This window comes from Harmonia axyridis, chromosome 2 (genome assembly GCF_914767665.1).
Source record: "Harmonia axyridis chromosome 2, icHarAxyr1.1, whole genome shotgun sequence".
In the NCBI taxonomy this organism is placed as follows: domain Eukaryota; kingdom Metazoa; phylum Arthropoda; class Insecta; order Coleoptera; family Coccinellidae; genus Harmonia; species Harmonia axyridis.
This window is the reverse complement of record NC_059502.1, coordinates 34,282,288-34,354,376: the sequence shown is the minus strand read 5'-3', so window position 1 is coordinate 34,354,376 and position 72,089 is coordinate 34,282,288. Positions and strand designations below refer to the sequence as shown.

At 34.5% G+C, this 72,089-nt stretch overlaps 2 protein-coding genes across 2 annotated transcripts; one reads left to right on the top strand and one right to left on the bottom strand.

Moving 5' to 3' along the window:
* The first annotated feature begins 12,860 nt into the window (after positions 1–12,860).
* On the top strand, positions 12,861–67,256 carry LOC123672251 (UPF0746 protein DDB_G0281095). The gene is made up of 5 exons (XM_045606279.1): positions 12,861–13,138; positions 20,916–21,140; positions 39,557–39,736; positions 62,471–62,560; positions 67,071–67,256. Exons 1-5 carry the CDS (start codon positions 12,911–12,913, stop codon positions 67,137–67,139), a joined length of 792 nt encoding a protein of 263 aa, XP_045462235.1. The 5' UTR covers positions 12,861–12,910; the 3' UTR covers positions 67,140–67,256.
* LOC123672250 (piggyBac transposable element-derived protein 3-like) lies at positions 16,722–19,255 on the bottom strand. The gene is made up of 2 exons (XM_045606277.1): positions 19,026–19,255; positions 16,722–18,807 (listed from the first exon to the last, which is right to left on the bottom strand). Exons 1-2 carry the CDS (start codon positions 19,043–19,045, stop codon positions 16,989–16,991), a joined length of 1,839 nt encoding a protein of 612 aa, XP_045462233.1. The 5' UTR covers positions 19,046–19,255; the 3' UTR covers positions 16,722–16,988.
* Positions 67,257–72,089: the final 4,833 nt, after the last annotated feature.

Genomic DNA, 72,089 nt, shown 5'->3' with positions numbered 1-72,089 from the left:
AACGGACAATAACAATTTCATATTTTGATTGACAAGATCTTGGAAAAGTTTTTATTTGTTTCTCATTTGTAAACGTCAGTTTCCAAAAACATAATATTAATCAAGAAAGTTTATTTTATCAAGTCACTAACTTGTAAAACTGACAGTTAACTTGCAAAATTTTCACAAGTTAGTAGTTTTATTTACATTAGAAAATTTTGTTTTATCGTCATATAACGTATTTTTCCATATCTTCTACATCATTCATGTTTAAGGAGATAATTTCGTCACATCGACAACGTCCAAAAATCCCAAATATTGTTACAATTTTCGCCAGCAACCACTGGTCATCAGAAGCATGTAAAAGAAATTGTTCAGCCTCTTCTTTACTTAATACCTTGGCCTTTTTTGGCGTATAACGCTCATTTTTTCGTTTCAGAAACGCTATTATCTTTTGAAATCTGCAAATGACAACTAAACGTCATATTTTTCAATGAATTTTTTAAGGAAAACAAACCTGCGAACAGGGGCATTTTCTTTCATTTCCAAGCAGCTTTTCAGCATAGACCATTTTGCCCATAAAGTATTAGGGCTGAATCTAGCTGATAGTTGATTCAAGTAGACCAACAAAACATCTTCAGTTACCCCAATCACACTATTTTTGTTTTGCCACTTTTTGAAGTCGTCGTATTCTCGCTCGTACCTTGAAGCTGATTTTGCAAGTAATAAACTTGAAGCTACACTACTGGCTGCCTCAATAATTTCTTTTGGTACATTCATTCTCGCTTTCGCCAAAACAAATGTAAAGAAAAATAAACAGACATGTTAATGGCAACGCTTCCATAGCTTACATAGACTTATATAAATATATATCTATGATAGCTTACGACATTTGAGACAAATTATTGAGATTTTTTTGGAAATTATCTAACCTTTTTACAAATGAGAAACAAATAAAATATAAAACAATACACGCAAGGTAACGGGTTTTACTGGCTCAAGGAGGTAACAGTGAAAACCCTCTTACCTTGCTAGTAATGTTATATACTATAACTTTCCTGCGCCGATGTGAAAAGTGTTGCTTTGACAACGATCAATTATTTTTCGTTCGGCTGGAGGGAAAAGTGTACCCTAGCAATGATAACTATCAACTATTATACCTCATGTTCAGAGCTATATCTAGGTATTATTGCGCCTGTGGCAATATATTAGACAGCGCTCCCATTTTCGATGAATTCTTTTCTTCTTTTATATTTTCTTTTAGTATTTTCTGGTCATAATTTGAGTCATATATTTTCGTTTTGCTGATCTTGTGATTGTATTTTAGGCTTAGTACGCAAATTCTAGGGAAGGCTAGCAATATTTCAAATGCTTCCAGATTCCTCGGCATCGCTCGTTGCGAGGCTTATATATACATGAAAACTGAGTTGTAATCTTTCGAATTATTTTGCTTGGCGTTCCAATATTGTTTCTTTTGATATTTTTGGGCGCCCCTGCAGAACTAGTGCCCGTAGGAAGTGCCACCTTTGCCACGCCCTAAATACGGCCCTGTCTTGTCTGTCATAATTGTTTGAGCATGACAACCGTAACTAGGTAGATTGTCCATTGGTCAATCAATCATAACAATCGTTAATATAAATCTTATTTAAAAATTGGATCTCTCGATTTTTACGAAATTAAAACGAATAACAAAAACATATTTTCAATTACAGGCTCGCCATGAAAAGAGACACTTTTCCTTTTTATGAAATAAAATACCATTTTGTTTTAATTTCTGAAGAAGTTTACTAAACAGTAGGTATCTTTTTTTCATGAGAAATGTAATCTATATATGGACCTAGCTCTGTTGATAGCAATGAAATAAAATCACAATAAAACACAATAACATATTTCAATGTTTTTTGTGAAATAAATCCAAGGAATTTCATTTCAATTGAATTTGCATATTTCCTACTCATCAAAAATCAAAATAACAATGCTTGGTTCAGCTGGAATATTTTGTGGTCGAATGTTTTATTGGAACTCAATTAAGTATACACATTTTCAATCATTCAGTTGCGAGGAGTGCAAATTATTGGTGAAAGTGGCTGTTCAAATTCGAATACCTCATCTAGGATTTCAAGGATCGATATAAAATTGTAATGATATTTTATTTGTGCAATAAATATGGTGCATAACGATTTCATCATTTTTATTTTATACCTAAGCATTTTGTTGATGTTTTAATATCAAAAATGGTACAGGAAACATTACAAAACCCCTTACCTATTGGTTCAATTTTCAGATTTAATCTCATTTCAAATAACGTTGAAACTAGAAGAATTGATTGTCAGGTATTCTCATGAATACCTAGGCAAGTAACCAATAGAATCAAATATGAAGTTTTACTCTGAAGGAAACAGAAAGTAAATGCACTCGATGAGCCATTAGAAAATTCCTTTGAGACGCATGGACAAATTGAGACCACCTACCTTCTGCTTCAATTTCAAATGATGAATCTTCCAGCAATCGATATGAATTCAATCATAAACTGGAGTAATTAGCCGTTATCGATTTGATCAACTATAGCTTTCACATTGCATTTCTTCGGGGAGATTTCATGTTTCTTACTCATATAACAATCCACGAATCGCCATGTGAAATCTACTATATCCATTCTGCAATTTCTATTGAATGGATTTATAATTTCATTGTAGAATTGGTGAAATAATATTAGCTTCCAGAATGTTTCCGTGAAAAACAAGGAATTTATACAATATATTCATTAACAGATAAGATGTTCATCGAACAGATTCAAGCTAATCCATCTTAATTCCATTGTTAAGTGTGATGTATTTTGAAAATTTGAGATTTGAAATTGTTAGATTATGTCCGAATTTTGAATGCCTGGCTCAAGTTTATTAATGGGGAGGGGATTCGTGATTATGACCGTTCAAAAATTCATATTACTCATAATTTCAAAATAAAGAATTCGATTGTGAGAAAATTTATAAAGCAGAATTTCATACTAACCGCGTTATTAGAACCGAAGAAAATTCAAGAAAATTTCTCAACATTCCCGTCACCACAAAACAGATTTAGTTCAAACCTTGGGAGTTGAAATCAAATGAAAATTCCATTAAAAATATTGAAAAAAAAAACATAATTTCCCATCGGGTCGAAAATTTGCGTGCAGCTTATTGCAACATTTCGTGTTAACTCTGTTCAGGGAAAGAACGCTTGAAATTCATTCCAATATATCATGAACAATTTCTAATGAATAAGGTATCTCGTATATATTGTAACATGCGAAATGTGAACTTGAGGTTCGATTTCTTCGTGATGTTCGAATCAATTAATTCTGTTGTATCGAGGTTCATTTACAATTTTGTCCTCACCAATCCGTGGAACTATGCAAAAAATTTCACGCTTGAACTCAAGCTTTTCACAGCCAGGCTGATTTACCACAAAAAAGTATATTTCGTCAATGGCATGATCATCCACCACATCACGAGGTAATTATTCGACCACTTCTCAATTGCGCCAATGAACATGGTAGGTCTAATTCCAGTAATGTTTTCTAAAGAATATTATAGCTTTACAGAGTGATTCACCGGGATGGCCTATTGAGCTGAAAATTTCCACATTGGGGTTTGAGACAACGATCTCTCTCCCAAAAATATTTTCAGATCTCTAAAACTTCCGGTTATACCGGAAACAGACTACTACTTCCTTATTTCAGATGGCACAACCAATATATTATTGCATCATTGGATAGCTTTTTTGACGATAATTTTGGCAATATGCCATACCTTGGTTAGAAACTCGATGGTTCATGAGTTAATGGGATTCTTATGGAAAAAATAGTGGCGATGAGGACTCATATTTTTATTAAAAAATTAAAAAATATTTTTTTTGAAAAAAAAATTTTCTATTTCGATTCTGCAAATCAGATCATGAACTTGGATCACTCAAAATCATCAAAACTCAAGATTTACAAATTAGAACCTATATTTTTCACCATTTCAGTCGATTCTGCATACAAAAGTTGTGGGGGTTACTCAAGCAAACCTTATACAGGATGTTTCATTGGTAAACGGAAGTACTTCACAGGTGCATAGGTGGTACCAAGGCGGTCGTGGAGATACCCCATTCATTGGGTCTTACTGTCTTCGTAGCCGAGATTTATGAATTTTGCCCGTTTCTTTCTGAGGCCATATCAAACGAACCACCCGGTATAGTTTTTTTCATATTTGGCAAATATGTTCCTAATTGAGAGCCCAAACGTATCATGCAATCACAGTTTAGTTTTTAGTGTGTTTCCGAATATTAAAACAGATTTTCAAAATTCCGATGTTGTTTCGAGGATTCAAACGATTCATTTTTTTGTTAACCCGGACCTGAATATTCAAGGCGGTTATTGCATGATACGTTTGGGCTCTCAATTAGGAACATATTTGCCAAATATGAAGAAAATATACCGGGTATTTCGTTTGATATGGCCTCTGAGAGGAACTGCCAAAATTCATAAAGCACCCTGTATCTCGGCTACGAAGACAGTAAGACCCAATAAATGGGGTATCTCCAGAACCGCCTTGGTGCCAGCTATGCACCTGTGAAGTATTTCTGTTTCCAAATGAAACACCCTGTGTATACCTAAAACGAATACTCTAAGAGTTATCGATGAAGAACTTTAAATGAGGAGAAACTGCAAATTCTAACTGTGTGGAGTAGACTGTATTTTCCGGAAAACACAGAAAGACTAAAATTTGATTTTTGGATAACTAAATTTTACATTTCATGGATTATAATTGATTTTTCGTTGAAATTGTTGAGAAATCCATAAAGCAATACAATTTTTAATGACGAATAATTCATTACAATCCTTGGAATGTCAAATTTAATTATGGAAACATCGAATTTTAGTTTTTTTCTGTGTTTTTCGGAAGTCACAGATTACTCCACACAGTTATAAATTACAGTTTTTTCTCATTTGAAGTTCTTCCTCGATAACTATTAAAGTATTCATTTAAGGAGTAGGGTTCGCTCAAGTTCCTATCACTATTTTTGTACTTTTGGGTTCTAATTCAAAAATCTTGAGTTTTGATGAATTCGAATTGTCCAAGTTCATGATCGTCTTATGAACATCCTGTACATTTTTGGTTCGAACCTAAAACAGTCTTATAATACAACGTATTTGGAGAATCGAAAAAGAAAAATTTTTTTTCGAAGAAAGCTGTTTATGCAGAAAAATTAAAAAAAATCCTCTTCATCCCAATTATTTTTTCATAAGAATCCCATTAACGCATGAACCGTTGAGTTTCGACCCAAGTTAAGGCATATTGCCGAAATTGTCGTCAAAAGAGTTATCTAATGATGCAATAATATACTGGGTGTGCTATTCGAAATAACGAAGTGGTAGTCTGTTTCCGGTAATACGAAAATTTTAGAGATTTGAAAATATTTTAGGGAGAAAGATCATTTTCTAGAACCTCAACATGCAAATTTTCAGCTCAAAATTATGATTAGTTTTCTATAAACATCTAATAGGCCATCCTGTTGAAACACCCTGTATAGGTTATATACCGAAATGAATTCTTCAAGTTTATTCAAAAATAAAAATCCTGAAGTAAGCAACTGTTGCTCAACTGAAAATATGTTTTTCGGCAACCGTCCGGGAAGTGCTCACTTCCCGGACGCTTTTTCTCTGAGAAAGTAGCATTTCCCGGCCTAGTCCGGAAAGTACGTACTTCCCGGACTAGGCCGGAAAAGAATCATAGAATCCATAGCAACCGAGATAACGGCTGACAGTTCATATGAAATTAGTTGTCAAAAATTTGCATGTTTTTTGATCGCAATCGTAATAAAATATGGAAAGCAGCAGCGATAGTGTTATTTTACATGGTTGCCGAAAAAATATTGTACGCAACACGCCCGAAAATGTTTTTTTTGGACTCGCAGACTTCCAGGACTCGCTTACGCTCGTCCTGGAATTTTGTCTATTCGTCCAAAAAAACCCTATTTTCCGGACTTGTTACGTAAATTACTATTCTTTAATGAAATATTCGATCTTTCATGCATTTTTTATGCATTCTTCCCTCATAATAATTTGTGACATTTGTTAGCAATTTTTTGGTTTTCCTATATAGGTATTATTTGAATATGATAATTCTATTTCTATTACTATCATAATGACCATTATTAGTGTTCATTACTTCGCGCCCGTTTATTCGGGCGAAAGACTTTCGTCAACAAACTATCAATTTTTTTCCATTCATCCAATTGCAAGTGTATCCAGCCTCCAAAATAATCTCATTTCAGGTGTGCAACTGTACTAATTCTATCTTCAGGTAGTAGAGACTTACAAAAAATTCTATATTGTTTTGTTTCTGGTCTTTTATCGCCCATACAGATTTTTGGTATAATATCTAACCAATCTACCATCGCAAAAAACAGTTGAAGCAAAATCTTGGCTTGATGAAGAGTTTCTGGGGTCTACAACAGGACCTTCAACCTTTATTGTTGGATATGCTAGGTTTGAACGAGATGAAAGGAGCAACGAAGACGGCGAACGCAGTTGACGCCTAAAAGAGGCTGCCACCGACGAAAAAATAAAAAAAAATCACAAAATAATTTTGAATGACCGTAAGTCAAGTTGATCGAGATAGCAGACTTTGTGAAAATATCATCTGAACGTGTACATCATATTATTCACGAATATTTGTACATGACAAAGCTGTGTGCAAAATGGGTGCCGCGCGAGCTCACAATCGATCAAAAGCAACAACGCATTAATGATTCTGAGCAGTGTTTGAAGCTGTTTGAGTGGAATAAACCTGAATTTTTCCGTCGATATGTGACAATGGATAAAACATGAAAAACACAAGAGTCAGCTGGCAAGGTTATGGCATCAGTATTCTGGGATGCGCAAGGTATAATATTAATTGATTACCTCCAGAAGGGCCAGAACTTCAAATTATTATATAGAGTTATTGGATCGTTTGAAAAATGGAATCTGGAATTTGAAGAAAAAAAAAGGTGCTGTTTCATCAAGACAATGCGCCGTGTCATAAATCAATGAAAACGAAGGCAAAATTGCATGAATTGGTCTTCGAGTGGCATCTGCATCCACCGTTTTCGCTAGATCTGGCCCCAGCGACCTTTTCCTGTTCTCAGACCTCAAAAGAATGTTCGCTGAAAAGAAATTTAGAGCCAATGAAGAAGTCATCTCTGAAACTGAGGCCTGTTTTGAAGCGAATGACAAATCGTACTACAGAAATGGTTGGAGAGATAGCGATCTTCCAACTTTTCGTTGTATCGCCCTCGAAGGCAACTATGTTGAATAATAAAATCGAATTTTGCCAAAAAAATGTGTTTTATTATGGTAGGCCAGGCACTTTTCAATTGACATGTTACGCAAGGAACCTCCGAACCAAATAACTGTTATAGTACGTTTAAAGTATTATCAATGGCAGAGCCTATGTAGTAGTAGTAATAAATTTCATCAGCTTCAAGCTACAATGTTTATATAATCAATATTTACTATAATTGAATAGTTCAATGCTGAAGGCTTCCACGGTCGAATAATGATTAATAACTCCAAAAGATAAGTATTCACAATATAAAAAACTACATCTTGAAAAATCCCAAAAATGAAAATTTTCCATCCAAAAACCTCGAAGTCATTCTTGTTTCAGCGGAGCTCTATTTTCGATTTTTTTTTCGAATTTTCCCGCTCAGAGAGAATTTTCCAACCAAAACTGAAAAATGTTACATCAAAATAACTTGAAATTTTCTAAGAAATCTATTTCTGCAATAAAAAAATGGTGTTCTAATTTGAAAAACGGAAGTTGACGTCATTTCCGGAAAAACCGGAGGTGCTCATGCCTTGAAAATATTTTAGATTTCATCAGCATCGTGAAATACTTATAAGTGCTGAATTTCATGAAAATACGTTCAGTAGTTTCCCGTATAAATATGGGTGAGGTTCCTCGTGAAAGACCCTGTATAACATATTATGTTTGGCCTATCTCTCTTATTCTGAGTACCACAGAGTTTCAAATTTTAAGAACCACCTGGCAAGCTGAGTAATCTCAATTGGAAGGCTGCGATATTCAGAATGCCCTTTTATAAGTTATCTCGTTGGCAATGATATATAACACACGTTTGTTATTGAATAAAACTATTCACCGAATATGCACTACACAGAAGCGGAAAAATTTGAAATATTTTCGCTTTATGTGGAGACCAATAAAAATAATAAAGCTACAAGGAGAGGATATAGATATATGGAGTTGCATCCAAATGATCCAATTCCAATTTATAGTGAAAAACGTATGTCATAACGTTGCCAACGAGATAACTCAAAAAAGGGCATTTTGAGTTATCGCAGCCTTCCACATTGATTACTTTTGCCAGGTGGTTCTTAAAATTTGAAAGTCTGTGGTACTCAGAATGAGAGAGATAGGCCAAACATATGTTATATATTCGAAATCAGGGAGAAAAGAGATAGTCAAATATAGAAAAATATACAGGGTGTTCCATTTGAAAAAATGAAGTTGCTATCAATATGTTGCCCACTCTGTATATATTTCGTTTTGTGAAATCATTTTGAAAAACAATAGTTGATTTTGTGAAACTTTTGTAGAAAACATTTTTTTGTAACTCTTTTAGTAACAAAGTTAAAAGGGGGGTCAAATTATGGTACCTCATTGTATTTTGAAACAAACAAAAATTTTTGTCAATTGGTGTACAGCCCTCCTCATTCTTCTTCATTCAGTTCGTAGAATCTTTCTCTCAGTAGCAACATAATGAAATAATAATCAGCAAAAGAAGTTGTGAATAGATTAATCAGGCCAGGAGTAGAATGGTGTCATACCAATATCATTGGAATTATTTTATTCTTTGGATTATTATTTGAACTTCAAAACTAAATAAATGCATATTTCAAGCAACACAAGAAAGTATTTATAATTAGCATATTGTTACATATTGATTATTTCCGTCATATTAATATGAGAGTAGCTACGTATAACTATACTCCAACCATTCGAATCTACAGAATAGCTTCAGGAATTGGGAATATAACAGTGGTAATTGTGGAAATGAAAGCATTTTCGTTCTAAAAAATTGAAAAAATAGGAGAATATAACGGTTCATTTACTCAGGAAGTTGCACAATAAACAAATCTGATTTTTTCAGACTGAATCTGAAAATATTTTGAAATATGGTGTTTCATGCAGAACACAATGGAAGCTCAAACTGCAAAGAAATATAGACTCTGGGAAACTTTCTCCCTAGTACCCCTAGAGATTTGGCCATATTTCTTTTAGAACACCCCAAATTTGTAGGGTGATAAGTTCATCTTTCCACTGTAGAATAAAAAAATGTATGATAGGAAGACGTGGGTGAAAAAGAAATACTACTTTATGAATGGATATAGAATAACGGTGAAACCAAATGTCTGAAATTTTATACTCTATAAGAAATAGAGTTCAGTTTTGTCTTCAATGTTATATTGCAGATTATTTTGATTAATAGTTGGAAATATTGAAGAATTGTTATGTTATTCTTTTGTAACACTTTTTTATGATTTAATTGAGCTTCATGATGAAGTTTGTCGATGTAAAGGTATAAGGAAATAAAAAAAATTGTAATAAGAACTATCCGGGTCATAAAGTAAGTATATCCGAGAGAATTGGAAAAATTAATTACGAATTGTGTTGAAAGATTGTTCGATGGAATTCATTTTGAAAACTCTATCTAGTGGACTACTGTTATCAAACCGTAGATATTATTTGTCATTTTTGTATGCTTGCTTTTAGAAAATAAAGCATTTTAGTCCAATCTTTTATGTATTTCAATTTTGATCAGAAAAAGTCTATAACGATTTGATAAAACAGAATTGTGTCAAATTGAATTATGTTAGTCTAGTCTATAAATGGTTGAAATACCTAACATTCGACAAGAACGATCCATATCGAATAAAGAGTAATTTTGGGCACTTATCCATTGCTTATATCAATAGAGGTTTTGTATTCACAAGTGATTACTTCGCATTCACGAATTCAAATTTTGTAAAGAAAATTTGTATGATGATAATCTTTAAAATTATCTGGTAATGGGATTGACAGTTGACACCATGCTTCCTCGTCGTTTTTCTAAAACCAGCAAGGGTCCGATGGGATCCACAACAATCCCCCTCCCCCTCGAAATTTTTTTGGAATTTGGAATTGATTTTAATTTCACCAAGAAGCTTTGAAAGTTTTTCAAATAGAATGGGATACCTTCTATTTTACACCATATTCAAAGGTATTTCTTAACTCTCTCTAAGGTAATAGCAAAGTCTCCTCTATCTTTCATAGACTGGGAACTTAAGCTCACCTAACTTAGCTCTCACATATTATCTGACAAAAAGATTTGAAAATGACCAGGCTGCCAAACGTCTTTAATTCGCGAATTTGGGGATAAAAATGTTGAATTATACATGGTTAGAAAAATTTGGTCTGATTATTGAAATAGAACTTCATCGTTAATTGTCAAAAGAACAAAAAAAAATTAGGTCTTCAAATTTTGATAATTATTTTTCCACTGAAGGAATGAAAGTCACATTCAGTCTAAATATGTATAGCATCAATCAAATTCGGATTAACAGTTTGAATCTAATTCTGTCAGAAATTGTAACAAACTGTTGTATTCAATGGATTTTTTTTCACGATTAACGAATCCATTTTTTCCTAATTAATTTTCATTTATTTAGTAGAATTTTTCAGAAATTGCGAAAAATCACATTTTTGGGAACATTTCAATCCGCTTCATATGATATATCGTTGGAAAGGAAATTTCATGCTCTTTCGAAATATCTTATAAGGTGTGTGAATAAGTCTTTCCCGTTTTTTTTCAAATTTTGAGCCTTTACTGTGAGAAAATGGTTACAAATGAATTATTGAAAGTATTGGCCATCGCTAGCTACAACTTTTCCCTATCTTTCTGGCAACATACGAATCCCGTTGCGAAAAAATTCGACCGGTTTGGCCTCTATCCAGTCATCCACCCATTTTTTGGCTTCCTCGTAGGAATGGAAGTGCTGGTCAGCCAGGCCATGCGTCATCGATCTGAAGAGATGGTAATCAGACGGAGCAATGTCTGGACTATACGGCGGGTGGGGTAGGACTTCCCATTTGAGCGTTTCTAAGTATGTTTTCACCGGCTGTGCAACATGTGGGCGAGCATTGTCATGTTGCAAAATAACTTTGTCGTGCCTGTCGGAGTATTGTGGCCGTTTTTCTCGCAGTGCGCGGCTCAAACGCATCAATTGTCGTCGATAGACCTCGCCTGTGATCCTTTCATTCGGTTTCAGAAGCTCATAGTAAACCACACCTAGCTGGTCCCACCATATACAGAGCATGAGCTTGGCGCCATGAATATTTGGCTTGGCCGTCGATGATGATGCATGGCCGGGTAGTCCCCATGATTTTCTTCGCTTCTGATTATCGTAACGGATCCACTTTTCATCGCCAGTCACGATACGATGCAGAAAACCCTTTCTTTTATGTCGCTGAAGCAGCTGTTCGCAAGTGAAAAAACGCCGTTCGACGTCTCTCAGCTTCAGTTCGTACGGCACCCAATTTCCTTGCTTTTGGATCATTCCCATGGCTTTCAAACGCTTGGAAATGGTTGTTCGGTCAACTCCCAATGCTTCAGCAAGTTCTTCTTGCGTTTGACACGAATCTTCATCAAGCAAAGTCGCCAATTCTTGATCTTCAAAGATTTGCGGCCGCCCGGAACGCTCCTTGTCTTCCACGTCGAAATCGCCACTTTTGAAGCGTCGAAACCATCCGCGAACACTTGAATCATCGACACAACCTTCTCCATAAGCTTCCTGAAGCAACCGATTCGCCTCGGCAGCAGATTTCTTCAAATTGAACCAATAAAGTGAAACTTCCCGCAAATGACGTCGACTCGGCTCAAATTTCGACATTTTCACGATTTCAAAAATTTATGATGCGAAAAAATTTCAACTAATGTGTTAGTGTGGAATTGTTGACAGATGAATAAGCTTTGATTATGACATATGTAACCATTAAATACTCGCACAGTATTGGTGGCGCCATCTCTTACAAAAAACGGGAAAGACTTATTCACACACCTGATATGATATGCAGGTCATTCGCATTTCTCATATCAATCGAAAAATGTATGATTGAGGAAGTATTTCATTACCCCTAAATGATACACAGGATATTGGTAATTCATATCAGAAATTTCAGCTTGCTAAGATTCCAAATACCGAAGTGATGAATATTTATTTGAAGCAATGTTTTGCACAAAAAAAGAAGTAGATAGATTACTCGAAAACCGCTAGAGATAGGGCCGAGGAAGTTAATACATAAGAGGCTATGGCAAACAGAAAAAAATAATTATATCTAGGGTGTTCTATTTTAAATAGAAGTTGTTAGTACTTTTTGATAAAAGCGGCAACACCGCAGCCAAGCGACCAAATTTTCAATAAAATCGTACTCTCCGTTCTCCGTAAAAGTCTAAAATACCGACCTTGGCCCACCCTATATAAGCAATGAATAAATTTGATTTTTCTATAAGTTGAGAGAATTTATTGTGGCATATTGTTTATTTTCGGATATTATTTGTTTCATAGATGATTTTTTTGGTTGAAGATATCTGAGTTGTGAAATAAATAAATTGCATCTGGCAGAATGAATGAAGTTCAAACCAAATATATTATCCGTACCATTGAATAAGATCTATTAGAACTAGTGCAAGTTGCAGTGAGTAGTTGCGCAATACCTTTCTCCGATATTTTACTTTCCCAAGCTTGCCGATGTATCAGACAAGTAGGGTAAAACGAGAGTATAAATATCACCTAGGAGCTCGGTGCGTCTATATTCCTATAAAATCAATTTACTCAAATCGTTAATCGGAAAATATACGAAAAATGTGGTTTATAGTATGTTCTGTATTAGTACTGGGTGGTGCTTTTGCCAAACCTGCGTCTCAACCCTTGTACAGTAGTCAGTATGTGAGTGCTCAAGCTATTCCGACAGTGAAATATAGGACAGAACCTGATGCAACTCAGTATCTTGCACAAACAAGTTATGACAGAAGTAGAGGGCAAGGATTGCAGCAGTATGCAACGCAACAACAACAATCTGCTGACCGGCAGGTAGGACTTTCATTCAAATCAATTTCACCGAAATAGTCTCGATAGTTTTGATATTTTATTAATTTTGAGATCGCGAAGATATTCAATGAAATAACGTCATTTCTATCTTTCTAGTGTTTGGAAATGACATCAATTTTATCTGTTCTATGCTGATATGATGGATACCAAATTATCTTTAAAATGGCAGCCAAAAACACGGAATAATGTCATTCGATATCATTTTATACTGAAGCGTATAATTCATTGAAAATCTCAAAATATAAGTATATTGGGAATTCCTTAATTGGAGGTCAAACAAAAATGGGTCCATAAATGCTTTGTTTTCGAATTACTAGGTATTAAAATTTGATATTTTTTTCTAGATTTTTTTCTCATAGCACGTTAGCTTCAAAAACAATTCAAATTAAATTTAGCATGAATATTCCAATTCAAAATTTCTATCATTTATGATATGTTAATTTTGATATTTTTCCTGGAATAGATCCCCCTTCTTTCCTACAAAACTTTTTTTTAATTGATACTGGTAGTTTAAAAAAAATGTAAAAGAAACCTTGATCCAGCAGTAGGTACACTTTTTAATCTCTTGTAGTTTCATAGTTTCATCTACCGATTTGGAGAAAAAAAATTCAAACAATTTTTTAGTAATTCTCAGGAGAATCCAAATCATTATCAAGTTAGTATGCGGTGAATAAATTCATTATAAGTTTTGGTACCTACTTGTCCAACTAATCTGTAGCGAAGATTATCGAAGATGCGATAAACTGGTATAATCATAACAAAAAAGTATAGGGCTACAAGAAACACTCTATTTCGAAAACAAAGTGTTTATGGAATTTTTTTTTTTAGATTCATTTAAGGAATCTCTCATATTCTTCTGTAACTCCAATTTATGAACACCATCTATACCTAAGAGGCAACTATTTCATGATATACTTGAAAGACTATGTAATAACGGAATATCAAATATCGGAATAGTGAGTTATTCAATTATTCTATAAGAATTGGTTCATCATGTAAAAAGAAGAATTGATATATGATGAATTCGTCGTACTCAGTTGTGATTCTTCCACGGCAAATTATTTAAGATTATTATATTGAGGCAAACTTTGGGAGTAGCGAGGGCAAACACCTGAAAAAATGCTCTTGCATCGGCCACGCGCAGTAATACCAATAGAAAATTAAAAAATTGGAAGTATTCATTGGAATTTCAAGCCTTCTTCCTCACATTATCAAACTGGCGGCAAGCCACTAATGTTATTATAGGTTGAAGAAATAGAGATTCGCGGATTGACCTGATATTCAAGCTACTTGACTTGGCTTGACTTGAAATCAAGTCAAGTAGTAGTTTCTCAATGTGAAGTCAAGTCAAGTATTTATTTATCAATAAAAAAATGATTAAATGAGAAGGAACCGAGGAAGGAACCTTGCAAAAAGCACTTTTATTTATTAAACTATATTGTACAGAAGAACAAAATATATCAAGTATTTTGAAACGGAAACCAAAATTAAATCACTATATACAGGGTGGCCATTTGAAAACGAAACAGACGAGATTACAGACGAAATAAAGTTTTTCGATAGAAATGCTCGGACAGGTCGATTTCTGTTTCGAGGGGGACAACTTAAGATGTAGGTTACGGACGCATAGCGCTTCAACCCTTGCTACTACAACCCTCACCCCCAAATTTTGAATAGGGAAGATGGGGTGAGTGATACCTCATTTGAAAGGTATTTTTATACTGATTTTTCAGCACAGTAATTGTTTTTTCATTTTATGAATTAGTTCTCGAAATATTCTTAACTAAGTATTTGAAAATGAGGTGGTGTTTTCATGGCACTTGTAGTGTTTTGTGAAAAATCGACATTTTGAGCTTCAAAACAACCATGACTGTGGCTTCCTTCCTAACTAACTAACGCATGAATATTTCGAGAACTAATGCATAAAATGAGAAAACAATTACTGGGCTGAAATCAGTATAAAAATACCTTCAAATTGAGGTATCACTCACCCCATCTTCCCTATTCAAAAATTGGGGGTGGGGGTTGTAGCAGCAAGGGTTGAAGCGCTATGCGTCCGTAACCTACATCTTAAGTTGTCCCCCTCGAAACAGAAATCGATCTGTCCGAGCATTTCTATCGAAAAACTTTATTTCATCTGTAATCTCGTCTGTTTCGTTTTCAAATGGCCACCCTGTATAATAACAAAATACAGTTACTTAATAATGAGAAACTAACAAGCATTTTATGATTAGATACATAATGAGGCTTTTAGGTTTTGCTAGCTCAACGTTGAGCTAACAGAAGCCGCGAATCCTCCGACAATTTGAGAGGAAAATATTTTTCAATAGTACCTATAATAAATTATTTCAAAGTGATTCTGCTGGCTTCACTGATGTAAAGTTCTCTCCCCTAATATCTTAGAATATTCCCGAAGGCAATGTATCGGTGGAAAAGATGTTCAAGATAAAATAATCACATAAAGAATTCTTTGAACATGAGTGTTCACCTCAATGAACAATGAATTGATTCATGGAAACAGTCTTGGCATTCCTTTTACCAAACGCCTCGGTATCTTCATTTTTCCGCCGCTAGAGCTGATACTCAAAATGTTATATTTCTAAAACTATCAAAATCCACCAATAGATTTCTGCCTCTCATTGAAATGCAAGAAAACTACGAAAAAAGTCAGACTGGTGATCATAGGCATTACGAGGAGGGTTATTCTGACCATAAACCCCAATTAGAAGATTAGAAGAAATAAAAAAAGGCAGTGACTGTTTGAGTAAAATTAATTAAAAAAAATTGAAAGATTCTGCTTTTTCAAAGTGGTGGTAACGCCCTCCATGAGCCAACCGTAGTTACGCCACCGTCGCCACCCTTTTGCGATCGTTTCAGTCATCTCAGAGTTCGTGGAATCCCCTTATTTTGTCTAAGCTGGCACGAGCTTACAGAAATATATGACGTGCGAATCGTGCGTATCAAGCTCAATTGATATCAAGTTCTCGATCAAGTTAGTAGCTTGATATCAAGTCAAGCAATAAATATCTCAAATCAAGTCAAGTATATAATTTTTCACGAGCTTGATTCTCAGGTAACGTAGTTGGTTTAAATATCAAGCTACTTCGCTTGATGAATCCTTAATAAGAAACATTTGATATTTTAATTAACTTGAAAACTTAAATTGAAATTAATTTTAAATTCGATTAAGAAAATCCGTTCGTTTGTAATCCAGTACTTACTTTTCTCGGAAACTCTTCAATCTGTTCGAATTAAATTTTCTACAAGAATCGGTTGTTATACGATATTGATCCTGCCAGCAAGAAAATGGGGTCCATGAATTTTGAATTCAAATCTTGAGAAAATTCATATTTCCAAAATTGAATGCATAGAATCACAAAATTCGAACTTATATTACTACGATGGCAATGAATATACATAATATTTTTCACCGCTATATATCACATTCAATAGTTGAAGAGTTACAAATTTTCAATAGTCATCTAAATGAGCATTACATCATTGCTTGATCTCTAATTCTAAAAATCTCTAAATCTATTGAGGAACTTTAGTTTATAAATGTCAGTATTAACCCATTAAAGCCCATAATTCCCCCGTGAAGATTTTCAACTGAAACTTTGTCTGATGAGTTATTTAGACTCAAAAAGTGATATTGTGTTATAAAAATAATGATCGAACATGCAGGAGAGTTACTATGAAGCGGCAACTTAAGTTGCCACTGGGATAATTCATGAAGAAATTTTCCAAAGTACAATAAAACTAGCATATCAATCGTATACATCTATTGTGATTCAACCGTATAATATTTCCTATGAAATTACATAAAATATTATTATTTTACATCATGAAAAATTTTGAAACACTCATCAGGATGAACAGGAACTTCACACTTCTTGCATACAAAAATTGTACGCCTGCCACATACTTTACAACGGCGATACTTGGATTCACCTTTTTCGATGAAATGATCTGTTCGATCTTTTCTTATTTCTTCGAGAGCTGGTGTGAACTCTAGAGATGATCGAACTCCTGCTACCATTGGAGGACTGCCGTAAGACTTCAGAATGAAAATAGCACACTGACGTCTGAAATCCAATAGAGGAATATCATGCCCAAGGCGACGATACAGTAACCAACCTTGTGTGCTGCATACATCCACAGTCCAAGAGAAATAAGGCCACCACCATTTTTTCGACCTGATTCTGTTTCGGTAGGAAGCCAAAAATTGATCAGAAAGATCTACTCCACCCATGTTACTATTGTAACGAGCAATAGGACCTGGTACTTTGACAGAAATGACCTTCTTTTCAATTCTGGAGTATCGGTTTGACTTTGACATAGGATGTACATTATCACAATTAGTAAGTACAGTAACAACATTGTTGTCATTCCAACGGACTGCTAAAATATCTCCTGAAGAACTGGTGGATGTTTCACCTCTGGGTTTATTTTTCCACGTTTTTTTATCTGGAAGTTTCATTGAAACACTACAGCGATTCTCACGCAGAGTACCAGTTCCACCAAGTCCTCTAGAACTAAGCTCTTCCAACAACCCAACCGATGTAAAAAGATTGTCAAAGTAGAGTCGAATACCCTTTGACAATTTCATGTGGTCTACAAGTCCAATTACTACGTCACCTCCTTGACCGAGTCCAGTTTCTGGAAGACGAGTTGAACTTCCACAATAGGGTTCAACATGATGGATGTATCCAGATGGATCCGCGGCAACCCATAACTTGAACCCAAATCTGATAGGTTTTCCGCGAATAAACTGTTTGCACCCATGCCTTCCGTAATAAGGAATCATACTCTCGTCGATACTAATAGTGGGCCCAGGACTGATTTGTTTGAAAGAGTTGTTGAGGTGATCAAAAATAGGTCGGACCTTGTACATTTTATCACTTCCATCATTGTTTTCATTGTTGGCAAGGTGAATAAAACTTATCAGTTCATCGAATCGGTTTCGACGGATGGCATCGGAAACTAAGTGCGAATGAACATCTGGATCTTGTTTCCAGTAGAGTCTTCTATATGGAAGAGGGTGGTAACCTGACATCAACATAATTCCGACAAATGTAATCATTTCTTCAGCAGTGGCATTCAGGTTGTGAACGAGTTTCTGCATAGCATAACGATTAGTTTCGGTTACGATATGACTCAATAAATCTTCCGAGAAGTAAGCCCTAAAAGCCTCAATAGGGCTTTTTACCGTTTCTTTCAGAAGATCTTCTGCTACCGGTCGGTATTCGCATTCAAGTTCAGGAATACTTGAAGATAACCCATTCATTTTCGGCTTCCAAGTACGTTCTGTGGGACGCTTACGTTTGGTGCTTCTTACTCTTGTCTGCGAAGAAGTCGTCGGTCTAGGTTCTTCTGAATGGTTCTCATCTTGGACGACTGGATTGCCGTGATCATCATCGATTTCTGGATTCTGCATTTCCACCTGAGAGCGTAATATACGGGCAGGAAGGTGGTCAAAATCTCCAACTACCTCTTCATCCGATAAATCAGAGTCCTTATCTGTATCTGCACCAGGAAGTTCATCAGGTGGACATATGGCTATATTGGTGGCTGATATGTCCTCATCGTTCTCGATAAGGTCAATTAATTCATGAAGAAGTAATCCAGTGCCTGATCTTCCACGAGTATACCTGTCGAAATCATTCAGTAAGAAATGTAAATATTGCAGAAACCGTTGTCACGTGTTCCCGTTGGCCACTTTAGTTGCCATCAAACTTTGCCCGTATGGCAAAAGCAAAATATTGCATGAAAATATTACTGTGAAGAAGAAATATACTGCTGAATTCATATTGAATAAAACTGGTACAAAAATACAAATGTGCATGCATTATTGAAATAGAATACTTACAATCTCTCATCGACGGCCATTATGGTGAATGAAAAAGTTCAAGAGCTCTGAATAAATCGTTATACACTAACTCACTGTTTGACAATATCTGACTGACGTTTGTGCTATTCGAGACAGGACATATCACATGACCGGAATTTACCAATGGAACTTCAATATCTATGCGCGTGCGCATAGAATGTAGTCGAATGCGCCGTGGCAACTTAAGTTGCCACGGGGCTGTAATGGGTTAAGAATTTGTTATATGTATGTTCTTTATTCAACATCAATAAAAATCCCAAAACTAGCATCAAATAACTTCAAATTTATTGTCAAAAATAATCTTCAAAACTAAACATACAAAATGAGGACCTTGGAAAGATCTACTTGCCTGTAGCTTCGCGAATGCTTAGGCTGCTTCTGGGTTTTTCTTCGAGGTTTTTGCATAAACTCGTAGTCGAAAAAATTATTAGGTACGAATTCATTAAGACAATGACAGTTATTCTCTTATGCTGACACACATCAAAGTATGATTATTTTGTTCTCATAATTGTTTCGACTATTCCGTGAAATGATCGTTCAAAACCTCTTTATCAATTTAGAATCGTCTATTGAATTTTCAAGTGAGGGCATCAATGTGGAAAAAAAATATATTTTTTAAATTCTAGGAATAAAATTTTCTCAATTTTCTAGAAAAACTCTGGATAAATTCCGCTGAAACGACGATTTTTTTCTTTAGAATTTGGTTTCTACATTAGATATATGTTCATTTAGATTCAAATAAACATAAATAACATATTCTAGAATATCAACTGTGGAAAGTTCATAAACAAGAGATGTGCAATACCAAATTTCATTCGCACCATTACCGAATTCTATCTCAAGAGAATCATCCACAGCCCACACCCAAAACTTCCAAACCAATTCTTTTGCTCTCGTTTTTTATCGATTGCACTATTTGAACGAAGTTTAGTAGTTTCAGTAGGTAGGAATATAAGATATTTAAACAATTTTTAGAGTATGATTATATTATGATCAGGCCAATAAACACATCCAGGATTATTTTTCTTGGTACATATATGAACTCTTTCGAATAGTTGCAGTTTGAATCTTATTTAATCGAAATTCATTCAAATGCCTATGAGTCTATAAGATATCGAGATATTTGATCGTTCTTGTGAATAAAGGAGTTCACGTGTTTGATTCTTGAATTATATAAAAACATCATTGAGCTATTATTTCATTAAGAGGAAAATGTTATCTGCTATCCCCTTTATCTTGTTGAATTATCTGCATTAGAATCAACCAACAATGACGCTATTTACATTGTTACTTTGGTTACCGATGATATTGAATTAATTAATCTTCAAGTAAATAGTATGCCTAGTACCCATCGGGTACAGGAATTTGCTGAAATTCATTTAAGACTCAGAAGAAACCTAATACCTATGCCTAAATAGAAAAACTCACCTATCCATTTGACAGATATAAAATGATGGTATAACCCCTCTTAAGATTGAATTCTGCCAGTGCATTAGTTACATAAACTAATTAAATGAACCTACTTTTTAATACATTTATTGACATGTATCAATATTGTTTCATAAACATAAAAGGTCCAAGAATTTTGGCGATGTGAATTGATAGGGTGATCCATATAAATAACAAAGTTCATTAAAATTCCGGAAAAAGGAATGATCTGACAACAATGTAAATACCACTATAGTATCGGCCATATCACAATATCCTTGTACACCAAAATATATGAAAATAGTATCGATATATTTCACGTTGAAAGAAGAAAGAAAAAACCATTGTGTTGGCCTTATTTTATCCGATGATTTTTTTTCTTGGGATATGATTCTTATCATATCGTCCGAATACCGAAATTCATTGTATGTGTTATTCCAGGCACAGAAGGCTCAGTTCGGTGGTCCTCACTATCTGCAGCAAATCCAAGCTGCCCAACAACAAGCCGAACCCAGAGAAAACTATCCTATACCAAGAAAAGCAACGCAACAATCATATGGCGGTCAACAACAACAAGTGAGGTACGTGCAGCAAAAACCTGTTGCTAAAGGATACAAATTGAAGGAACAGCAGGCGGTAGAGAAGGAAGAAGAGGAAGAATATGATGTGAGTTGAATCTTTTCAGCGATAATAAACACATTTGTTTACTCTTCGGAATTATCACGTTTAAATTCCCAAATATACCCATCTCATCCATATCCACCCCTGGCATAAGCATATTAAAAAAACACTGAAAACTCAATAGGTACACAAAGGTTCATTGTCCCGATTTTTTCGAGGGTGTTATATGTATAACAACTTAGATATTCCATTGGAACTAAGTGAGTATAAGTATAAAATAAACGAATTGAACATAACATAACGTTACTCTTCTGCAAAATAATATTAGGTGTTGTTAAGAGAAATCCATTATCTTCCGAAAAGATGGCTTTAGTTATCTGTATCTCACGTTGTATAAGTCCGATTAGGTTACCGTAGATATCGTTAGAAATATGAGATTTCGTACTACAGAACCTTTTCTGACAGTTTAGTGATTTGTTGACTCAGTTTGGTTTGAACGCTCTTCAAAGAGAAAATACGCTATACTTTACAATTTTTTTTTCATTAAAAATGAAAATGATACTGTAAAAGCCAATCGCCAATCACGCACAATTTTGGTTTCGTCGATTCCGTTTCGGTAATTTCGATGTCGAAGATACACCATGCAACTGTCGTAAATCTCGATGCACAAAAAATCGTTTGAAACCAACGCCCGGCCACACAATTCGATAGTGACTCACCAGAAGCTCCGGAAGCTTGGTTAGGAGGTTCTTATGCATCCACTTCATAAAGTGGATGCATAGTCCGGATCTGGCAACATGTGATATCGGTTTCTGTCCATAGCGAACAATTTTGCTGGTGAAAAATTCGCTTCAACAGAGGCTTGTGAAAATCGACTGTCTCAATGTTTTGCCACTAAGGACAAAGGCCTCTATGAGAAAGGCATCATGATGGCACATTCAAAATGGTAACCAATTATAAAACAAAACGGCGCATATTTGACCAAAATCGGACTACTATAACTATGGTTATTGAAGCCTTGTTTTTCATGCAAAAATGAACAAAATGCCATTTGAAAAAGGGAAATCTATTAATGCAAATCCACCATTCTACACATAACTTGCACCACTAACTAGCAAAACATGAAGAGCCTAATATTTTGATACACTTTTTCCATGAATTAACCATCATTGTATATGGCTTCAATTCATAAGGAACCCAAGTTCCTTATTTTTGAATCATTCCCAAGGCACAGAGTGGCTTGGAAATCGCATGACAAGTAGCTTTTTATGCTAAAGAATACAATTTGGAAGCGTTGTTCTGGCTTCAAATAATTCATAATGAATCGCGAAACCTTGCTGAACAGATATGTCAACACAATTTGGCTGTCAAAATGGAGACAACAACGATCAAAACTTCTCAAGCAGAGAAAATAAGGAAACGTACTGAAGAACAATGAATGAAGGGTAACAATGAATAATAATAATAATAATAATAAAGGCCTTTATTTATAGAAAAAAAATGTGAAAAAAATCAATACATACCAAGCTGATGTTAAATTTATATTTATGAAATGGTGAATTATGGAAATTTGAGAGTTGTACCGGGTTTTTCACTATAATTTGACCGCCCCCTTAACTTTGTTACTAAAAGAGATACAAGAAAATGTTTTTCACGAAATCGACTAGTGTTTCTAAAATGATTCCACAAAACGAAATATATAAGGAGTGGCAGCATATTGATTGCAACTTCATTTTTTCGAATGGAACACCCTGTATATTTTTCTATATTTGACTAGCTCTTTTCCCCCTGATTTCGAAAATATAATATATGTGTGGTCTATCTCTCTCATTCTGATTACGACAGAGTTTTAAATTTTAAGAACCACCAAACTAAGTACATAATTAGTTTTCAAGTGAAAGGCTGCGACAATTCAAAATGCCTTTCTATGAGTTATCTCCTTGGCAACGTTTTTCATTCAATGAATCTATTTATCGAATACGACTAAACAGAAGCGGAAAAATTTGAAATATTTGCACATTATGCCAAAAACAATAAAAATAAGAAAGCTACAAGGAGAGAATATATGGACTTGCATCCAAATCATCCAATTCCAATTTATAGTGAACAACGTATGTTATATCGTTGCCAACGAGGTAATTCAAAAAATGGCATTTTGAGTTATCGCAGCCTACCACTTGAAAACTGATTACTGAGCATGCCAGGTGGTTCTTAAAGTTTGGAACACTGTGGTACTCTGAATAAGAGAGAAAGACCAATGATATATTATATTTTCGAAATCAGGGGAAAAAGAGCTAGTCAAATATAGAAAAATATACAGGGTGTCCAATATATAGGTATATTTCGTCTTGTTAAACCATTTTAAAAAACACTAGTCGATTTCGTGAAACTTTTGTACAAATCATTTTTCTGTACCTCTTTAAGTGACAAAGTTGAAGGGGGGTCAAATTATGAAAGAGCCGGTACTTCTGAAAAAGTTGCAAAAAAAAGAAACACTTCTTTGGTCTATAATTTGCTAATGTCCAACTTATTTCAAATTAGGTTGGTTGTCAGTTGAATGCAATATATAATCAATTAGGAAGATGATAGTTAGGTTGATTATATCCCTCGATTCACATTAATTACACACGTGTTACTGATACACACAAAATTCTTTTCAAAGCCACAGCAGGTCATCAGTCGCTTTGATGAGACAAAGCCATACATCAAAGATAATAACCTGCGAGGTTCCATGTACCGCAGGTTTCAGCACGTATCAAAGATCCATTAAGGCTGCGTACTCAATATGATTAATTTCTCTAAGTGGTTGCTGCCTGGACCGACTCGATAATGATATGACGTTCACCTGCAAATTGCTGAAGCCGACGTGACCTCGATCGATTCAAGTTGCATTTCCAGCTCGGTTCGCCATTTCAGAAATTGGGAACTGATCCGTAATACGGACGTTGCAGAACGAAGAAAATCGGAGGTCAACGTGGGCTACCATGGTGCAAAACGGGAAAACCCAATTCGAAATGAAGGTTAGAATTCAGGAAGTTCAGCACTAGCTGGTCGAATTCATGCAAGCTCTTGTCAGTTTGTTAATGACAAATTGAGAGGTTCCTTTAATACTTTCTCAGATTACTGAAACTCTCTTTTTATATTTGATCGATAGATGATAAGGATATCTCACCTCTGCAAGGTTTGTGGATAGAAATACAACTAACAAGTGCCGTATATTTTCAACAAGAAGCAATGGACTAGTTTTCATTTTTTTTTGTTAAGGATTAATTTTAAAAATTTTAGTAAAATGAAACAAAAATGTGGAAGACTCATTGAAATATCTCTAGAAATGAAAAAGTTATGGCACTTTGAAGTTGCGCTTGAAAGAAGAATTTCATAGTACGTGTAAGTGGCGTGACGTCACACACTAGATGACTGGTATTCGCAGAGTGCTTACGAATTCATTGGTGTACAATTACTTGAGCCGTTCGTGTCGTGTTTTGTTCGTTACACGATGGCTGAAATAACTTACTATATACATATGTACATATAAATTACTTTTTTCTCTTTTTACTCCTCACATAAATATGTTTTGCCATTGATAGACTTCAACAACCAGTACTCAACTACAAACAGTTTATGAAACGTTTTTTGAATAAATCATCGTTATAAGTTGAACCATGATGAAGCAAACTCATAAGTAGATACTTACTTGAAAAGTTTAACTCCTTTTATTTCAGCACTGACATAGATGGATTTGAAGAAAAAAACTCCATCACTGCGAATATATCTATTTTAGGCAAATTGTCCCTTTGTTCTTTCACGAAGCCTTCTTCCATTATGGTGACATAAAAACAAAACTCGAGTCAAAACTACACTGTAGAGAGCCTTGGCGCGGCTAAGTATTCAAACGTTATTTATTGTGTAGCGATCACAGGCAAGTGCCGTGACGTCACAGACCAAAGACGTTCCGCGCTAAAATACGTATATTTAAATAATCTATTTCTCAGTCATTTATTGATGGATTTTCAAAATTTTTTCACTGATTTATCAGTTTTGCTCTATATATTAATTCTATCGTGTCAAATATAGTATTATCAACATCACTAAACTAGTCCATTGTTGAAGGGGAAATTTATGAGGTTTCCTCAATAGGCTGATGACTCAAAGTGTCTGTCTACCTTTGATCTGTGATTCTGAATTATGAGGCTATGCCTCACAGGTGCAAGGTTTATTGGATTAGTCACAATTAATATGCAGGGTGTCCCGGAAAATGTGGGAAATCTCTCGGATTCAGATAAAACATAAAAAAATAAGATGACAAGTTCCCATCATTTTTCTCCTAGCGGCCCTCCCTACGAAGATACGAGCTCCTAAATGACGTCACTGGAAATCCTATTCAGTGGAATAAATTTCAAACAACTCAATATAATTTGAAGAATATTTGATATTATGAACAGTAGTATGGACCTCTTAAAATACTGTGCTTAAATTTAAATTTGCTCTTTTATACCAGAGGTGGTCTAGGTTGTTAACGTGCCTTTCTGTACCAAAACTGCATAGTTAAGATTCTTTGTAGTTTTGTCGGATTCAATAACATAAACTAGAACTTTTTTGTTCCTCGAATAACTTTCGTATCACACTTTGTTGCCGACAAAAAATAAATTAGAAAATGAAAATTAATTCTTTTGTAATTTTGTTTTTCGAAAATGTTTCATTTTATCGACTATAAACCAGAGTACCCTTTCTCTAGCTTAATGTTCCAGCTATCATAATGTGTTTTTTTCTATTGCTTAACATACAGGGTGTTGAAAATGTAAGCATTAAAACGTACAACCCAGTCCGCCCCTAGTAAACTAAAAGAGCGAATTTGAATTTATGGGCAGTATTTTAAGAGGTAGGTTCTCACTACTGTTCATCATATCAAGATTTTTTTGAATTATATCAAGTAGTTTGAAATTTATTCCACTGAAATGGATTTCCAGTGACGTCATTTAGGAGATTCTATCTCCGTAGGGAGGGCCGCTAGGAAAGGAACTTGTCATCTTATTTTTTTATGTTTTATCCGAATCCGAGAGATTTCTCACATTTTCCCGGACACCTGTATAACTATCGAATACATCTTCCAGGTTTTTCTTCAACTTTATACCTTAAAAAAAAACATTTTGGACTGAGTCAAAGTTTCCTTCTTTATTTAATACACCGTTTATTAAATGGAATGGAAAAAATGAGTTTATGATGTTTTTTTTTAATAGTAGCTCTTATTTCCGAGGTTAAAATGGTATGTCTTATGGTTGATAACACTTTAGTGTGTAGGTATCCAAGTATGGCATATCGCGCATTATGAACATTTAAAATCGATCAATCAATCAATGTTATTTAAATTTAGTACAATAATTTTCAAGAAATACTGTCAATTAAACCAATGGTTTGTGCCTGACAGAAACAATCTTTATATCTAAACATTCTAAACAGTTTCAAAATCAACAAATATACATGAACCCATTTTAGTATTTTCATTTCACTAGCTTATACTTATATACACATATTCTCTTATTTATTATTTCCTTTTTTTATTATTTTCTCCCCATTTTATTGATTCCCCCCTACTTTTGTTCTTCGTCTTATCGACAGAGATGAATATGAATATGAAATGTCTGGATCTCTTCAGCGAGGCCGGATATTGAAAAAATGGTGAAGGAAAAAGGTGTTCTTTTTTGAATTTACAGTTAAAATATTATGTACAAGTCGAAAACTCACCTTTTATATTTAGTTCAAATGGACACAAACACAGAACTATTTCTTGTGATATCGTTGAAATTATGAATCATATATTGAATAATCACGAAATCAAAGTCAATCGTAATATGATTACTAAGTACTGTCAGATATCAAGGCTGAGGAGTCCAAATGATGAAAATTAATTGAACAGTACACCAAGCAATAAGCCCTTGATATATTGAATCTGGCGGTAGGCTAAAGCTCTAACGATATCATCTTTGATGTATTGTGGAGGATCAACACTGACAATTGATTTTCTGTCTGGAAAGTCAGAACGGGATCCGAGCTTGTGTCTAACGATACGCGAGGGATATAATAGCGTTGTTTGCATGAAAAGAGTGGAATGAAAAAAGTACTTTGAACAAAATAAATCGGATTTCTTTCGAAACATTCCAGAGAGAATTTTAAAAGCTGAAAGCTGGGTCCGGGATTGAAGATAAAGCGATCGCTCTGAAAGCGCTCCCGCTTTTATTGACCACATTCGATCTGGAGTTATTTGTTTATTTAATGGAAAAACATAAGTCATCCGGTCGGAGGAAATAATCGGTTTATTGAAAACCGACGAGTGGGTTTTTGAATATTTTACACTGTAGTGGCTTGCGGTTGATATTGAATTGAAGTGATTTCTAGTAGTGTAGATTAATGAAAAGCTACTTGACCGATTTATTCGAACGGAGAATTCGATGAAAGAAAAATATGAATATATACAGGGTTTTTTCAAATTGATCGTGAACCTTGGAGGACGTGTTAGTATGACTCATTTGCTGTCATTGGAGTCATATTTAGTAATGCTTCAGGTGTGACATTGGCTGTCAGTGGTAGTGGTCGGTACTGGGCCCAATTCTATATCTTATATTATGTTTTTGATATAAAGTCCTCAGATGAGCATGTCTCTATGCAGTCTTTTGCGGATGACACACAGTTGTACCTTTTCTATAACCCATACGAATCACGAGATGCGTCTTTGCTCATCAACGCGATCTTGCTTCCTTAGGTGTACAGGGTGTTTCAAGTTCGACATCATTCTAGTTCGAAAAAAAGAATCGAGTATACGCATAGTATATTCACAGTAAGAATAAATCACATTTTGTGACTATGGAAATTCTCTTTTTTTCGGTTTTTTCTTAACATTTTGAAAACTAAAAGGACTAACTCAATAATTTCAGGGAGGAGTAATTGAAAATGGAAATCTTGATAATATCTGAGGCAAAATGAAAAAAATAAGTTTTTTTTGAAAAAATTTTTTTCATTTCTCGTATAACCGGAAGTGCCGGAGCTTCGAAAATATTTTAGCTGAATAGGGCATCATGAACAACGTCATATTCCGAATTTTCAAATTTCAAATAGACCCCGTACTTCAGAAACGTCGAATAGGCTGTCGAAATACCCTGTATATTCAAAAAGCCATAATCTCTTTCTTAACCCGGCTGTTAATGTTAATGTTAAATGCTGTTATATGGTCTCTCGTTCTGGACTGACAGGGGATGGTGGAGATGTTGACATGGGACACAAGATTAGGGATCAGACTTTGAAGGCTGCGTTTCGAAGAGTACATATTACTATTGGTCAAAAAAATCTCACCTTGTTTTGAAACATCTCTATAGTCATAGAAGAATGAGTGATTTTCAGTTGGGGAAAAAGTTTGTGAAACCCTAGTTATCTCAGTTCTGCATTACAGCCTTATTTTGTGTCATCCTTTTTTGATTCAGACAACAAAAAATCGCCTTTAGCTGATCCAAAATTACTGCTGTAGATTTATTTTTCGTCTCCGTGAATATGATCGAGTATCAGCCAAAATAAATGAACTTGGTTGGCTCAGATGGGTAAGAAATACCATTTAAGCTCATGGTTTTTCGTGTCCTTACCACCTCTGCTCCACTCTATCTTAAGGCGGCCACTCACGAGGCTATCATGTTCGAGCGTTCGGATAATTTTACAGTCGGGCAGCTCGGGACACGGCCGCACGACTGTAAATCATAGAATGAACTTGACTGCCCGACTGGAATCTCTTGGACGCTTGGCGTTCAAAGTCTCGAAAAAACGTTTCATGATGGCGGGCTTTAAGGAGAGACTCTTGTACAGGGGAAGTTTGCATGTATTCGTCATTCTCATACTATGGATTAGCCAAGATTCCGTCTTTCCGTTTCGAGTCGAGTTTTCGCTCACAACTGTCACTGTTTATAACTCAGTTCCAGAACACGCTCAGAGACGTTTTTAAAGCGACATTTAAAAAATTATTGTTTCAATTGGGAGGGGGGAATAAGTTGAGTGAGTGATCAATAATTCTTTTATTTTTGCATATGTATTGTGTGTATCTTTTTTTTTGATATTTTCAACAAAATATAATTTTATTTTTAGTTTATCGTATTTTTCTCAAGAATTGTTTTCTTTTTTTGTTATTACAAATTTTTGTTTTCATGTTGAAGAAGTTGAGTGAAAGTAGCTATTTTAAACTTCGTTTCTTGATATGAATTTTTTTCTTCAATAAAGGCCATTCATTATTATTATTATAACCAAAACCAACAGTTTAGGAGATATTGTGATTTTTAAAAAATTTCTTGCCTTACTTACATTTTTTTCTACGTTTACCAAATTCCTTATTATCGTGGCCAGAGAGAAGTCCTGATCTAATATCGTTAGAATAGAAAAATCAGCGAGAAGATGGAGAGTACCTTAATTTCAGGCGGAAAGTATAAACTGAAGAAATAAAAAAGGGAGCACGTGCTTGTATAAGGAGTTTGATTGCTATAAAACATAGTTAATTCATTACTTTCCTTTCTTTGCTTTTTCCGCTTTCAAATCAAAATCTTCTGAAACCTGCATTCTGGCGAAAATTGAAGAAGGAGTTCGGCTAGTTTTCAAGATAATTTTCTCAAACATAAATTGCAGAATTCGAAAGTTTCAGGCAAATTTATATTATAATTTTGATATTTTTTTCTTCATACCAACTTTCAAATCATTTTTATTCAATACAGCATAGTTTTGCTTTTTTCATACATACTTATTTGTTGTAAATAAACCAAAATTCAAATCAAACACGCTCAACGTAAAAAAAATTGACGAAAATGTTGATTTTCGGTTATCAATGAATATGGCTCAATCGGCTCAATCGACAGCCAATGAGTGATACTAACATCTCATTGAAGGTTGACTTCTAATTTGGAAACACCCTCTATATAGGAATATATCAGCATCCACTTTGAAAGTTAACCACAGGGAAATGTGCTGCCAACGAAGATACGAGTAAGTAGCGATAGAACGGCGTCGCTCTTGTTAGATAATCTTCAGTATCGCATAACCCAATATCGATGAGAATAGATCCCTCCGTGATTAAATTTCAAACTAGATCCTGTAGACGCGTTGTCTTATTTTTTGAAAGCGTTGTCCATTTTTTAAATTTTTTTCCTGCTTTGTTATTTCTGACGTAATATCTGAGGGTTTTCGTCTTCCGACGTTGACAAAAAAAATTATAGAAAACCATAAACATTCAGTTTTTGTGTGTCATTGAAGAGAAAGATGATATGGTTAGCCTCCAGTAGTAGAATCAACGCATATAATGCTTCTGCTGGCTTTCAATCAAATAGCCTCTATTTTCATTAGGTTGTTGGATAATGCGAGACTGACGATTACAAACAAGAGCGTAACCAGTCTATCGCTACTCAATTTAGATGGCAGCATGTTTCTCTGTGGTTAACTTCAAACCCAAATTCTGCAAGTAATATTTTTTCAAAATTATACATAATTATAATACTAAAGCTACAAAAGCTTTGAAAGCGTAATCCAAGGCCGTAGATAGAAAAACATTTCGTGAGGGTCCGTTGATTCGAGCTCTAGAAAAATATTGCGGAGTTTGCGTCAAATAATTGTATAATAATATAATTCATATATCAGAAACATTCAATTAGTAATGATCAAATATATGACAACATACCCATCATATTGAATAATGGGTATGCACCAAGTTTTTTTTTATTTATAGGATAATATTTGACTCTGCTTGCAGTAGAACCCAATTTATTGTTAAAAAGCAAAGCAAAATGAAATGAATTAATGAAAATATACAAAAAAAATATAGTCTGATCCATATCACAAAATTATATTGGGCCTTCTAGATATTTTTGAGGGAAATAAATCGATGACTTCCTAGTTTTGAATAATTATTTATATGTCAATCGATATTAGCGACAATCCCTTCAGTCTCATTTGACCTGTTTATTTTCTGAAAAATGTTTTGAGGCGTTTAATGAAGGAAAAGGATCCATCAAAAAGTCCCATAAACAGGGCCCGAAAACACTTTGTTTTCGAGATACAAAATGTTTCTTGAATTCCTTTTTTTTGTGATTATTATGAATCATCATTACATATTTGAAAATGAGCACCAAAACTAATAATCAATTTATTCATCACAGCTTGCTAATTGGGTTTTTCTACTAATTCGAATTTTCCCTAGGATTCGAGAGAATTGTTTGAAATTTTTTTCTCGAATACGACAAGACTGCAAAAATCCAAGGAGTTTTGTATTAGATAACAGTTTCCTTCTTATATTTTTTAACCACCAGTGATTAACCACTTATCTGGGAGAAAAAGGCTGGCACTGTTCCAAAATATATTTCACCTTATAGATTTGAAATAGAAATTGACATACCATGTGATGTAAAGTTACATTGGAATAATTATGCCAAATTTCAGTTGAATATCTTATGTTTTGATTATCCTATGAGAAATTAAAATATAGGAAAATTAAACTTTATATCCTGTATCTCGAGACTTTTTATTTTTAAAATGAACCGTGGAATCTATGATTTTTATCTCCAATTCAGGAACCCATGTATATGAAATCGTCCTTCCCAATACTGGGTTGTTTTTCCGGATGTTTTTCACAATAAACTAATGGAATAAAAAAGTATATAAATAATAAGTTAGATAAGTGAATAACCGATTCCATAAAACTGATTTCAATTCATACATTCTGCTTTAGAAATGACAAATAACTCGAGAACATAGCTTAGGAAATATACCAAATGAACATATGATAAAATACCTCTGAATACGCAATAAAATAGAACATGTCCATTCAATTTGAAGAAGTGGAGAATATTTTTGGTGAAATTAGGATATGTGAAAAAATTTCGGGGAGGAGTCTGGGACCCATCTCTGATTTACAAAATTTTATTGAAATCAATGAAGTATTTCAATGAATGTTGTTGAGTGACTTTTGCATTGAATAATATTGTAGATTGGAACTTTTTGCTAGCTATTTCACGAATTTGACAGTTAACAGATGAATCCGTGACAGGGGAGATACGAGTACCAAAATTTAACAATGAAATATTACCATAAAATCTGGGTGAAACTGAGATATTTACACACCATTACAAAGTATGGCAGAATTAACGAATTTGTCACAGAATTAGAGGAAAACAATTATCTCGTTAGACTTAATCGTTCTATGGCTTGAAACTTTCGAATGATCAAGTTGTGAATATATAAACAAGCATATTTATAATGAAATAATAAAATCTAAATTAATTTGCCAACTTAACAGATTATTAAATTCTAACTTCTAGTGAGGAAATCCGGAAATGCAGATTCATTAATTTATGAAGGTATTTCTCACCCACTTTAAATAAAACGTAAGCATTTTCATCGCATAAGGATAATTACTATCATGAGATACGAAAGCCAGTGGCAACACATAAAAACCAATTGCTTTCCTAGTCGATAAATATCATATTAAAGGGGTCCGTAATAGAAGAAAACGTTTTAACACCTACGAGATTAGGAAGCTGCAGGTAGAGAACAGGCATATGAACTGGAACTGCATGAATTCAATACTTTCTCTATAATTGTAAGTACCCACATTATTGCTTTGATACGATAATCGCATAGCGAAATGGAGAAATAAAAAATAAATGGTGAGAATTCTAGTTTCACAGTTTGTGTAATATCGCATTAGAAATTAATATGGAATTCATAATGAATTATTGAACACTCATATCATCTTGTTACACTCGAAGAGATTCATTTTAATGCATTAGGTATAGGTATCAAATTTTTTCTTACCAACAACTTATGTAATGCTATAAGTAAAAAAAAGCACTTACGTGAAGTTAGGACGTTTTGAGTGCTTGTTTATTCATTAGCCAATCGCATATATAGGTAAGAATATATGTACAGGGGGATTCTCGAAGAACGAGAATCATATTTCGAAGAAAGAATCAAGAAAAACACTTGAAATGGTACTAACTTTCGTTTGTTTGAACATAATGATCAGTATTTTCATTCAGAACCAGATTGCAAGTATTCAATTTCATTGTTTTAATGTATCAGTTGTAGGTGAATTTTTCCCAGAAAATTTGTCCGAAATCTGCAAAAAATCTTCTTTTTTAAGTAGGACTTCTTTTCAATTTTAATTGCATGAAAATTTACAATTCTCTAGTTTCTATCAGAAGACGTACCAAAACTTCTTCATCAATTAAATAACCAATGTATCATACAGGATGTTCCAATATCAATGTCAGAGTCAGCCATGAAAAAAACCCAAAATTTTTTTGTAGAGTCAAAAATAGTGTTTGAGTTGAATAGTTCTTCTCTAAAATGCTTTGGGTTCTCATTTGGAAAATATGAGTTCTTAGGTTTATGTAATTGCTGATTTTGACGTTGAAATCAGAACACCCTGTATGTTCAATTGAATCTTTAATCAACGGAGATAAACCATTGGTGAGTCAATAAAACCTAGAAAAATTGAAACTTTCATGCAAAAGTTATTAACAAAGGAATGGAGACCTATTTGAGAATATTTCAAAATTCTTTTAAGATTTCAAAAAAAATTATCTGCAAAGAATATACAAATAATAGGTACTTTAAAGCAACGTAGAAATAAATGAGTAATTTGAATTTGACAGAAAAAACCTGGGGTAAAATTTGAAAAGCGAAAGTTGGTGTCATCGAACGAATCTGAGGTTTTATGCCAACAAAGCTTAACTATATAATTGCAAGTGTTTATCTGTGGTATTCCTTTGAAATATTCTGACCAACGGTCTTTGTGAATCACCCTGTATATATACCATAAACTGTATCTATATATGGGGTGGTCACCAAGTAAGTTATTGGCGCACGAATGAAAGAGAGCTTCAATTCACTACCTTACTTCATTTCTGTTTTTTTTTTATTTTCGTTTTGTATTTTTTGGATTTCAATGCCACTCTCAGCATGAAATTTTCGAAATTTCAAATTGAAATTCTTTATAATACACGTAAATTTTCAAATTGTTGGGTTTTGTGGTCACGGAAATATTGCGTAATTTTTTTTCGATATTTCTATGATTTTGATGATGTAATCAAATTTTGCAAGAGGCCATAAATTGTCATTCTAAACCCATGTGCAATTTTCATCTCGATGAAATCTACAGTTTTAAATTAATAGGAAAAATGATAATATTTTGCTTTGAACATTCATGTGGTTATTTGACATAATATACACATAAAATATTCAACTATGTAGTGGCAAAGAGGACAGGGGAAATAAAAATCACGAATACCAGTGATGAATGATACACATAAAATTTTAACCTAGTTAGATGCATTCTTACGGAATACTGGGATTTTTTCTCGATATCCTTTCTGAATATTCTATGGTACTTATATAACTTTGCATCAAGCTGGAAACTTTTATTCTTTATATCTGCGCGCATTATCGATAACATGAACTTTTGCAAGGATCTTGCAAACATTATTAAACATATATATGACTAACTACATTCTGATCCAATAAGTCATTTTGAATGATCAGGAGAACACAATTTTGAACGGAACCCCTGGTTGGATTTTGTCTTTCAAAAAATTCAACCTTAATATACCCTTAAAATTTCAAGTTACAGATTATTCCATTCGGAAGTTATAAAGTTATTGTGTTTTCGGACGGATGTGCGATCGGCACCACAGATTGGATGAAAATGAATCAGTTGAATTCTAACTGAGAATCACTGCATATTTTTCGAGATTGGACATAACATGTTGAGTTCAGTTGAAGGCGTTGTTGACCAGTCAGCTCCAGGAAAAATCTCAACCATACCTAACCGCTTCTGAATGCTTCAGATTCACATGATTCCAACCTACTAACTTAACAATTTTTTTAATGAAAGACGAAGCTGAACTTCAAAAACAATTATCTTTTCTGAACTAGTTTAAGATATTTTTCTTTGTTTCATCAGTTGGAGTGGAAAAGCCTTTAGCTGAAATTTATGTGAGCTCGAGTGCACCAACAAACACAACCCGTCGATTGATTTTCAGTAAGTTCGAACGAACGTGGCCAGCCGAACGAGGCCCAATTTAAAATCCTTCCGATAATGAGGTTATCCTACACCATTTTCCTGGATAATTATTTGGGTGAAGCGAGGCGGCCCGGGGCCTAATCAAGTTTTCCTCCCAGAGTTGCGATTATAAAAAAATTATATACAGTGTGTATATCATTTTATGATATAATTAAAGAGAATGAAAAAAGCATAGACATCGAGGATATTTTATGTGCTTGTTCAAATTCATACTCATGTTGTTTGTTCACGACATTTCCATAAAGCTCCGAACAGTTATTACAACCAGAATTTCTATAATTGATCGTTGAATTCTTCAAATTGACATTTCATGAAAATATAAAACTACGTGGTTTATTCAACCCAATTGCATTTATCACGTTTTCGGGACGATTGTTCTGAGGCAAGAAGAATACCTAAAAAAATAAATACATAGTCAAAGTGTATAGTATACGACATTATACAGAGTCAAACGAAAACAGAATGTAGATCAGAATGTGCTCTACCTGATGTGAACAAATCGTTCATATGATTGTCTCACAGTTATCTGAGGTTTTATTTATGTAGCGTCTATGTAAAACGCACCAAACATCCAAATGTTGATTCGTTAATAGCTTGAGGATTGCCTCTGCTCCTTATTCGACAATTTTGCTCATCGATGAAACCATTTGAATAGAAATGATCTTCATCACTAAACACAATTCTTCGGCCAGTTTCAAATTATACCAACCATTAAAAATGAGACATAAACGATTGTCATTTGGATTTAATTATTGCACGAGATATATTTTCGATCCTCTCGTAAAATTTTCCATTAAATGGAAGGACAAATGCCAACAAGTTGAGAACGGCGAGGTTTACCTACACATTTCGGCATTTTCTTCAACACATCTCGCTACAGCAGCGAAATTTTCCCTTCGGTATGCACAATTCTTTATCCTGTTGATGGTTTTGAATCGAGAAGAGAAAACGAATAACTGCATGAATTGCTTGCTAGGCCTATTATGTTGACCGTAAAGTGCTCTCTAAACTTCGCGGACAGATTTTTTTTTTTTTCAAAGTGAATTTCCACAATTTGAAAGCGTTGATCTGGCGTTGAACGAACCATGATGAATTGCCAAAAATTGCTGAACAGGAATATCAACGCAGTTTCATATTCTCAACTGTTAAATCACAGACAACAACCATCAAAACTTCTCATGCAGATAAAAACACACCTTTTATATTTATATTCATTTTACAAATATAGCCTATTTTTATTCAGAACCTTTTCCTCTTTATATGAAAGCTCATATTATTTTATTCGAATGTTTTTGTTTCTGTTGATTAATTTCTTGTTCTTACCAATTTTCCTTCTCTATTTGCCTCTGGAAATTTTCAATTCAAACCTATCATATGAGGTGTACTAAACAGAAATCCTTAATTTTCACATGAAAAACAAGGATTTAATTACCATAGTTGGAATGATCCATTTGTTCCATTTAGAAGGGAATATCATAATGCCTCTATCATAGTCATAGCCTTCGTTGGTGAACAATTGAGACAGTTGATTGCCACAAACCTTTGTTGAAGCGAATTTTTCAACAGCAAAATTGGAAGCTAATGATGAAACACAGTTCCCCTCCTATTGGCCAAAGCTGGCCGCTACTGGGCGATTGCTTCCGTAAGACGGTCCAATTGTTGACACTACAGTTCCGAGATAACAGTTGTGCTGTAAGGGAGCCGCTCATAGTAGAGAATTCTCTACCAATCTCACCAAACATAAAAAACAGCAAAATCTTCCTGGTCGTCAATCCTAGCTTGACCACCATTTCCGCAGGCTCACCGTGTTTCGACCACGACCGCTTTTGCTTGTGATGCACATTTCATCACCAATCACCAACCGCTTCAAAGATGGGTCGATTTTGTTGTGATTCGTAGATGGAAATTCGGTCCATGAGGTTTTTTTTTGCGTTAACTCTTATGGTACCTACCCATACATCGAGACCAGCTTTATGAAAATGGTTATAAACCATTTTTTTTTGCAATTGCTAGGGCGATCGAAACCGTGCTTACATGAAGGTCGGACTTGACAATGTTGATGATTTATAGAAATTTTTTGACGATTGGCTTTCCAGTGTGTGGTGTATCTTTGACATCGAAATTATCGGGAGAGAATCAATGAAACCGAAGTTGCGCGCTTTTGGATGGTACAGTATCAGGACCATAAACACTATTTACATTCTCAGCCATCCAGCGTTTTGCATTTATCGAAGAAAAACTGTAAAAAATGTCGTATTTTCTTTTTTATAGTGTCCATATTTGACGCTCGCTCGAATAAAACTGAGTCAACTAATCACAAAACTGTCAGAAAAGTTTTTATTGTACGAAATCTCATTTTTTAACGGCATCTGGTGGAACCCGATCGGACTCATACAACGAGAAATACAGATAAGTAAATCTATATATTGGAAAAATATTGGATTTCTTTTTACTACACTTAATAAATGACAAAGATATAGAGAGGAAGCCCCCGTCTAAAATCCTGAGGGTGTCCATAAAATTTTGCGTTACGACACTGAACAGTCCATTTTCTCAAATTGAATTCAATAGATCTACAGGGTGGCCACTTTTTCAATGGGATTGTATTGGTAACTTTTAAACCATAAGAGTTAGAAGGTCGGTCAAATGGAGAAAAAGTTGCATGCATAGAAGCATTATCAAGCAGTTCAAACAAATCGAGATTATCAGGGACGGTTTTCGAGATATCATAAGAAAATTAAATGATGTCATTTTGATTTTCCTTTTTTTCCCACTTCATTTCAAATATCATCAAAAAATGTTACAGGAATTTTTCATTTGACAGGTAACTATCCTCAATTTGTCGTAATCAGATTTCGTATCCAACGTTTCGTACTCTCTGGGCCACCCTCAACCTCATTTTTTTCAATACGGACCTGCATATTTTATGACATTTTTCGAAATAACTTTTAACGCTGAATTCAAGGATATATCATACAATGGCTTTCAAAGTAGATTTTCAGGTGATTTTGACCCTTATCCAATTTTCCTTGGGTCGGATCTGTATTACCTTCATTTAGTTCAATTAACAACATGCAATATGCAATAAATTTCGATAAGAAAATCAACTTACCCATCTTGAACTGAATGAAACATATTAGTATCAAAATAAGAAACCAGTATACTGGTTTCTTGGTTCTTCTTTTATAATAATCATTTAAATATTTCAATTCATAATAATTAAACGAAAGTATCATTTAGTGAAAGAAAAATCAAATGATTATTCGAAAGTAAATGAAAAGTAATGAAGTTAGTGTTCGAAATGTCCACCATTTTGTAAAATGCACTTTACGGTTCTGGAACCCATACTTCTTATACATTTGCTTGTTTGGTCTCCTTGAATACCTTCCAAAACATTCTCAATTTTCTCGCGAGGTATCACTATTGTTGTATTTGTCATTTGTTCCATTGGAACAAATTACAGAATCGAACTTTATTTTGAGATCATTACGATATAATTTTTGCAAGGCTTGGTATTCAAATTTAAAATCATTGTATTCGCGTCTCTTGACTATTTTATTAACAGCAGTTTTTGAAAAATTCCATTCACTGGCCCCAGTTCTCGATTTCTTTTCTGGGTTCGATTGAATTTGGGTCAGAACATTGATATCGTTAATAGACTTGTTTTTTTTTTACATACACACCATTAAATTTGAATGAGGGTCAAAATCACCTGAAAATCAACTTTGAATGACATTGTATAATATATCGTTGAATTCAGCGTTAAAAGTTATTTCGAAAAATGTCATAAAATATGCAGGTCCGTTTTGAAAAAAATGAGGTTGAGGTTGGCCCGGAGGGTACGAAACGTTGGATACGAAATCTGATTACGTCAAATTGAGGATAATTTACTGTCGAATAAAAAATTCCTGTAACATTTTTTGGTAATATTTGAAATAAAGTGGGAAAAAAAGAAAAATCAAAATGACATAATTTAATTTTCTTATGATATCTCGAAAACCGGCTCTGATAATCTCGATTTGTTTGAACTGCTTGATAATGCTTCTATGCATGCAACTTTTTTTCCATTTGACCGACCTTCTAACTCTTATGGTTTAAAAGTTACCAATACAATCCCATTGAAAAAGTGGCCACCCTGTATGTCAAAAAATACAAAACCAGTAGAGATTTCCAAATAGGCATTGAAATGACGACCGAAACTCACGAGCGAATTATGCCTCAGGAGGGAAAAACATTTCACCATAGACTTACCATTCTAATATGCCTATTCGTTACACCGTACGAAATATACGACATCCAGGCAGCTCCCTAATCCCTAGCCCGACTTATGCATGCATGAAAATGAGTGACAAATATTTGTTTTCAGCCGAATCCTTCGTATCAGTTCGGATTCGACGTCAAGGACGACCTCAACACGAACTACCAGAACCGTAAGGAACAAAAGGAGGGAAACAAAATTACTGGAAGTTATTCCGTGGTGGATTCGGACGGTTTTATACGTACTGTAACTTATACGGCGGATCCCAAGGAGGGATTCAAAGCTGAGGTGAGTCTATTTATTCAGGACCGCATTGATCATCTCATTTGAATGATGATGCAACTTTATTCCCGCCTCTACTTCGGCGGGCCTACGGGATGGAATAAGAATTCAAATAATTGCGTTCCGGGAAAAGCCAATTAATAGGACATTTGTTCGAGTGAAAGGGTGGAATTAGATTCGGGAATTGCGGACGAATTGATTGAATTCGTTCATGCTGATTGCTCATAATTATTCGACGGATATGATATAGACGGATTTTGTGTGTGGAAATATTGACAGTTAGGGTTTGAAAGCTGGGCTATTAGGCAGATGGGGTTTCATAATTTTTTATAACATTTTCTTTTATTGCAAATGTTTAATTTTTCAATCAACTTTTTTGATATTATACAGGGTGTTATGTAATAAGTGTCCAATATTTTATAGGAAGATATCTCAGTTATTTATGAGGTGAAAAGTTCATATAAGCATGGGTCCGCAAGACCTCGAAAATTGAAAATTTTTCCATTGTCATATATCGACGCAAAAATTCAGGTCTGCACTTAACATCTTCGAACACTGCTAAGAATAATTAACACGTTGTTGCTTTTGATCCTTTGTGAGCTCGTGCGGCACCCATTTTGCACATAGCTTTCTCATGTACAAATATTCGTGAATGATATGATGTACACGTTGAATTGATATCTTCACAATGTCTGCTATCTTTATCAACTTTTCGGTCATTCAAAATTATTTTGTGAACTTTTTGATTTTTTCGTCGGTGACAGCCTCTTTTGGGCGTCCACTGCATTCGCCGTCTTCGGTGCTCATTTCACCACGTTCAAACTCAGCATACCAATCAATGATGGTTGATTTTCCTGGTGCAGACCCCGGAAACTCTTCATCAAGCCTAGATTTTGCTTCAACTGTATGTTTTACATTCAAAAAGCAATGTTTTATCAGCACACGAAATTTTTTTTCTCCTTCTTTTTTCAAATAACAAAAGTAGCTACACTCGCAACGCAATATCTCACAAACTAATGGTAGGACTGCTGTCATATTTTGACACGTATTGTTCAAAGGTTGGTACGAACTAAAAATCATATGGATTTATCACTAGCACCCACATCTGTCAATCAGACCGGGGACTTATCAATTGGCCTAATATGTACAAGAGAAGAGATAAAAACCTCAGCAAAAACTGTTTCTCCTCTTATATAGTTGGTTTGTGCATTTGTATAGAGATTCGGCTCACATATTTTTATTGAAGAGCTTCTTCTTTATCCAAACATAATTTTTCCATTCTTTTTTTCCCCAACAGTTCATTACGAAAAAATTGAAAAATTGACTATCATTTTGGTGCTTGCATACAGGCTGGAGGTGGATATTTCTAACGTTTGTTGTCATTTTAATTTAGATTTCTATCTAGTGTTTATTGTTGTTTGAAAATTAGCATTTGAAATTTTTCTATGTCGAATTAAAAAAAGATTTTCAAAATTGTTTCACTTTTTAACAAACACATGCATCGATTAATTTAAATCGAAATATCTCGAAAACGGCTGCTTGTAGCGACTTCTGACAAGCATACCTGTTTCACGTAAAAATGATAAAGGAATCGATTTTTCTTCTAGAAAATGCGATACATACATGCACGACAAAGTTGTGATTCGCCAAAAGAGACAAAGATCTGTAAATGACGCCCTCTACAATTAAGGGCAAAACTAAGATCAAATTTGAATTTCCCATAAAAAGAAATACCCAAATACCAATTTTCGTTCAAATATCTATATTACTATATATAAATTATTTACGAAAAACCAAAATAAAAGTCAATTTTTAACACCCTCTATCTCGAAAATGAAGGCCTTGCGGACCCATACTTAAATGAACTTTTATATGAACTTTTCAACTGAGGAACTGAGGAATCGTCCTGTTAAATATCGGACACTTATTACATATCTAACCTAACACCCTGTATTAAAAATATTTAATTTAATCAATGCACCAATTAGGAAATTGTACCGGGACGAGGGAAAATATTGTAGGTGCAGTTTCTTCCTATTTTTATTTCCCATTCTGAACTGTAAATAAATAAGCGAATCATTCCAAAGCTCGTTGAAAGTTGAAATTTTCTAGGTTTTTTTTTCCATATTGTTTTCAGGCCCCAAATTTAAATATCAAAGGTGAGCTTATTATTCCGTAGGTGATTTTGCCCTTTTTTGAGTCTTAGAGCTACCTATTTAGTGAAAAACAAATATTTATTTGAATATGATTTCGATTTTTTTTTTGAAAAATGATGAAATAGTATTGGAAGTGAATATGGGTCCTCGCCTGATATAAGAGTAGGTGAAATACCTCCACAGGATTTTTCCAAATTTTAACTTGAAAACTTTTCACTCAATCCTCCTATGCGATTTAATAAATTGGAATTAACTCCCTCTGATCTTACGAAACACCGTTTTCATATTCTAACCTCTATCTCATACTGTTGTTATCTACCTGAACAAGATGGACGACTAACAATAATTGACGCTGCCCGAAAATATGCTAGGGCTGGGCAAAATATCTCCCGTATCGAACGATAATGCTCACCTTATAATTGATTGAAATTAATTTACCAATTATTGGATAAACGAGAGTTGATGTTTCACATTGATAAAAGTGCAAACTTGTGATAAATAGGGCGATTGATTGGATTCGTTCAAACTGATTGCTCATAATTATTTGAGGAATATGATATTGTCGGATTGTGTGTGGAAATATTGACAGTTCGGGTTTGAAAGCTCTGCCATAAGGAATATGGGGTTTCGGAAATTTTTATAGACATTTCTGATGAAAGCGAGTTAATTAGTAATTTTATCATTTGATGTTATGATGATATTTGATATTCTAGGCTGGGTACTGAATACATCTGAGGAAATTTAAGCTTCTTATTGTAAACCCTAGGTTTGGCACCTATAACATTTTTCTCACAACGGCAAAGGATGATTCATTCTAGGACTTTTGCATTCTTATCGATCTCAAAGTGTAAAACTTAAATTAAATAATATCCTCAACTTGATTATTTCACTATAGAATGGTGTACAGGTTGTTCCACCATTGACGCGACGCTCTATTATGGTAAAGCACTGAATTTTTTCCTGATACAGTGCCTTTAGGGTACATTAGAGCTACATTCTCAAATCGTTTGGAGATACACAGGGAGATACAACATATGGTTTTTCATATGGAACGCTCTATTTTTATTGAATTTTCATAGATTGCATGGAATTAATTGATCCAAGTTTTCTCGAAGTTTCATATGCTCAAAACTCTCGTTGAAACTTACCGTATTCAAGATTCTTTGAGGTAAATTTGAGGGATTTTGGAAAGACCTAATAATATCGGAATGAATTAATTTATTCGAATGAGATTCTGCAATTCAATACTAGATACTTTTTAAAAACTCTACTGGGTTATTCAAAATGAGACATTTCATTGAGGACTTATTCCAAATAGTTATTAGATAGCCAATTTTATTATCTTTGAAATATTCTCTACCGCATCAGAAAATTAAATATAGGGTGTCCTATTTGGAATGAACCTGATATTAACGTTTGAATAAGTATCCGTGAATTGTCTCATTTTGAGCACCCACTAAAGTTCTCAATGACCATCAAAAAGTCAATACTAACCTCCATTCGTCTAGTATTCAATATCAGAAACTCATTGAAATGAATTAATCCATTTCGAAGTTATTGGGTTTATCCAATTTACGAAAATTCGAAATATTTCAATAATGATCAATTCTACACATATGAAACTTAGAAAAAACTTGGTTTAATTTATTCCATGCAATGTGAAAATTCGATGAAAATAGGATGTTGCACATAAAACAACATATCTAGGTTATATAAGTTTTTGGTACACCATATATATCTCTTTTAGAAACAGTTGAGAATGAAGCTCTAATGAAGCTAAAACAAACTGTATCGAAAAAAAATTCACCTCTTAACCGTAACAGGCTTAATCATTGAATAGGGCGAAATTTTTCATTGGATCCTACCTTGATTCTTAATTGAATCGGACTGTAATCATCAAGAAAGAAATAGCAAGGGGAAAAAAGCTATACAATCATAGCTTGGTCATTATTTCCGCCGATTCACCGCGTTTCGAATACGACCGTTTTCACTTGACGTTGTCGTAAGTGATCCAACAGTAATCAACTGCTTCAAAAAGGGGCCGATTTTGTTGCGATTCAGCAGATATTTGCAATTGGGACTTCGGTTCAGGAGGTTTTCTCAAGTTAACTCGTGTGTTTCCCATACATTCAGCTCCTTTTGGAAACAAGCCTTCTGCAAATGGTTCCAAACGCTTTTTTTGTTATCTTTAGATCTTGTATAGTCGAGATAGTGCTCAAATCACGACTCGACAATGTCCATGATTTCATCGAGATATTTGACAATTGGCCCTCTAGTGCCTGGTGTAGCCTCACATCGAAATTGCAGGAGCGCAATCAACTAAACCTAAATTGTGTGTGATTGGCTGTTACGGTATCAAGACTATAAGTGCTATTTACATTTTCAGCAGCCTGGCCTGCATTTTCAACTTTATTGAAAAAAAACTGTGAAATATAGCGTATTTTCTCTTTGCTAGTGTCCATCTTTAACGAGCGCTCAAACTTTACTGAATCAATTAAACACAAAATTGCCAGGAATGTTTCTGTAGAACGAAATCTCATCTTCCTAACGGCATTTAATGGAACCCGATCGGACTTATACAACGCATAATACAGACATAACTAAAGCCACCTATTGATAAAAAACTGGATTTATTTTCAATACACCTAATATTATATATACCACTTGGTTATTTCCTTTCGGGAAACCCTACATACATGAATTTGATGAACTGACTAAGATTGTTGATCTTGACCGAACGATCACGGATTTCATCAGGAAAAAATTCTGGTTCGTTCTAACATATTACAGGGAATTCTCTTTGTTAACTTGAAATATCATTGATTAAGAGCCATCCAAGTTAATGAAGCAAATAAGTCGAGAACAATTATTCACTTGGTTCTTTGTTGTTATGTTATCATCGGATATTTTGTTCGGAATACGATTCTTTCAATGAGAATCGAAAAAATAATTACCCACATTCATTGTACTCTCTCCAGACCCATTCCATTCCATTCAATACCAATCTACGATGTACACAATTCAATCATATAAAAGCGAAGTTCCAATTAAAATGCAGTAACGTACGCCACGGCATTTGCATTGAATGGTCGAATTCTAATACCGAGCTTGCTTTCGAAGGTATTCACAGGACTAGGTACCTACAGATAAATTGGCACGGTCGAATTTCCTACATGGAGATTGATAACTCAACGCGTATGTAGCAATCAAATAAATCTCCACTAAATTCAAATATTTCCCGCTGGATATCGAAGCATACACGTTGATTAATGGTGATATCATCGCTGCTTCATCCTTCGTGAAGTACAATCGTTGTAATCGTGATTCAGCGAATATCAACCTGGGGCACATCTCTCTTTGGAGATTGAGATAATCGATTGATTACCCTGTATCATTCACACCCGACTGATGAACCTGATGAGAATTAGGTATTTGTTGCGAAAGGAACTTAGTTAAAAAGTTGAAGTTATGTGATTATTTTGTTAGAAAAATAATTGATTCTTTACCAAGTTGAAGGGCGCTAAGGCATTTGTTTCAAGCTGTTTGATGAGTCGCAGTTATCTATGATTCAATTAATGTTTCTGAATTATGGAAAGCGATTTGGGTGACTGAGGAAGATAGTGAACTTTTATGCTCATATTACTACCAACAATTTCAAAATTTGAAAGCATATTCTTCACAAATTCAACTAATTTTTTGCTTCATAATTCCCAAGAAAATTTGGCTCTACCTGAAGAAACGAACACAAACGTTTGTTTCAGTCTTGTTCTTTCCTTGTTGATGTAATGAATTGTTGATTCTTTACAAGTAACAAAGTAACCTTATTTGTGGATAAGTAAATATGCCAGTTTTTAGTTATCTGTTTTAATATGAGCACCCAATATCCAAAATAATTTTAAATTTTCTCATATTCTGCCTTCATGTGCTTCAAATGACCAATATAATAGGAATTGAACCATATTTGTTACCGTTTTATGAAAGAATACTTTGTGTCTACGTCGTGAAATGTGCATGAGAAGGCACATCGGCTGTAGTGTATTGAAACAAAATCATTATTTCTGAAAGTTCTTTGATATTTTTACTGAATACATGCTTGTTTTTTTAGCGAAGAAAGGTGGAAGATCCTTATCACTTTATCGATAAAAGGATACATATTAAACTCGTTTGATATGTTCAGGTCTTCGTTAAGTTTTCTCTGATTCAAAAACTGTAGAGTTGTTAAATCTGCTTCAGAATCGCTACCGTCTTCAAAATTGAATTCTTTGAACTTCACCAGATGATGTTTTTGTTCATCATCTGGGAGTTCAGGAAAACTGTTGATGAATGGAGGGGATGTTCCGAATTTACTACAGATCTCGCAGAATCTATGTCTTTCATTTCTAGTTTTCTGTTCAATATTTACGAGAAAATAGCAATTGTCATGATGGTTTGTGTTATCTTCAAACTATTGGAACACCAAACTTGAGGCTTGAGATTTTTTTTGACAACTGTCCACTTCCGCAAATGATCCACACATGTTCTTATACGAAATATGGGGTCTTCTTTCAATCCGATCTGCCGAATGAATGCTAAAATAGGTAATAAAAGGACTCTTCAGAAAGTCAGACATAGTTTTTCCGCTTCTATCAAAGTGTATTCGCCACATACATAAGAGAGAACATTGGAATGATTCACAATGAAGTCTTCTTGTCTATGTCACTGTTTAATTCACTGTTTTGGTCTATACTATAAAACGACGAAAATTTGCAAAACTGCAAGCTAAGTGAGAATAATGGTGTTAGTAGCTCTATCTGATAGAGCTACTAGAAAAATTGGAGCGTAATACCGAAAACACCTATTATATATTTCAGAGATAACAAATCCAACCGAGATGATATTTTGCGTGTAAACAATGAAAAATTCAAGTTTCATGATGAATTTCGTTTAAAAAGCGTCATCATAATTCTAAGAAATTCAATCGAATATCGAGAAAAAGTAGTATTTTAGTGGCAGCTGATCAGGTCGAATGAATATTCGAGAATAATATTGGGAAATCCAATCCTCCATGAGGATTGAAATATACCTACACATGCAATTTCGTTTTCCGTGCAAAATTTGGTATCGATATAAAATTCAAGCAGAATATCGAAAAATATCAAATTTTTCTGTGACAAACGATCTGAACGAATTGTATTCAGCGTGTATACAGATTATCTACTTCAAAAAGTCCAAAACTTCAAGGCGAGATTCTACATGTGATTTTCAACAAAAAATGTCATTTAACACATGGTCGAAATATTGAATATTCAACAAGGCGGTAGACATTTCGAACTTTTGCTATTACTGAATTGATTATTTATAGAGAGTTCTTTCAGCATTTTGTCCTCTTTCTTAACTTCCTACTCATAACATGTATTAATAAAATTTATGTAATTTCGATTCGTTTGACTCGACAGACAAATTAACAGTTCCAGTGGGAGTAACTCCAATATTCAATCAGAGAAAAATGATTCAATCAATGAGAGCTTCAAAATGGAAGAAAATCAAGTTTGAATAATTTTTTTATTTTTCGTTGTTATCATGTTAGCGATGGATATTGAGGCCGAAAACAAGCAGCTATAGTACAAAAGTTGACATGTCATTCGTAAGATCACTAAATGGGCTAGTTTTTGCTGAAAAAAAATATGTTCGCAATCATTCATTTTTCATCGATAAATCTATTGGAAAAATATAATTGATATTGTTCACCTAAGAATATTCATCTTTTATGCTTACCACGCCCGCATTAAGGGATTTTTTGGCACAAAAAATTCTTGTGTTTTAAACAATTTTAGCTCTTTTGAGATATGTACATAATCAAATTTGTTGAGACTAGAAGGATAACTGGAGTGATATTGATTTCATAACAAAAATTGAGATATTTCGTAAATACACGAAATTGTGAATTGAAGAATTATCGTCAATATTTCGACCATGTGCTATAAGAGATTTTTTGTTGAAAATCCCATGTAGAATCTGTATGAAGAATAACAATTTCGAACTTCCTGTTGACAGTGTCATCAGAAACATTGAATTCAAATAGGATATCGAAGATAAAGCCGAAAATGTCAGTGATAACAAATCTAATCGAATTGGAATTTGGCAGTTTCAAGCACTATGCAGAATTCCACTTTATCGCGTTACCAGAACTATAGAAAATTCAAGAAGAATTTCAAAAAAATAAGGAAAGTACTGACTTGGAATCAGGATATTTTGAGTCTCCTATACAGGGTGTTCCTAAATTGAACGTACAAAAGAAAACGGGAGATTCCTTAAGTAAGTTTAAGAAAAAAAAGTCCCATAAACATGGGGTCGCAAACGTTTCGTTTTCGAGATACAGAGTGTTGAAGTTTGAATTTTTTTCAAGTTTTTTTCTCATAGTATCTACACTTCACAAGGTATTCAACTGAAATTTGGCATATATATTACATTTGAAAGTTCTCACCACGTGACATGGCAATTTCGATAGAAGATCAACAGGGTGATATTTTTTCTGGAACACTGCCACCTGTTCTTCTGCAGAACTTTTTTTTGGTGAGCAACTGTTAATTTGAAAAAATGTAAAAAGAAGCTTTGTTCTTATACTAAACTTTTTGGTCTCTTGTAGTTTTGTCGTATCTACTAACGATTTCGAGAAAAAAAATTTTGAACGATTCTCTCGAAATCCTCGTGAAAATCCAAATTATGGTGGGAAGGCCACTTTGTAAGCTGTGGTGAATGAATTCAGTGTCAGTTTTTATGGAAATTTTCTTGATCTGTAGCGATGATTCATAAAGATTCGATAAACTCGTATAATCAACACAAAAAATGTATTACAACAAGAAACACTCTGTATCTCGAAAACGAAACGTTTGCGACCCCATGTTTATGGGACTTTTTTTTCTTAAACTCACTTAAGGAATCTCCCCTTTTCGTTTGTACGTTCAATTTAGGAACACCCTGTATACACTGACCTTACATCAGTGCTTTCCTCATTTTTGAGATATAACCCTCAAACATTTGTATTATGTGATGAAAGTTCTTCAACTTCGGGTCATATAATAATAATAATAATAATAATAATAATATATTTATTGATCCCTTAAGACATACAAAATGCATAGGATAAGTCAATTGGAAAAAAAGAAAAATGAAATTTCTGAAACTAATTCTACAAACAAAAAACTTAATTAAGCTGTGACAACACACTTGTCATCCATATACTCCTTAACACTATAATAACATTTGTTATGTAAAATACATTTGATAGTTTTTGTAAATTTCATTTTATTGAGCAACTTGACAGTATTAGGCAGATGATTGAATAATGTTATGGCCTGATATACTGGGGAGGTTTCATATTTGGCTGTTGTATGTGATGGAATGTACAAAGTAGCATTATTTCTGGTAGAGTAACCATGAAAACTGGATAATGTTACCATTAAGTGTTCATGTTCCTCGATATAGGTTAAACATCTATAAATATATAGAGAAGGTAGCGTTAAAATCTTATGTTGACGAAAGAAAGGTCTACAGGAATCACGTGGGTGTAGGTGGAAAATCAGACGCATAATTCTCTTTTGAATAACAAACACCCTTTTAGCATCGACAGAGTTACCCCACAACAGAATATTATAGTTCATATGACTATATACCAAGCTATAGTAAACAGATATAACCGACTGGAATGGTAATGAATTATTTATCCTACTAATCGCATAGAAGGAACTACACAATTTTTTGCAAACAGCATCCACATGGAAATTCCACCTTAAAGAACTGTCCAGATGAATACCTAGAAACTTTATAGTCTCTTTCGATACAACATCTTGGTCGAGGCATCGAATAACCAATCGATTATTATTAATATTTCTGATACTGAAATAAATGCATTCGGTTTTGTTTGCATTGAGAATGAGCGCATTTGAACGACACCAATTTACAAAATTGAGAATCAATGTATTGCAAAGCTTAGACAGTTCCTCAAGACTCCGAGCCGAGATCAACACTGACTTATCATCAGCAAATATAATCATTAATTCGGATATAATGTGTTCAGGTAAGTCATTAATGAACAAAAGAAATAACAACGGACCAAGGACCGAGCCCTGAGGCACTCCCAAATCGACACTAAATTTTTCTGACCAACATTTATCAACTCTAACAGTCATCCACCGATCGGTTATGTAGCTTAAAATCCACTGGAGAAAAACACCGCGAAAACCAATGTTATATAGCTTGCTCTCGATGAATTTCCAAGGAAGAACATCGAAAGCACGCGAGAGATCAAAGAAGAGACCTGCAACATGAAGGCCTCTATCGAGGCTCTTGTACACGTAATCAGTAAAGGAGAATGCTGCAGTCTCTGTGGATCTACCCTCTCTAAAGCCATGCTGGCAGTCGCTTATCACCCCAAAACGGTTTAGAAATGAGATCATACGACCATACACGATTTTTTCAAATACCTTAGAGAACACACTTAAGAGTGAAATGGGTCGATAATTGGCTATATTGCTGGGATCCTTTTTCTTCAAAACAGGTATAACCGAAGCAATTTTTAATATAGAAGGAAACTTGCCTGTGTTGACTGATAAGTTTATAAGATCAGCCAAAGGTTTGGCAACAACATCAACCATCGCCTTCAATATGCCAACAGATACCTGGTCAATTCCTGTACTTTTCTTGTTTTTTAAAGTCTTCACAATTTGAATTATCTCTTCTCTCAGGACTGGATAAAAGAAAAAAGTGTTCATCGAAAGGGCAGATGTGGTGCAAACCTGAGACACAGAATTACCAAAGTGATTCAATATACTGACCTGCGCAATAGAACTGAAATAATTTGCAAATATATTAGCAACAGCAGAAGGCTCAGTATAGGATGTTCCATCTATACTCAGACCTATAGTATTATTTGAGGCACCTCTCCTACATAATTCCCTATTGACCAAGTTCCAAACAGTTTTAGTTTTATTCGTGGATGAATTAATGGCATTTTGATAAAATTCACATTTTGTTTTTGTTAACAAATTCCTAAAATTAGTCTTAGCTTGCTTGTAAATTCCAAATGATTCACTCGATCTCAAATTTTTGTTGAGCCAATTCAAATTTTTCAAATTTATACTGAATTTCTTAATCTCATCATTTATCCAGTTCTTATTTATTTCATTTGGGGATCTAGAGTGAATCATGGGACAACTTAAGTCTATACAATATTTAACAATTTCAAAAAAAGCTCTGAAGCACACATCAATATCAGGACTCAAGAAAATATTATCAAAGGATACAGTTTCCATAAACAAAGCAAGATTATTTAATGAACGAGGTGATACATTTCTGACAATTCCTCGCTCATGAACTGTTTTTGCGTTTGCAGTTGATTCATTAATATAATCCAAGGCAATGACTTTGTGATCACCTAAATGACCCTCAAAAGTTCTAGAATTGCAGGAGTCTGACGGTGCATTCGTCAGAATATAGTCAATTTTGGATACAGATTTTAGATTGTTAACATTGATGTATACTCTAGTAGGATCTGAGGAAGTAACCCTCAAATCAAAACATTGTAGTAAATCGTCAAGAAGTTGCTTACGTGGACAAGTTGACATTAAATAATTTATATTGAGATCACCACACAAAAATATAATGTCAGCTAACTTTAAACAGTGCTGCAAAACAAAGGATAGTCTCTCAAGAAAAAGGTCAAAGTCACTATCTGGTACTCTATAAGCACTTATGAAACAATATTTCCTACCATAATTATTAACTTTCACACCGCAGAATTCAATTTGCTTTTCAACAGACATTTTAGAGATGCCAATATCACTCACCAATAGGTCAGCTCTAACAAGAAGAACAGTACCACCATGTCCATAATTGAGGCGGCAGTATGACGCTGCTTGTACATAACCATATATACAGTAGGAACTTAATTTTTCGGCGCTGCACCAATGCTCGACAATACTAACAATTGATGGACGCTCTTCCGCAAGGAGCAACTCCAAGTTGACTATTTTGTTGCATATGGATTGAACATTAACATGCATCACTCTGAATGAATCGGATTCATTATATCTTTGTATTTCCTGTTTCGGTTCAGGAAAAAATAATTAACACTAGCATTTTTGGGCCAATTGTCAGCATTTTTGACTTTGTCAAATTCAGTGATAGGTATTAGTACTTTGAAGGAAGCATATGATTCGGGATATCTAGATTGTATTTTTTCACATTCAACACTTGGAAAGTTCTTATTCAGGAATGCTTTAAGGTCATCAGTGGAAGTATCAGGTCTGAGCCTAGAAACATGTAGAGCCCTCTTTTTTTCGATTCCGAGAACTGTAGAAGATTCAGCAGATCTTCCAACAACCAATGCCGAACGATTCCTCCTCGAGGATTTTCTAGGAGGCACCGTCCTCCATTCATTTATTTTCGAGCCACTAGATGTATTGTTGATGGAACTTTTAATCTTGCCTTCAGCATCAGCAACAGCAATGTTCATCTCATGGAGAGTAATTTTCTCGCGCTGACGTTGGGGACACCCTGTATTTGTTGAATTCGAGGTCTTCAAGGCATCTCCAGATGAAATGTTATCTTTAATTATTGGATTCGCTGCATGAGTAACATCGCTATCGGCCACAACATCTTGATTTACATGAATGTTATCATTTTCCTTATCACATCGGATACATATTTTATCTTTTATCGAAATTTCATTTTCCAAAACAGAAATTTTGTATTTCAATAATACTGTGTTTTCTTCTAAGAGACGATTTTTGCTCTCAAGTTCATGAATTATTTTCAATAAAAGATCCTGATGAGAAGAGTTTTCTGTGATTTCTATATTATTAACACTCTCAAGTATGTCATCTTCACTGGATTTAATACTGATATTAACAAATGTTATCTCTTCATCACAACATCTTTTCATCTTTTGGGCACAACTTCGGTGAAACATTTTGGTACAAATCTTGCACTTTGCACCACATTTTACAACGGAATTTTTACATCCGCCGCACTTAGACGGATCAATACGCGATCGATTATCCATAACGTCTGGTTTCGTTGACGAACTCATCGTGAATACCTCTTATATAACAGTTCTGACCGACCTCAACAAGCTCAGCGGCCAATTCTGCAAGGGATTTGTGAAGAATTTCCATTGTGAACTTATCCATCCCCTCCTAGATACCATAAGGCTCATCTCTTTTCGGAATTATCCTCCAGCGGAATTATTCATCTCGATAAGCATGTCGAATTCGAATATTTCGGATATGTTCATAGTTCGATACTCTGTAATACCCAGCATTTCAGTTCCAGAACTGCATTCTTCAAATATCGGCTATGGCCACGACTACGGCAACGAGCTCGATGATCCGGCTCTATGATATTGATAAAAGATTACTCCGAGTACGATTCGAGAGAGCTCGACCCAATAGTCGCGATTGGACGAATCTTTAGATCTGTTACGATTTTCCTCATATAACTTGAACGTTCATACTTTAAGTGATGTGAATTGCAAATTATATAAACCAATATATCAGATATGACATCCGAAATACACTGATCAACAATTGCTAGGGATCACTTATGAACTTCTCTTCATTTGTATTTTTTTCAAGTCATCTCGTGAATATCTGTACATTATATGTTCTCTAAGGAAAAAGTAAGATGTTTTGAGTTGATTATATCAAAGTCTTCCTCACTTCATCGGCTCTTGTTCACAAAATCGATTATTATCTGTAGGCTGTTACAGGTGGAGTGAAAAGCAATGTGGTATTTGTTATTAAATCTGTTTTTTTCTCTCGTTCAAACACATAAGGTGACAATAATTGAAGAAATGAGAACAATATCAGCTTATCAGTCATGCCGAGAAGACGTTTGGCTCCTGTGCAATTGGACCAAATCATACGGTGGATACAGGAAGGTTTGTCCCAGCGAGAAGTGTCCCGGCGGTTGAATGTTTCGCAAAGTGTCGTGAGTCGGGCTTGGAATGAGTTCATCCAAAACGACTCAGTAGCTTATGTTCATGGGGGAGGTCGGCAGCGCAGTACAACAGCTGCCCAAGATCGTCTTTTGATCCTCAATGCTAGGAGAAATCCCACTTACCCGGCGTCGCGGCTCAGTAGATCACTGAGAGTTGCAACAGGAGTTCTAATTTCGAACCAGACTGTAAGACGGCACCTACATGTTCGTGGTTTGAAAGCACGTAGGAGGGTATAACATCCCCGTTTGAATAGGGAACACCGGGTTCATCGACGGCAATGGGCTGAGGAGCACCGCAATTGGACACTTGAAGATTGGAGCCGATGTTTATTTACGGATGAGTCTAGATTTCGTTTGGTCAACTCCGATGGACGTATTCTTGCTTGGAGGGAAAGAGGTCGAAGGTATGCAGAACAGTTTATGGTACCCACAACAGCTTTTGGCGGAGGTTCTATATGTGTATGGGGAAGCATTTTTTTGAACCAACGCACAGAGTTGGTTGTTCTGCATAACACCACCATGACCAGCCAGAGATATCACGATATGATTATTGAACCCATAATTGTTCCGTTTGCGGCTGCCGTGGGCGAGAATTTCATTTTAATTGACAATAATGCCCGTCAATTGTTGAGCAGTGTACATAGAGGTTCAAATGCAATATCTTGCACTATTCTGGCTAGAACTGATAGTATCTACTGAGAGAGAATGAATGAAACATAACTTTCTATAGAGAAAATTGATATTTTCTCTCAAACTCGGACAGATGGATCTTCGATCGGCGAAAATTCAGACATTCATTCTTATATTCTCGTGTCAAAGTACTACCGAAAAGATTTTTCTTATATTTTGAGAAAAATTAGATACGGGGTGGCCCATGGTCGATGGTACCCTAGACTTTTACGTGGAACGGAAGGTATGATTTCACTGGAAATTAGGTTTCTTGGCTAGGAATCACTGTTCTATCGATTAGTTAAATAAAATGATGAAGAGTGCGATTTTTCAAATGAAATGGCCTGCATATCACAAGATGTACCTAATGAAAGAAAAAGGAAATCTCCTCTAAGATGATATAACATGTTCCTATACCTCAATTGTAAGGTTTCGTTCATTAAATGAAGTTTTCATCAATATTGCAATATTGAAATACATTTGTTTTAGATATTCATGAAGAACTTTTAAATTATAATAAATTGAAAATCAGCATTGTTGAATAGTAGTAGAATATTATTATTGAATGGTTATCAACGAATAATTGATTGATAGATGATTCAAATGGAAAGCAATAATTTCACAAATGAATTATTGATGAAACTGTTAATTCTTCATGGGCAATTCGTATAAATTTCCTCTTACTCTAATTCAGGATACACATATCATTAAACATTCTGTTCTTACTATAATTTGATCGTATTGGCCGTGAAAAATAACCAATTGCATTTAAACTGGTGTATATCATGTATTTCCTTCCATTGAAATATTCGTTGAAGAATTCAATAATATTTCACAAGCAATGGCGATAGTAAAACTACCATAATTCACAAGTTCTATGACATTTCAGAAAAATTTGGAACGAATGTATCTGAATATTATCCTTGGGATTGAAACATCCTTTTATTTACGAACCCAGCAGCGTTAAAAATATTCTTGATCTATAGCGAAGTGGTTCCTACCCAAGAAACCAAATTTTCAATAAAATCGTACTTTCCTTTTGCCGTGTAAGACTAGGGTATCATCGACCCAGGTCCACCCTGTATATCTAGTGGTAGTCTCTTCAGCCTTATGGAGACAATTTTATGCTATGATTTTTGATAGTGGTTCTTGGGATATATAGTCCCAGCAGTCTCACCATAATTCTGGTGAGCATCCATCTTCGTGGATTCATATCCACGAAGATGGATGCCCATGACTTGCTCGCTCAATGATGTTGAGTTCCAGTAATTATAGTATATCCAAAGTCACTTGGAAGAAGCCAGAATACTTCAATTATGCAAGGGTTGTCCAAGTTTCCAGAAATTCCTTTGAATTCATTGCCTAACAATACTTTCAAATAAACCCCGGTATTTAGCGGATTAGGGTAACCACTTCAAAGGGACATCTAGCTAAGCCATTTTATGGACTAGTTCAAGTGACTTTGGATATAGCTTGCAACGTACCTGTCCCCATGCATTTTGTCTTCTGCTCCAAAGTTTTTGGCAAATTGATGATAAAAATCAGTATGAATAGAAAAGAAAAAATAGTAATGAGGAGCCAGGCCGACACACGATGTCATCAGAAGAACATCCTATATGCGAAAACAGTTTAGAAACTCGTTTAACTGTAGAAAACCTTCTATTTCACTATCCACATTATGAGGAATTCCGTCGTCGAATGTGACTCAAAGAAAATATAAAGGACAACCTCAGCTCAGCCACAAAATTGAAGCCACAATGAAATTTCTGAAAGAATGTCAATTGTACAATCATATTTGATCAATGTAACTATATATAACGTTTCCTTTTCTGTAAATACTTGTAAATATTTTGTTAACATCATTACCTATGACACTTAGAGGAATAGAACATTGTACCATGTGTCAATGCGTCAATGGCCTAGTTATAGAAACACGTTAATTCAAATTACATCGTTGTAACAGTAGATGTATTTCATGTTTGGGCGCTTCTTATGATAAATAGGGATATTGTTATCCTTATAACAAGCAAATGTTTAATTTTGATATATAATTCAACCAGGTACTCGATTCACTTGAAAAATGACCCTTCAGATGTGCCGCCCTGTTTTCCAAAACTTTCCTCTTCTGAGAGAAAAAGACCACATTGTCTACGTCAACCGTGATCCAGCAGTGAAACGTAACCAGAGAAAGATTGAGAAGCGCTGTAATAATGTAAATCCAATCCTCGTTTTGATATTCGCTCAAATCCCGCGCCAGTAATTCCATCAACTTACGCCGATTCCCTTGTGTTTATAGGAAATGGAAGCATAGACCGGACGAAATTCTCGAAAGCAACATAAAATTCATGGAAGCATATTTGTTTTGAATATATAGCGGATAGGTACCCACCTGAATGTGAATTACAACAGTCTTGCATTTCAGGATTTAGCCTAAACCGAATTTATATTACGGCCATGATCTTTGTGCGATATTCGTAGCTCCTGCTGGGATTTCCTTTCCTAGCCGTGCAAAACGCTGAAATTACGAACGACTATATTCGGGAATATTCAAGGCGGCAATGGATTCCTTTTATGTTTGTAGTCATATGTTTGGCTGATCTGCTATAAAGTGGAAAAGTGAACAGCAATAGGACAGAATGTCACATTTGAACTCTCATCATTAAATTGGCTCAGTATTATTATTTGATGCCGAAATATTTTACTTATTGTGATGTAAGTAGTTGGATCAAAATATTATCAGGGCCGTAGGTAGCAAAAATTTAGGAGGGTTCGGTTTAATGGGGTAGAAAAAGAAAACATTAAATTCTTTCGAAGAATTAGAGAAGAGGGTGCTAATAAACTATTACATGTGTTATTAGAACACCACTAAAGTCCAATAGCTAGTGGACGGCAGACCACACATATTTTAGGAAAGCCTAAAAAACAGTAAAATCTTTATTTTTTGCCATGTCAAAAGAACCGACGTATCGGTCTGCCTTTAGAAGTATAAACTTATAAAACTTCAAAGAAAAATATATACAGGATGTCCCGAAAAGATCACGTCAAACGAAAACGGAATGTAGATCAGAATGTACTCTACCTCATATGAAAAATTCGTTCTTATGAAAGTTTTCGAGATATTTGATGACATTTGTGGTCGATTCACATTAAAACCTGTCTTCTGGAGTTTCTTTGATAATTTTTGTTACATGTGGTAACATGCAGGGTCGGCAAATTCTTCAAAAGTTCAGGGCCGTCGCTAGCCAAACTGCCGCCCTAGGCATAGACCTATTTTGTCGCCCTAATAGAAGATTACTCTGCAGAATGATAAAAATTAATATTGGAAAATCGGGGTCCAGAGCCTGCTCAAGCGTTTCTATCGCCCCGGCAAAAATACAATTTGATCCCTTTCAGGTGTTTGGTGAATTGGTTTTCAAAGATTCAGTGTGCAAGTATGAAAAACTCCACACTTTTTCATAAAAAGTATTTTAGGAAGGAAGAAATGTATTTCAAGTGTAATTATTTTTTGGATTCTAATTTCAATCCCATAGATGATTTAGGATGAGTGAAATGCATTAAACAATAAAAGTGCTCAACTGGATTCTAATGAATAAATGATAAAATATATAAATTTTATTCATAATTCAGATCATTCTGCTGAGTTTTGACTACATATATCGCTCGAACATTTCGTTTTTTTTTTCTTTGATATGATTGAACTAAGCGACTGGATGATGCGAATGAACAGTTATTTTGAATTCGAATAGATATTACAGATATTCACGATGCAAGTATGTTTAAGATTAGTAAATTTGATAAAGAAAATCATTAGTGAAATTCGTTTAAATGAAAAAAAAAATTTATTCCTTCTTCCAGTAATCCAGATTCCACTGAAAAACTAGATAATGCCACCCTCCGTTATTTGCTGCCCCTCTAGAGTGGGCCCTGAAGTTTCAGGTTCCTAGCTCAGTTTTGATTTTAGAAAAAGCTTGAAAAAATTTTTTTTTTTGGTTAAGATTATCGCATAAATAATGGGATGATGCGGATGAACCATTATTTAATTTGAATGCTCCCACGCCCAACACCGAATAATTTGATATGAAAAATGAATTGAAATGACATTTCTTTAGAAGGATCAGTTGGAAGTGATGAAATGGAATTGTTTTCTTATATTTTGCATTCCATTATGAGGAATCAACATTCTGATTAGAGAATTGAAAAGAAAATAACCCAGAACCCCAAATGGCTATAAAATCCGGCAACGTAACGCCGACAAGCCTGATGAATGCATGTGGTTTTTTAGCTTCAATAACTCGTAAACAGCACTATGAGAGATCCCGCCACATCTGGATATTTATGGGTATAATGTATAATGCGGCACATTTGCTGTTTATTAAATTTGTCGGTATTCCTTCCTATTGTTGCTGAATGAATTGAATCTCATTTGGTACTTTGATTCCTACAAATGCAATTTTTGTTGATCAAGCTTGAAATGTCGCCTTTGAATTTTGCCGCCCCAGGCGACCGCCTACCTTGCCTACCCACTAGCGAAAGCCCTGCAAAAGTTTGTGAATGTGATAAATTTTTAAATATTCGTGAAAAAAAAACACCAAAATTCATGACAAAAGAGGTAAATTATAATTTTGTCGTACTGTGCTGCCCTCTACTAATTTGCTTCGAAAAAATAGATCGAAGATGAAGTGAATATACAACTTCGTACACCGTACAAACTTTGGTCATCGCAGGAGCGCCAAAGGAGAATTGAATGGGTACCAAAGTTTGACTGATAAATACGCGAAAAACCCTCTTAAAAAAACAAATAATTTTGAAGCTAAAATTTTATGGAATGTAGTCATGAATTAATTCAGTCATGAAGTCATTGCTGTCGGTCATACTCACGGAACACTCGGACGGATTTTGCCCATCAACGAACTCCGGAAATCGAGATTTCTAACCTAACCTGCAAATTTCGAATGTTTTCCGTCCGTGGAGTTCATTATTTATGGTCAGACGAACATACATAATTGATATTGACTACGGATTCATCATCAGTGAGTCGAACCCGAGGTCGAACCTTAACATTTGAGACCGTTTGTGGCTCAAAATTCGAAAATTATAGAAATTGTGGTGAAAAGTTATAGCAATTTCTCCGGAAAACGAGCGCTGATAATAGTTATTTATAATACAAGTGCAGAAGGCATTGATATTCTTCCACGAGTTCAAAATTAAAAAATGAGCCACGAAGTGGCGAGTTTTGGAATGAACGAGTGGTAGAATGAGCCTTCTGTACGAGTATTATACATTATTTTCTCTAATTCATTGCATTTTCATTGAAATTAATGAAATATTTCCAAAAATATATTTTAGTGATTTTTGCATTGAAAAATGTTGGTTGGCAGAACTGATTTCTTTAAGGCAAATTGATGAATTGAAAGATAAAGCCGGGGCGGAAAGTTCGGAGTACCAACATAGAATAATAAAATATAACCATGAAAACTGTGCGTTTCTGATATATTCTCACACGATTTTGTTCTACAAGATGTGGAAGAATGAACGGGATAACCACAGAATTAGAGAAAAGAAATTGATTTAATCTCTGGCGGTCCGATCAGAGTTCATAATATCTATGACCAGTAAAATATAATGCCTGTAATATATAATAATAATTTTTTCAAGAATGGGTCAGATCAAAAGTCATGTGTAGTAGAGGGTAACAGTTACCCTATTGTTACCCTATCAACAGGGTGTCACTTAATCTCTAGGGATTGAAAGTGCCATTTCAGTCCCTGAATTTAGGTATTGAAAATCAAAACTAATAATTCAATCCCTGAAGTGTTTAATAGTATATTACATAACAAGAGTTGTATGAAACATATCACGCACGACTAGAAAAAGCTTGGGAGAGCGTAATTGTCTTACAACTCGAGTTGGGTACTTTGCTTTTTCTATGACCACAATCATTTCCATAAAAACTCATTCAAATTCAAAAACTGTTGGCAAATCATCACACAATTACGAAACTTCAAAAAGTTATCGGGTACGCGCGCTATTATGAATTGGTTTCCGTGGTAACAACTAAAGGTTTTAGTTTATTAGTTATTCGCCGTGCGATCGTTTTTACAGATGCTACCGTATTGGTTGTTGATCGTGCTTTCTGTTTACGATAAAGTGTGAATCCCACAGTTTTACGTTGCACAGTGATCGAAATAGGCAGTTAGATAGTTGCCGAGATGTACGAATTTTGTCACTTTCTGTAGGGGGAGTAGGAAAAAGTACTTGTTATATATAACTTATCCAAACTTTCCCTCCTTCCAATATCTAGCTATGAACATTTTTAGAATTTGTGAATAAACTGAAAGTTGTCCTATATTCGTAGACTCCGTTTGACCTTGGACGCTTTATATTCTTGGATGCCTTTTATCTCCGGATAGATGTTCATTATTCCTTGGTGTTTACGTCAACGCTCCAATCTCCAATTTAATAGACATACTTCAAAGTTTTAATCTCTCTGAAATTGAAATCGATAAGTATTTACTGAGTATTTGCTACATTATACTGGAAACTTCAAAGCTTTTTTTACAGAAAAGCTTTCAGTGAAGCAACAGAATTTTGTTCATTTAAGTTAATATTCAAGAATAGAACTACGATCCTAAATGGAAATTGTTATGTGTATTATTTATAAATTATTCAAATAGTTGAAAATCAAGAATATTTTCTATTCTTTGATCTGGAATTGATCAAATCATACATCTTTGGACTGAATCGCCTATTTATGTGAACAAAAGATTCATATGAGCAATGCTTGAACCTGTTACAATTTTTTCTTCACTTTTCTCATATCTCTTGTTGTTCTCCAAAGTTTTTTTTTCGAAAAATGAAAAGTTGCGAAATTGGCTACTGAGGAAATCTAATTATTATTACTAGGTAGGTACACTGTCTATTCAAGAGAGCTGAAATTGTTATGGGACCCTTCATATCTACATGACATATAAAATTTCATCAAAATCGGACATTGAAACGCGAAATATTGAGAAATTTAAATCGGTGTCAACTTCAATACCCACTAGTAACAGGAAAAATATCGAGGTACGGACTTCATACACATTTTCGCTTGCATCATTAGTTCGATTAATTCTTACGCAATCACTTCTGAACCAATTAGAATATTCATAACATATTTTATCAAAATCGGACAACAAAACTTGAGCTATTGAAAAACCAGAATTTAGCAGAAACTAAAATTTTTAGGGAATCAATAAAAACTTATCTTCTGAATTTCATCAAACTAGATCAGGCAGAACAAAAACCGCATACCCACCACAAGTTCCATTCCAATCGATTAAGAATTGAACAAATTATGTCTCTTACAAGAGTTTGCCAACAATAAGCCATTAACGGAAGATGTTCATAATAGTCTGAAATGAATTTTGCGATTGGAAATTTTGAAATCGTAGAAAAAAATTGCTTCTGAGAGGTCTATAAAAGTATAAGAATAGTCGGGAATTTATATTCCTGACTACCGAACGAGGTTTGGTTTATTTGTTGCCACAAATAAGGAACAGCTCTTTCGATAGACTAGAAAGCACTCCACTATATTTGGTAAACTTAAAAGTTTATTATGTATGTATTATTTCAAGTTGGTCGTAACTCACAATCAAAACAACGCGAAAAATGACGTAATTCATGAAAGTGAAGGTTTAAGAAGAATTGATTCTAATGTCAAATATTTCAGTTATTCTTCGTAAGCCTTTCCTTATCCATTCCTGGATGTACCCTCTTTCATATTCCTCCATGCTGACCTGTCCTGAGCTATCTGAAACCAAATTCAGTTCTTGAATGACGTAATTTCAATTAATCACAACTTGACGAGAAGCCCTACCTAAGTTATTCCGCAAAAAATATATATTCATACCTCATTGAAAAATCTTCAGTGGTTACTGACTTATTTATTTATTTCCAGGTACACAGACAACCAACTGACATCGTTATCAAAATACCAACGAGGGAACCCCAACAAGAGAGACATAGGCCCGAGCAACAATATCTCCAGGTGAAAAATTTAGATTTTAGTAAATAAAATATCAACCTTTCATTTAGGTTGAAGTGATGGATGAATTTATTCAATTTTTTACTCAATTCAAACATTCCACAGGGTTGTGACCCTCCCTACAAACAAAAATAAGACAGTGTAGGATGCATTATTTGTTCGAAGAAAATTTTCAATATGTGAGGCTCATCTCCTAATCTGAATATACAAAATTCATTATCTAGTGGGGGGATCTCTCACTAGACAATTAGGATTGCCTGTCACCTTTTAAAAGACATTTGGAAACGATAGCTTTTGGAGAAGATTGAGTGCTACAGTGCACCATTCACTGCGGTTCTTGAAAGACTCGATTGAAGTGCAAGCTTTAGACACTGGTCGATGGTATCTGGTCGATGATTCGTCATATTCGAGGAATCTTATGACTAATCGGTTCGGGAGTTTACTCGCTTTCTCGATAGTTTTGAGAGCGATTTCATGAAGAAAATTTTTTCAACGGTGGCGGTGGTAGGTTCGCCTAAAGATGGAATTGGGTTTTACCAACAAACCAGGCTGCCTTGAAAACGGTTCTTAATGGTTTTTGACTTATTGAATTTCGTTGCGGGGAATGCTAAAGCCCCACATGTTGAAGCAGTGGGACAGACAATGGTTTCATACAAGATAAGTTTGTTCTGAATGGACAGCGAAAACAATTTGACAAGCACGATTTTAACCTTTTGGATGGCATAGTCCAGGCTCTGGTTGAATGACAGTTTCTTGTTCGAGATGGTTTCCAAGCATTTCACTTGGTATTTCCAGGGGCTATCACGTTCGTAAATTTGGACGTGATCGAACGGTTTGCCTTATCTTTGTGACAAGAGAAAAACAACGCTCTTTTCTGGGTTCACTTTAATTAGCCATTTACTTCACCATTGTTTCAGACGGCTCACTTCGTTTCGAAATTTTTTGATTGCTAATCGAGGGATTTTTGACCTAGCCATGATAACAGTGTCATCTGCATATTTGTTAAGAGAAATTCGGTCAGACTGTCTGTTGTGTACACTGAATATTGAAGGCTTGAAATCTTTCGGATCAAAGAGTCTTTTAGCTCTGAAGGAACGATTTTGAAGTAAGGAAAATAATAGTTGATACATCGGAAGGGGCACATTCGCTTCATACAGTTTGAAACCGAGACCCTCTTGTTATACGATGTCGAAAGTCTAAGAAATATCGAGCAAAATTGCACCAGTTACCTTCTGCCATTCGAAACCGGCTGAACATAAACTGGGAAGCTTATCTGTGTTGAAATGTTTGGGACGGAATCCAAACTATCTGGGATTATGTTCTTGAGCCTGATGTCGAACAAGCGAAAGTGTATGATTTTTGCGGTGACTTTTTCAATAGATGACAGAAGGCTGATCAGGCGGTATCTATATTCTCATACCTCGCGTTCTATTAGAATGGATTTAGGGGAAATTGGTAGGAATGTTCGGATTGGGTATACTATGTTGCATCACCACTTTCAGATGTGCTTATAGACAAACGTAAAATAGCTGGGATACTAAACTTCGTATTCTACTCACGCGATTTGAATTGATTTTGGTAATGGTATACAGCTTGGGTTATAAAAGGCTCGAACAAGTAAATCAGATTGTTTTTTTGAGAAAAAAAGTTTGCCTTAATTTTCTATAGGATTTGAACTCCTGCAGGTCCTTAAATAACATTAGAAAGCTGAACAATATGGCACTATGCTATGTCACACTAATATCAACCTATAGTTGATTCAGATTGTGTAAAGCAGAGTATGACTGCTCGCTTAGAAAGCTCCAGGGCACAGCTCGGGATGTAAAAGCATACGCTGTTTCATAGCTTCTAAGCTCAAATAAACACTGTCTCCAACAAACATCTCGCACTGAGACGTCTATATCAGCATGCCCGTTTTACCGTTAAGCACATCGCTCGGCAACTACAGTGCAATGTGAGCCTATCATAGTATATGATATCGAAACAAATAGCATGAGCATAAGGATTTCGAAGCGAGTTGCATAATACTATCAATACTTGGCTTTACTATAGTGACTTTAAGAGAACATATACTACGCAACTCAACATACTTCCCTTTTGGATAGATTTGGTGGGAGCACAATAAAAATACCTCATTATTGAATATGGATTTTATGCTCATTGTTGATTAAAAATTCATCTCTTTATATGCTCATACTTGACATCAGACATTGACATCAGGTCAATAATATGATGTTTAGTATATACAAAGACACTTGAACATAAAAACTCTTGCCCAGATATCCCTTTGATGTGAATACCACTATTCGCTAAATACCGGGGTTAGTCAGTTAGTCAATAAATTCACTAGCTCCAAGGGAATTTCTGGAAACTTAGACAAACCTTGTAAAATCAAAATATTCTGGCTTTCTTCAAGTGACTTTGAATATACTATACTCACGTAGCTACTTCGTCATTGAACATTTTGTTCAAGGATTTTTATCAACTCTTCAATTAAAATGATTATGAGACTCAATTATGCTACCGAATAAATGGAAATCGAGTGAAGATAAAGAGATAAGGTACGAATGATCTGAGTAAATAAAAACCGAAATGAAGTAAACGGAACTCGTGATCAGTCAAGTGAAAAAATGCACATTAGGAATTCATACTCGCCTCGCGAAGCTTCATCATATAATGAGTTGCTGACATTCCGTTGATGAAGACGAAGAGGTGGCTCTAATTGAAACGGGTCTTGTTTGTTTTAGAGCCTTTTTTGGCGAACAAACAAGGGATGTAAAACCAGAGCTTGAAATTAAAACTCCCCCAACAAAATGACAGCATTTTAATTCGTTTCACCTTTTGTTCAATTTGAGATTCCCAAACAAGGTATTGTTGTTTGCCTGACATTAACATGATTAAATTATTATTGCTATCTATAAGAGAAAATTCAAAATATCAAGTCAAAATTCAATCAGTCTAGTTGATGATTCCAAAATCAATTCCAGGTAACAATTATAATATGATTCGGAAAATATTTCAAAGTTTGATTGAAGTGCGAAATGAGAAGAATCTAAATGAAGTAATCAATAATTTCAATTTCGAGAGTTTCTGTGAGATAGATAATATAAGAATTAGAATATAATATTTTGTAACAAATGAAGACCAAATATATAAATTATCTAATTATAAATTTCTTTTGAGATCCACTAGTTAACGGTATAAACTCAAGTCTCATATATATTTTTATTATTTTTGTTATTTTGCTATCTCTTCATTTCGAATATATCATTTTATAATGATTTGCTCTGATTATTGATTATTGTCGGATCACTACCTCATCGCATTCTTTTAAAGAAATCGTCATATTTTATATCGTGAATTTCACTTCACCTGCTCCTCTAAATTATCACCAGAAAGTAAATCAGAAATTGTATTTTATTCATCCAAGTCGATTTAGGAATACTGACTATATGATACTAATCATTGTTTGTTTAGATCATTTCGGAGATTTTGTATATTTTGTTTTTTTATTTCATGAAGTAGATATATATTTGGTTAGTAAAAGTATATGGATATCATAAGGCCAAATAGTCCACTCAATGTTGTCGATATCATTATAATAATAATGATATCTATTTATATCAAACTTCAAATTAATGTCAGTATATGTATACAGAAGTTGAAATGCTTGATAGTTTTGACGAAGAAAACTCCATTCAAAAAACGTTTATTTTTATTCTGTACATATGTAGCGTCCATTATTCAAATTAAGAATGAAAAAGTATTGGGTTCTTGGAAAAATTTGATCAAGCACAATATTTACAACGCCGACATTTCGGAAGACATGTCTTAATTTTTCAGGGCAGAAGAAGTCATAAAAAATACAACCACCACAATATTACGAAAAAATTTTTCCTATAAAATTGTGAAATGAAAGATTATTCATAAATATGAATTTTTCCTCTGTTGTTGCTATGCCGTTCACTTCTATGGTTCACTCATTTATTGCTAGATATCGCTGTTTTTTTGTTGGTTTCTAATTTGAATCCTACTTTCGATGACCGAAGAGAGTTGTTCTTTGCGTAACGTAAATATTTGTGTTTTGTTTTATTTGTGTCTTGATGAACCATTAGATTTATTCATTTAACGATTTGTTAGTTATCACCATATTTTTACTGTCCCGTATGTGAAGATTCTTGTTGTATTTTCAAAAACCTTAATTTATTAACTATACTGGATTTGTAAAAATAACATATTAGTACATATGTACATATTTCCTTTTACAATTCTATTGGAAAAATTTTTGTGATATAGTGGTTGTTAGATACATTTTTTTATGAATTTTTTGATCTAATTGTTCTCCGAAAGGACAACGTTGTTTAGATTGATCTTGATAACATTTTTGGAAGAACCCATTATTTTTCCAATTTATATATTTTCCATTTTTTTTTCATTTTATTGTTTCAATATTCAATAATATGTGCTTCGAAAAAAATTCAATCAACTAAAAATGTTCTTTTGTGTTTTTCAGGCTGTCCCTCATAGAAAAGGACAACCACGACCTGTAGAAAGAGAGAATGTTGTATACCAGTATCAGTAGTTTCTATTTAAAAATTCAGATCTCAAAGAAATGTTAATTTTTCGTCATTTGTTTTTATAGTTTAGTTAATAAGTTAAAGTTTGTGATTTTTATGATTGAATAAATTTTAATATAAGATGTGGCACAATTACTCATTTGAAAGTGTAGGAAATGCAGATATATCAACATGTTGGTGAATATTCATACCTATTAACATTGAGTGAATGAGTTTTCATTGAAGGTTTCAAGTGATGGCATCTATTAATTTTCATAAAAAGCATAACATAAAAATGTATCAACCAAATTTCGACTACCTCCTACATCAGCTATCCTTGATTCAATCTGCTTCAACCTCTATAAGCTTGTCGAGTTCCCAGTTACTTTTATCGACGAACTTTAGAGCTATTTGTGCACTAGAACCTTTTATAAAGCATTTTTATTTTATTTTCTTCCGTATACAAGACCCCAGTTCAGATGAAGCAGCGTTTGAAATTAAGTTGAATCATTTGAATATTCTATTTTGACTCCACATCGACTCGGATTCGCATGAAACACTGGAGTGTTCCTTTTTCTATAGTAGACTGAGATCTTATCCCGAACTCTAGGGTCTTAAAATGAAATTGAAAATATACGCTTTCCCTTGAAGCATCAAACCCCTAAGCAAACTGGATTTTAGCACCACTTGGCTTTACCAGGGAATTTTATTTCGGTTTTTATTATGAAAATATTGTATTTTACTGAGAGGAAATCCGCAGGCAAGTAACAAATGCAGTTTCTGGTTTATTCCGGTGCTGCCCCAATAATACGGAACCGGTAGTTCTCTGTGACTGGATTTAAAGTTTAAATCTAATAATTCTATGCTCATGGGAGGTTGTGTAACGGAGAGTGCAAATAAAGGTTCAATTCCCGGGGGTCTACTGAAACTGGAGATTCTGGAGCGCTTATTTTACCCCTCACAATGCTTCTGTGCAATCATAAATGTAGCCCTTGATGCGTATTATGCAAACATGTTCTAACGTGACGAAAATATCTTCCACTATCGAAAATGTTCGCATATCCTCCAGGGCCTCGATCATTTCTTGTACGAAAATGGGATAATGTTGTTAAAACTGATCATTTGAATATTGCAGGAAGTATGTGAACATTTCCTGCATAAGAAACGGGTTATGAAAAGAGCTGTTGCTACAGAAAAGATATTCAGTATCCATGTTTTTTATTCAAGTTATTTATACAGAACCATCAACAAATCATAGTAGTGGCCAGATAAAATATAGTATAAAGACAGACTATACACCCCTCTTCATAAAATTTTCTAGACTTCTTTTTCATTTTGTTCTCACTATGAGAATTTTCTTATACAGACTACAGAGTCAGTTTTAATTATGGAACGCCTTATTTATCTCGGAAATGCAGCGCATGATTTTGATAGATTTTGCTGTGCGGGAACCTTGTGATATGGCCGATATTATCAAGATACTAACATTGTTGTCAAATAAATTTTATTCCGGAATAATAATGATATTTGTACTTTCTGTGTTTCAGTATACTTCAGTTCGTAATCCTCTTCAAAATCTGTACTTAAAAACTAATGATTCAGTTACAGCATCAGTGGCATTGTCGGTCATTCAGAATGAAACAATTATTATGAAGCAATTCAAATTCAAAATTACAATTGTGGCTTTGTAAGATATATCATTTCATATGAACATTATGAACAAAGGTATGCATTCTGGAACCATGGACTTAAGGAATTACTGAAAAATTGTTCGGAATAAGTGAATCAGTACAGTAGATTGAACTCAACTCTAATTGCAGCTAAGAAAATAGAGTCTCTGTCCGAAACAGATCAATTTTTTAAAGCAGTCCGATTGCGAAGACAGTCTAGATTATTTTGATACGTATCAGTACACGAAACAACTATGATAGATATAACTGAAAAATACTTCGGTTACACGTTTTCAATAACTATCAAAATTCAATGAAACATTTTTTTTTTTCATATATCATAAACGCCAGGACTGGCATACAAGACATTCCCTTTGAAACAAATTTTTTTTTCCGTGGAAATATCACCATTTGCACTAAATGGGCGTACAAAATTGCTTCCGCATTTTTCCGAAATTCGAGGCTTTATTCATACAATCACTTCTTCATAAGTGCTGATCAGCCAGGCCGTCTGCCATTGATCGAAACAAGTGAGAGCCCGAAGGAGCAACGTCTGGAAAATACGGCGGGGGTATGACTTCCCATTCCAACGTTTTCAAATATAACTTGACCACTTTCGCAACATGGGGTCAAGCATTGTCATGATGTAAAATCACTTTATCTTGTCTCCCGTTGTATTGCGGCCGTTTGTCTTTCAATGCTAGGCTCAAACGCATTAATTGCGTTTAATAACGATCGCCTGTGATTACTTCAGTCGGTTTTAATAACTCATTTTACACTACATAATACAATAAAATAAAAGCGCACTATTCATCGCTTTTGTCTTTTCGCTTACGTGAGTTTTTTTTTTCTAGACCGCTTTTGGAACCAGAAAGTTGGAGCATTTACAGTTAATTTTTCTCTATTTCACTGAGCTATCGGAGCTATAACATATAAAAATAATATTTGTTGATTACATTTTGGTGGTACATAGACGAAATTTCGAACGAATGCTCATTTCCAGAAAAAAAAGTACTATGTGCGCTTTGTAATAGATGTAATTGATCACATCACTAAAATAATTGTGCTTTATTTATCCTAATATTCTATTGACTTTCCGCTTAATTTTGTTTGAAGGTTTAGGTTTTTGAAATACCCGCATTATACCTATACATCGCTTTTGTCTTTTCGCTTACGCATGTTGTTGGTCTTTTTTTCACACCGCTTTCGAAACCAGAAAGTTGGAGCATATACAGTTCATTTTTCTCTATAACACTGAGCTATTGGATATATAGAAATAATGTTTGTTGATCACATTGTGATGGTATATCCTATCAGATTATTATCTATTAAATAGACGAAATTTCGAACGGATGATCATTTTCAGGACAAAGGACTATGTGCGCTTTGTCATAGATGTAATTAATTCCATAACTAAAATTGTGCTTTATTTTTCCTAATATTCTTTTAACTTTCCGATTTATTTATTTTTTTATTTTTACGATTTTGAAATACCCGCATTATACATCGCTTTTATCTTTTCGCTTACGCATGTTGTTGGTCTTTTTTCTAGACCGCTTTTGAAACCAGAAAGTTGGAGCACATAGGTACAGTTAATTTTTCTCTATTTCACTGAGCTATTGGACATACATAAATAATGGTGTTGGTAGTACAATTTAAATTCATATGAATATTATGTTTTGTTCAGATACAGTATTTTGCTTTTAGTTTTTTTTTTAATAGTTATTTTGGCATGTTACTGATTAATTGATGAATTCTTATTCGGGCACATTATTATACTATATAACTATATACTATATAAAATTTATATGTCTTGTTAATCCCAGTTTGTATTCTGATTTACTAGATTAAATTCAACTGAAATGATCACATTGTGATGGTACATCCCATCAGATTATCTATTGAATAGACGAAATTTCGAACGGATGATCATTTCCAGAGGGAAAAGGACTATGTGCGCTTTGTCATAGATGTAATTAATTACACGCAAAACCACGAAACCGAGCCCGAGGCGAGGCGAGGAAAAAGGCTGTCCCGATCGATTTCATCGGGACTGTTTTTCGCGGCATTCTCGCTACGGGTCGACGGGGTGAAATTAAAATCCGGATTTCTCCAAATGACAGTAAAAGCGACCGCCGTAGTTAACAGTCGACAGGCAGATTTTTCATTCTCCGGTTCAATCTCGCGGACGATTACGTCGGGGCACACTCGAGATAAATCATCGTTTTATTTGTTTCTGCTTGTTAGGAATACTGACTGAAAATGGACATTTCGGAATAAATTCATTCATCAGGATTTTGCTTTCGCTCAACGGAATTCAATTTATGAATGAGAATGGTAATTGGCATGCGAGTTGAACGCTCTGCTAATGATAATTATTTCGAGTGAGAATGAACACAGTCGATTCGTGTTTACTAGCTCAGGGTCGAAGGGGACAGCTCATATTCCTGCAAATCGACAACTATCATTTTCTCATGAATAATCATTGAAAGTATCTACTGTTATGAATATTTTGGAATACCAATTAGAATAAAAATACAAAAATGTAAAAAGCCTATTGATTATTTTTGAAATTCAGAAGTACACAACTGTATATACGAGTATTACTCTCCAATTTTCTCAAGTTCAAAATATTATTTGTTCAATTTTCATGCATCCAAGAAAAATAATAAAATTATAATTCTTTGAAATTTGAAACATTGTGTTATATAATTACCCAATAGGGACATATACTTTTTGCTAGTCTTGCAAAGTCACCCATAACACGCTGAAATTGTGAGTTCTCGTAAGAATGCTAACAAGCAGCTTCAAACGCGGTTACGATTTGGATGGGTCATCACTTAGGAACACCGCTTGCTGTAAAATTCAAGTTTCTTTCCTATAAAAATGGAAGGTGTATTTGGTAGAGATCACCAAGAAGACGCAGAATCTGCCAACCTGACGGTTCAATCAGTGGTCTCAAGATGAAAGAACACAATCCCCTCAAAAATTTGCTTGCGTTCAGTACGTCTCGCCAAATATTGTATTTATATATTCAGAATGTACCAAAAAAATATAGAGAATAAATCATGCGTGTTTATTTTTAGTATGTGGAATATTATAATGAAAGAACAATTGTTAATATATTCGAGTTTTCGATCAACGTCATCATAATGAAACCGTATTTGTACGTTTTAAAACAACATCCATTATTGATTTAATACTTTTAGCAAATAAGCATTATTTCCCGCGAGATTTTTATTCATGATGAACGGTTGGTTACCCAATCCTTTCTCAATGTTATATCAACGATCCTGTGCTCATTGG

Excerpts from the sequence above, each read along its gene's own strand:
- LOC123672251 (XM_045606279.1), top strand. The coding sequence starts at position 12,911 with ATGTGGTTTATAGTATGTTCTGTATTAGTACTGGGTGGTGCTTTTGCC. Across the intron at positions 39,737-62,470 it reads AGGAGGGATTCAAAGCTGAG|GTACACAGACAACCAACTGA; the intron begins GTGAGTCTATTT and ends ATTTATTTCCAG. Across the intron at positions 62,561-67,070 it reads CCGAGCAACAATATCTCCAG|GCTGTCCCTCATAGAAAAGG; the intron begins GTGAAAAATTTA and ends TGTGTTTTTCAG.
- LOC123672250 (XM_045606277.1), bottom strand. The coding sequence starts at position 19,045 with ATGGCCGTCGATGAGAGATT. Across the intron at positions 18,808-19,025 it reads ATGGCCGTCGATGAGAGATT|GTATACTCGTGGAAGATCAG; the intron begins GTAAGTATTCTA and ends TGATTTCGACAG.